Source organism: Cyprinus carpio, chromosome A23 (genome assembly GCF_018340385.1).
Source record: "Cyprinus carpio isolate SPL01 chromosome A23, ASM1834038v1, whole genome shotgun sequence".
Lineage (NCBI taxonomy): Eukaryota > Metazoa > Chordata > Actinopteri > Cypriniformes > Cyprinidae > Cyprinus > Cyprinus carpio.
This window is the reverse complement of record NC_056594.1, coordinates 21975080-22039861: the sequence shown is the minus strand read 5'-3', so window position 1 is coordinate 22039861 and position 64782 is coordinate 21975080. Positions and strand designations below refer to the sequence as shown.

The 64782-nt window shown below is 33.7% G+C and overlaps 2 protein-coding genes and 1 long non-coding RNA gene across 3 annotated transcripts; 1 reads left to right on the top strand and 2 right to left on the bottom strand.

Annotated features, from left to right (window-relative positions):
* Positions 1 to 24771: 24771 nt before the first annotated feature.
* On the bottom strand, positions 24772 to 28348 carry LOC122135203. Its single transcript, XR_006153411.1, has 3 exons — positions 28096 to 28348; positions 26826 to 26914; positions 24772 to 24843 (listed from the first exon to the last, which is right to left on the bottom strand). It is a non-coding gene; the product is annotated as an uncharacterized LOC122135203 (long non-coding RNA).
* Positions 28349 to 43601: 15253 nt separating this feature from the next.
* On the bottom strand, positions 43602 to 48276 carry LOC109098512 (transcription factor E2F1). Its single transcript, XM_019112104.2, has 7 exons — positions 47101 to 48276; positions 46579 to 46681; positions 45851 to 46070; positions 45629 to 45781; positions 45323 to 45437; positions 45043 to 45235; positions 43602 to 44038 (listed from the first exon to the last, which is right to left on the bottom strand). The coding sequence occupies exons 1-7, from the start codon at positions 47341 to 47343 to the stop codon at positions 43788 to 43790; spliced, it is 1278 nt and encodes a 425-aa protein (XP_018967649.1). The 5' UTR covers positions 47344 to 48276; the 3' UTR covers positions 43602 to 43787.
* A 747-nt stretch (positions 48277 to 49023) lies between these two features.
* On the top strand, positions 49024 to 63859 carry LOC109106939 (zinc finger protein 341-like). Its single transcript, XM_042713738.1, is given in 19 exon segments — positions 49024 to 49121; positions 50211 to 50318; positions 51600 to 51790; positions 51872 to 52021; positions 52278 to 52493; positions 53580 to 53654; positions 53657 to 53743; positions 53745 to 53757; positions 54335 to 54428; positions 54604 to 54635; positions 54638 to 54802; positions 55634 to 55904; positions 58461 to 58469; positions 59454 to 59550; positions 60054 to 60186; positions 60322 to 60433; positions 60510 to 60580; positions 61968 to 62186; positions 63223 to 63859. Coding segments are annotated over 19 exon segments (2316 nt in total). The 5' UTR covers positions 49024 to 49072; the 3' UTR covers positions 63447 to 63859.
* Positions 63860 to 64782: the final 923 nt, after the last annotated feature.

The window sequence follows — 64782 nt, the reverse complement described above, 5'->3', positions numbered from 1 at the left end:
ATTCTATATAAAATATACTACACTACACAGCTACTTCAAAATATTAGAAATATTATATAAATACTACTAAAATATACTACATTTATAAAAACACCTTCACAACCCATTAATTTTACACAATTTAGTACTCAAAGTGTAGCCACTAATGATACCGATGGCTCATTCATCTAATTTTAATAAATTATCTTTGACAAGGAGAGCTTCTGAATGTTTATTGTGCAATTCATTAAGAAAAGTATGTCCTTATAAAAAATTATTATAGTAAACCATAGAAGAATTATGCAACTTGTATACTAGTCTACATGTAGAGTGGTTGTCTGCTTTATATTCAGCACTTTCACTTCTTTTTCCTCCCTTGAATTAGTTTCTTTATCTCACAGCAGGAAACACTGTGTTTTGCGGATTACTGTTATCAGAAACATGCCAACAGCCCCTCATTCATATTTAAACCACATGCTAGTCACTACTCGCATTTATCTGCGACCGTTAGTGCCAGTTCGCACTATTCTTCTGTTATTGTTTTTATTGCTCGTCTACATCTGCAGTACATTCACAGCTCAACAGGCGCTCGGGGGGGCACATAACTCACCAGCGTGCAATTATGATTTTGTTCACAGCTACCTTCACTGTTTTACAGCTTGTTATTATGCGTCGGCCTTTTCTTCTATTCTCTTTCACTGTCTCTCCGCGGTTAGTGACACTGCGTAAAGTGAAACGTAGCATGAAAATGTCATTAATATGTAAATGAGAGCAGTGTGTGAAGTCTGGTTTGAAGTCGTTAAGGGCCGGGCGAGTCCCGTTTGAGCTGACACATTAAATCATAGGTGTTTGACGGCACACAACATATCCTCTTAATAAACGTTTAAAGCATCCATCGCTGAGCATGTAAGACAACAGCTAAATTTCTCCAAACTGTCAAATCGCATGAAACTGCAGTGCGAAGAGGATACAAGCGTTTAACACTTAAAGCTAAATTCTCCAAACACTGTTCTGAAAATGAAGAAACAAGAGTCTTTTACTTAGGAAAAATGTTAGCATGTTTCTCACCACGCTGTTTAATAAAAATCATATCAAACCATGTAAACACCTTTTACTAATTATACTGGTGAAGCATCTGCAGTTAAACAGAACATCGATTAAAATGTAATGGGGAGTTTAATTTAATGGGAGACATTAAAAAGGTGATCTATCCATGTCATGTTTATTAACTAACCATACCATCTTTAATCATTTAATAAAATTAAAAAATAAAAACACAACCTATTCAAATAACAGAAATACATCATTCTCTCATAACTTCACTTGTGGATTATTGTGATGTCATTGTTATAAGCTGTTTATTTATTAAACCCATTTTTTGAAGTAAAAAGCCCAATTCTCACAACTTGTTCTTCTAGAAGGAAGACAACAGCTTTCTCTCACTTGTGTCAGTTTCAGTTTGATAAAATTATTCCAGTAAATCATTTAGGGGCCGTTTACGCAACACCGTGTTTCCAATATAAAAACAACATTACCCTTTAATGTTCGCCAGTTTATGATATTTTGGGGGCCTAAAAACGCAAACATTTGAAAATGGGTTTCAAAGTTTTTGAAAACAAAAAATTTAAAAACATGTACAAAAACGCAAACATTTGAAAATGGGTTTCAAAGTTTTTGAAAACAATAAAGTTATTATCATGTACAGCACAAAAACGGAATTTGTGAACAGTATCGTCATGTGCATACGTATTACATGTTCATGTGTGCAGGAACGTAGTGTTTCTTTTTCAAAGTGACATCGCCAGCTACTGGCCTGGCATGCAAAATACAGCATTTTTAGTTGTTTTCGTGGATCAGTGTGAACGAGGATTGTTTTGACAACATTGTTGTCTATATGCGAAACTTTTCCAAAATGCAAAGTTTTTAGTATAATCATTGTCATGTAAAATTAGCATAAGTTCCTTGCCCATTTAGTATGCTTAAACCCCACCCCTTTCTTCATCATACAACAAAGTCCCCGCCCTTAATTATTTGACACTAATCTGTTTCACTCATCACATCACAATATCGAAGAAATTATCGATCGCTATTTAAGTTACAAACAATTTGAAAAAAGCATTTCATAGCCACATATATTAAACACACATCTCTTAAAACTTCATGCCTATATATATCCTTTCAGGTCCATCTGTTGTTTAAGTGTGCTGGGTTGTAAAGTGAATCATCTCATCTGCCGCTGTTAAACTGTGATAATATTTCACCCCTGATGAATTCACAGAATTTCTTGTCTCGGAAAGCACGGAGGACAGTGTGGTGAAATTATTTTCTCTCTCAGTGCTTTTCCATTTGCTCCAAGATAAATTGCGCGTGTTTATGTGAGCGCGAGAAGTCTAAATTTCTCCACAGATCCACAAGGCTATTTCTGATTGCCTGGCGCCGAGAAAGAAACCAATTCAGTTCTTATTAGCAAACAACCTTTCCACAACATTATAAAATCAATATATATTAAGCTATTCCATTATCTGAACTTTTTTTCATTACCGTGGAAAACAAAACTCCAGAACAGGTATCGGAACGAGTTCCGTGTTCCGTTTTGGAATCTTGGAATCCGTCAGTTGTGGAGACGATTGAAAATTCCGTGGTGATGTAATGCAGCGGACCATTTGACCTCTACATTAGGTCAGCTGTTTGGCGGGAATGAGGTTGCCATGGTCACTGAGTGGATTCTGGCGGTAAACAACGATTTGTTATTTTGCTCTTTCTTTTGGTAGCAGAGACTGAACCCAGATTATCTGTCTAACACCATCATGAAGCCTCGATAATCACTCGTAAATCACTTTAAACACCTTGTGAAATCAAGAGTTGTATGGCATTTAGTGCTTGTCAGTCAGCTTTGAGCTCCTCTGCATTCAGCAAACTGATTTTTGCTGCTTGTTTATTTCACTGTTTATATCATTTTTCATATAATTTCACGATTTCATTGATATTAATCAATGCAATATGCAATGCATAAGCACATTTTTGTTTAACAGAAAAAGCTGAGAATGACCAGAGTTTCCCAAACGTGAACCACTGGGTGTTCACTAACCATTAATAAAATCGAATGTAGTTCAAAATTAAAATAGATAAATAGGGCTGCACAATTAATCGAAATAAAACAGTAATTAAGATACCGTTTTAGTTATATTAACTAAAACTGAAACCAAAACCATAAAAAAATTAAATGAAATTAAATATAAAAACTTTTTATTTTAGCTAGCTGTGAAGGATATATTTCTCATCTTTAATTTAGTTTAACATGATGAACTAAAATAACTAAAACTGAAAAAAAGGAAAAAATTACATATAAGACAAACTATAAAAAATGACAAAAAAAACGTAATAAAATTACTAAAACTTTAACTTAAATGAAAACAGAAAAATATAAAAATAAAAACTATAGAAAATAAAAATTCGGTAAATTCAATTCAAAAGCTGAAATTTAAATAAGTACACAGCATTGCATCTTTGCAAAAAAGGCCTAATATTTCCTAATTTAATGATGTAAGCTTCAAAAATATCATCACAAACTTTCCATTACAGTTTTTTCACAAAATAAGAATTAAAATGTTTGTAATTACATGTATTAATATCAGATTTAATGCAGTTATCAAAATAACAAAAGCAGCTCAAAATGTATCATTTAACTTAAATTCTGCAAAGAAGTGGAAAACTATGTTCAAATTCTCCATTAAATATATACATAAATACTATATATCCATTCCCAAGCGTGATTAAAAGTACATTTTGGACACTTCTGTTTTTCTGCCTTAATACAGACTCAAAAGTGAACACTTTCAGGATAGTGTGTAAAGAGGGATACAGTCTTGATCTGGTTATTGTGTCAGTGAAGGGATCTGTGAGCTGTTTCTTCCTGTCAGATGCTGATTGCTGATTCCAGATCAGGCTCTTTATTCCTTGTGTTGGTGTTGTTTGGAGCTGCTGTGTGTCTGTAGTATCCCAGCATGCTGTTTTCACAGCGGCCCTACAGAGGCCTTCAGCAGTGGAAGGTTAAAACGCTTCCAGAGAGGACCTTCAGATTTAGTAGCTTTATTAAAGATGAGTGATAAGCCGTCCTCTGAATGTCTCGCATTTATATGAGCATCTACTGAGCATCTGAAATATTGAATACAAGCCCTGTCTTTCATATCTGATGATTCTGTCACTTGTTCAAATATCAAATGTTTTTGTGATTTTTAAAAATTCTATTATTATATAATTTTTTATAAAGAAATCTCTACTGCTCACCAAGGCTGCATTTATTTGATCAAAAATACAGGAAAAAATGTGAAATATTATTATAATTTCAAATAACTGTTTTCTATGTGAATGTGTGTTACGATGTAATTTATTTCTGTGATGCACAGCTGTATTTTCAGCATCATTACTTCAGTCTTCAGTGATCTTCAGAAATCATTCTAATATGCTGATTTGCTGCTCAGGAAACATTTCTGATTATTACCAATGTTGAAAACAGTTGTGCTGCACAATATTTTTGTGGAAACTGTGATACATTTTATTTTTCAGGATTCTTTATAATAGCAAGTTTAAAATAACAGCATTTATTGGAAAATAGAAATCTTTTGTAATCTTCACAGTTCAATAATGTTTTTTTTAGAGTCTTGACTCATGAACAAATGACTGATTTCTTTCTCATGAATCAGTCAAAAAGACTCTCAAACTCACAATTTTAGTTGTTCTAAAAATGGGAAAAAATGATTATTTTAAGAAACTGTTCACTGAAAGGTTCTTTGAGGAAACAAAAATCTTTCTTCTATGGCATCATCTGTGAAAACCCACTTCAGGAAGCTTTATTTTTTTAAAGGAAAGTTCACCCAAAAATAAAAATCCTGTCATCACCCTCCACTTGTTCCAAACCTGAAAGAGTTTCTGTTGAACACACAAGAAGATATTTTGAAAAATGTTGGTATCTGAACAGTTGATGGGCACCACTGACTTACACAGTATTTTTTTTCCTACTATGGAAGTCAACAGTGAAACATCTGATTGAGAAACATTTGGGACATGAAACTGAAGTCATTTATGATTTTATACACACCTGTAATTGGAATAGCAGCTTGACGTTTTGAAACTTTTCCCTGCACAACCACAACTACTTGAAAAGCAGATTGAATTTATTCTGGAGCGAAGTAAATCCAGCACAGGAGCAAAGTTCCTGCTGTCAGGAGGGAATAACACAGTCTGTGCATCGAGGTGTTTTTAAAGCGAGTCTTGTCAGCGTTCCACCCCAATTACATTGATTCCCTTCCCTCCTGATTCTCTCTGTAACGATGATAAATTGCCGCCTGCAGAACGAAACCACTTACCAAACATTGTGTGATGAATTTCTTTCAACTCTTCCTTCCCAAACCTTAAGAGCGTTTCACATTATTCCCATCCTTCCGGCTCTTTAATTGCAGTGTATTTTTGCTGGATTTATATGCACTGAGCCCATTCTTAAGCATATAAATCAAAAAATTACACATAAAAACAAAATACATTAAAAAATATATTATTTGTTTTTTATATTTATAAAAAAATATATATTACATAACAAACAAAATAACATGAAAAAAATATCATTATTTGTTTTTTTATTTATACAGCAAAAAGAAAAACACAGGAATAAATGTTTTTTTTTATTGCATTAAATTCTAATATAACATCAGTATAGTAAAACACAACAGAAATCATTCTAATAATAATATATTTTAGAATCATTGAATATATATTTTTTAAAAAAAATTCTTTGATGTATTAACATACCAGCATTATCAGCAAAAGTTTGGGATCAGTAAGACTTTGTTTTCCCGCTGAATAAAAGATCTCTTCTGCTTATCAAGGCGGCCATATTAGAAAAGATTCTGATAAATGCTTGTTATTCATAAAATAATACAGATAAATATTATATAAGAAAATATAAAAATTAGTTATATCTTGCAAAATATGTTATATATAACATATATAACCCCTAATATATATATATATGTTATATATTACATATATATATTCCTTTATAATATATATATATTATATATTATTTAGACTGTACAGATGCAAAGCTGAAAGTAGGTGCATCAAGACTGCATTACTGCAGTATAAAGTGTGTCACCATGAAATATTATACATTAACAGAAATCATTCTAATATGCTGATTTTGCATTATTAGAAATTATCGTAACATGTGTGCCTGCCATTTATATTTTTTCTGATGGAAACTGCGTTCTGCTGTGAATCTATTTGATGAATAAAAGGTTAAAAAGAAATGATTATCAAAATAAAAAAAATAAAAAAAATTCTAATAATATATATCTAATCCTTTACTTTTTTTATCAGGAACACCTCTTTGATGAATAATTTCTATTAAATAAAAAGTTTGACCCCCAATTAAAGTAGGTGTGTATTGAACAGAATTGTATATTTTAAAAACCATAGTTCTTCTTCTTTTTTTTTTTTTTTTACTTTTTATCATCAAAGTATTCAAATCGCTCTGAAATAATATTAAGCATTTTTCCAACTGATAATGGAACATTGTCTAACGGAATGTAAATCTTTAGCCCTTTGATCACTTATCTAATTTAATCCAATTAACACATCACCTCGCAAATGGAATAAAGAAGAAAATTCTTCAAAACACATTAAAAAAAAGTAATTTCCAAACTTTCGCAAAAAAAAAAATGAATTTATATTAATAAATAAAGAAGGACTAAAAAATTTACTGACCCAAACTTGTGGAATGGTAGATTGTTAGAAATGATATTGTTATTCATTAGAAAAAGATTTCTGTTTTAAAAAAATTTCCAGCTCTGATTTATTCATTTCTCAACACTGCAAAAATGGAGTAATTGAGCTGAAAATACCTGCAAAAAAAGTATATATATATATATTTTATATAGACGACACTGATGTTTTATATATCTCATCTGAGTATATATATATATATATCTATATCGATTATCTATATATATATATATATATATTATATATATATGTAATATATATATATAATATCATATTATGAAAGTCTTATGTATTACAATGTGTTTTCTTTCAGACAGCCACAGTATGAATGAACCTCCATTTATTTCTAAATAATATTATATAAAATAATGGATATTCAATATACATCAATGTGTTTTCTTTTAGACAGCCATCCAGCTCTCTCTCTCTCTTTCTCTCTTGTTTAACCTCGTCACTTCACCCCATCTAACTTTCTTTCTCTGTGTTTTTTAAGAGTAGCCCTCAAGTCTCTCTCTCTCTCTCTCTCTCTCATTGAGTGGCTCTATTAGTCTCTTTTTCGGTGTAAAAGAGCTGAAAGCTTTGAGATTGCTCCAGACAGGCCTCGTCTTTCTACATTAGCCGCCGCTGATGGTGGTAACGGGCCTTTCAGAGCCCTGCCACATTACACAGAGAGAGGTTCGCTCATGCGTCTCCGCTCTCTGATTCAGATGCAGTGCTTCTCTCGGCTTTATTGAGGCGGCGTCTCACGAGAGTCAGTCCCGATCGTTTGAGAGAGTCTGCACACGGCCATTGATCAACAATTTCTAAGCGATCGATCGGCGGGCTGCTGGGTCTGCTTAACCACTGCATCAACTGAAATCCACACAGCACTCAACCTAAACAACATCAACCACAACAACACTATACAAAACATCTCCTTATAAACAGTTTCTGAGAGAACTTCAGTCTTGTGTGCGGTGCAGGGGCCACATGATAAACCAGTGACTGACAGACTGAATCTTGACTGCAGGGAATCTTTAATATTTTGTTTATGAACACTTTTGGTTGAATAAATCAGGAGGCCGCTGGGTAGAAAAACACATGATCTCTGTTGTCAAACAATGAAAGATTAGGTATGAATCTAAATGAATCTGGTTTCAAATGTTTTGAATCTGACTGAATCTTGATGCATCTGTTTGCATTTGAATCAGCCCATTTAGCAATAATCATAATAATTCAAATACAGTATATGCTTAAATATTTCAAACTATCAAAATACAGACACTACTGTGACACTATACGAGTTCAATGAAAAGAATCAGAATTTTTTTGTATTTAGAAAAATCAAGGATCTAAATGTTTTATTGAAATTTAATGGTTTCTGCGATAAGCTTATGATGTTTTTGAGAAATGCAGCCCAGTCCAAATTCTTTATATTGGCATATTTCTGATTGGTATTAGAGTCGAGAGAGGCCGGATTTCACACTTTAGGTCCTAAATCTTAAAGAGAGATGTACTGTGTGCAATTCACACCCAACCAATAAACACAACCAGATGTTTTCCATAACCATCACTGGTGCATGAAAATATATACAGTGTCCACAAACCAAGAGATGAATGCTTGAAAACAATGAACACATCCGAGCTGGCTGGGAAAAAAATAGGCTCTGAATGTGTAACAGAAAATGTATTCAGTAGTTTGTGATGACAAGTATGACGGTGTGTTTCATTTTTGTACCTCTAAACTAAGCCTGAGGCAAGAGCATCATGACTGAAATCAGAGGTGTGCATTCCACACAGTCACAAGATTAGTTGATTAAAACATGACAGAAGTAGACCAGACTTTAATAAAAACTGGAGAATGCAAACATGAGTTGTTATGCATGACTCTGAGCAATGCACACTGGGTAAAACGCAAATACACTCACATTTCTGACACTGCTTTTGCACAGACAGGCTTGCATAGATCCGATGCCACATTTAATCACATTTCTTCTTAAGGTGGAAAAATCTGGACCCTAAAACTTGCTGGTCTCGAACCAATAACCATGAGCACTGGGAGGAAGATTGTCAAAATATTCAGAATAACTACAAACTGGCCATACTGATGCAAAACCAGCTTTACTACTGCTCATATTTAAAGGAACAGTTCACCCAAAAGTGAAAACTTGCTAAAAAAAAAAAAACTTGCTCAGCAATGGATGCTCTGCAGTGAATGGGTGCCGTCAGAATGAGAGTCCAAACAGCTGATAAAAACATCACAAGTAATCCACACCACTCCAGTCCATCAGTTAATGTCTTGAAAAGAGAAAAGAAACAAATCCAGCATTCAGATGTTTTTAACTTCAAACTGTTGCTTTCAGCTAATATTTGAGTCCATAATCCATAATAACGCTTCCTCCAGTGAAAAGATCCATCTCCTGTTGTCTCTCACATCAGCTGTTTAGGACTTTTCTGGTTTGTAAACGGTGTTTGATCTGTGCAGATTTCTCTCCTGATTCAGACGGGTGACTTTTTCATGAGGAAGCATTATTATGGATTCATATTTTAGCCAGAAGCAACTTTTTATGTTAAAAACGCCTTAATGATGCATTTGTTTCTTACAAACACACAGCTTTTGTCTTCTCCAGATGTTAACTGATGGACTGGAGTGATGTGGATTACTTGTGGATTTTTATGATGTTTTTATCAGCAGTTTGGACTCTCATTCTGACGGCACCCATTCACTGCAGAGCATCCATTGCTAAGACACTGATGCAATGCAACATTTCTCACAATCTGATGAAGAAACAAACTCATCTACATCTTGGAAGACCTGAGGATGAAGACATTTCCAGCAAACTTTCATTTTTAGGTGAACCATTTCTTTAAGGTTAAAGATTTAAATAAGCAAACCCAAAACAAACATTTTAATGCATGTGGCCTGTTGTGATGCAATCGGTTGGCGGACACCTTTTTCCTACCTTTGTCATGCCACACACCTACTTTGAATGTTAAAATGTTCTCAAAAACAGACTTAAGCACATAATGATCTGCAGTCGCTGTGATGAGGTTTAAGAAAAGACAAGAAGGTGAATGTAAGAGCTCCAAAGTGAGTGAAACTTTATCAACACACAGTCAAAATTTAGAGACAGAGAATATATTTTGTTGTGACGTGTGAAGAAAATATTAAACTTCTTTCCTTTCCAAACAGAGCAAGTGCTGAAGCAAGCGCAGCCTGCCGTCAAAGACAAAGATCGAAGGTGAGATGACAGTAATATCACACGCGCGGTGTACGATCACAGGTGTGTTCTGAGCGCAAATGGAGTGTCTGCCTAAAAATAGGAAGCAGAAATGTCTGCTGAAAAACAAAGGTAATTTCACCCAACATCTCACAGAGAGCAAAACCAGCAGAAACGAAAGCGACAGCAATGACGGTGAGAAAACACCAATCACAGGAACACGGCAGACAGACGTGGCGTGCAAAAGAGACAGAGAAGAACAAAGTGATGACAGGCAGAAAATATAAACCAACAGATACAACACTAGAGGAGCTCAGGTTTACTTGTGTATGAAAACTATCATCATCTGTTTCACTTCCACTTACTTTTTTCACAATGGCTGAGAATGACTGAATTACTAAACAAACACTATAATAGCATCAGTAAGTATTTCATATTTACTGCTGAATATTCTGAATACTGCTCAGGTTTATTTCAAAAATGTGTCACATGAAATGCACTGTAAATGCTAACACATTTTCACATTAATGCAAAAAAGTAATATATCATTATACAAATATATATGACATTAAAATATTCATACATGGTATTGGGTGATCAAAAATCATTTAAATTATACTTAAATATCAAAAATATATTAAACATTTAATTATAATAATTTCAGTTATAATTGTGATATTAGCACAAAATAAAATTATTTTAATCAAAAAGAAATTAAATTGTACATTTAATTGTAATATTTTTTATTTATAATTATTCAAATTAATATAACAAATTTTAATTTAAAATTTAAATTATACCTAAATTAACAAAAAATTAATTGAACATTTAATTATAATAAATAGTATTTAAATTAATATAACAAATTGTGATTTTTTTTAATAATAGATGACTGAATTAAATTATTAAATTATACTTATGTTAGCAAAAAGTAAAATAATTTTAAACACTAAAATTATTTAAATTTATATATTTAAAAATTATTTAAATACACTTAAATTAGCAAAAAAAAATTTCATTTAAAATATTTAAATTAATATAATAAATTATATTTTAAGTTTTTATAATGGTGGACAATTAAATTATTAAATCATACTTGTATTAGCAAAGAAAAAATTAATTAAATTTAAATTAAATAATGTAAATTATAATGATTGAAACTGTGCTTAAATTAGCAAAAAAAAAAATTGGAATTTTTAATATAATCATTTAAACTAGAATTATTTAAATTAATATAATAAATTATACAAAAACAAATAATATATTCATTATATATATATATGTTTAGCTTTTTTCCATACTGGCTGACTGAATTACTGAACAATCACAATGTAAGCATTGTAAAAGTATTTCATATTTATTGCTGAATATTCAGTTTCTTTCCAAAATGCATCACATTTCATCACATGACAATAAATGCACTGCAAATGGCTTTTTACCGGCAGGAAGCAGTCAGCCAGAGAAGAACAGCTCGTGAGATATTTTAGACTCTGCTAGAACTGAAATGAACAGTGACTGAATCCAGAGAGAAGACTGAGTCACTGCATCTGCACGCACACACACACACACACACACAGGCCTCTGTTCATCTTGTGCATCACAATCACTGGTCATTAGAGCGACTCGTGTGGCGAAGCTTCAGTCAGTCTTCACCTGAGGCGCAGGACTCACGCGGTGAAAGCACATGCTGAGTTCTGACCTTTCATAATGTTCATTCGGCTCAGGTGCTATTTCAGGACGAGGTGTTGGAGGTGTTTTTAACACGCTCTGATTGGACTCTGAGTTTCAGGACGTGTGTTCTGCCCTCCAAACACACAGAGATGCGGCTGGATTTTCCCGACCTCACACTGATTTAATCAACAAACCCAGCAAGAGCTGCAGGATAATCAATGCTGGAGCCCCAGCTCACATCAACGTCAACACCTCATCATCCTAAAGCTCCTGCATAACTAGCTTTATACACGATTTTTAATGTTTATAATGAAAACTCATGAAGTCCACATAAAATCACAATTGGCCCGACTGACTTTAATGCATGTGAAAGATTCATCCATGTGCTTTTTTCGAAAGAATTCTTTTATATTTATATATTTATTATTATTATTATATAAACAGTTATAATTCAAAAAAAATTTTTTACACATAAAACAATGAAAAAAAAATAAGAATATTAATGTATATAATAATTATATTTTATGTATAATATAAAATGCACAAATGTTATTATAAAAAATGATAAAAAACAAATTATAAAAACAAATGAATATATATATATATATATATATATATATATAGTATATATATATATATATATATATATATATATATAATAAACAATTATAATTCTAAAACAATATTTATACATAAAACAATGAATAAAAAATAAGAATATTAATGTATATAATAATTATATATTATGTATAATATATAAAATGCACAAATAATGTTATAATAAAAAATGTATTATAAAAAAACTAATTAAAAAAACAAATTAATATATTTATAATATATATAAAAAAATGCATCACTTGTTTACATCATATTAAATGCACTGTGAATGCCAACACGTTTTCACTTTAAAAACTTAATATATTATTATACAAATATAAGACAGTGAAATCATACATCGTGATTAATATATATATATATATATATATATATATAATGCAATATATATACATATATATATATATATATATATATATATATATATATATATATATATATATATATATATTATATATATATATATATATATATATATATATATATATATATACACATATATATACATTGTAATTGTAATCATTTACATTTTAAAAAATAATTTTCAGCATGACTGATTTCTCCCATAAAGCTTTACAGCGAGAGTCGTGACATTCGGAGATCTTTATATCTGTGCAGTCAGGAGGTCAGAGACACACTTCATCCGTCTGAACCACAAACCCACACAGACGGAGCTGTGAAACACACACATCGGCCCCGCGCTTCACTGGAGTTTGGCATTTCATCTGCAGACAGACAGCATTATGATAACAGACACCTTCTACAGTGTTCCTTCATCTCTCTGCTGTGTTTGTGCCCAACCTGATGTTTCTTTCAATACCTGTGTGCTTTTCAGCTTTTGTGGTCAATTCTCATGAAACCCAACGACACGTCTGAATCATATTTCACTTTAAAATACACACACACACACACACACACACACACACACACACACACACACAGACACAGACACACAGACACACAGACTCAGACATACAGACACACACACACACACACACACACACACACACACACACACACTCAGACATACAGACACACACACACACACACACACACACACACACACACACACACACACAGACATACAGACACACACACACACACACACACACACACACACACACACACACACACACACACACACACACACACACACACACACACACACACACACACACACACACACATACACAGACACACACACACACACACACACACACACACACACACACACACAGACACACAGACACACACACTTGATGATTTTACTTGCAAGTTAAAAAAAATATATCATTAATCTTCATGAAAATAATGTTGAAGGATGCTCTAATGCAAACTGTGTGTTGCATCAAAAGACCAATTATACATTTGTGTTGTTTTTATATTCATTTATAATCATATAATCATATAACCATTTACAATCTTTAGTCATTAGCCATTTATATAATTTAATCCTTTGATTATTGTTATCCTTTATATCATTTTAATTATTTAATAATTTATTATGCTTTTATATTCCTAGTTATTTTTCTTGCTTATGCATTTTCATTATTGTTTAATCTTATTGTGGGGTTTCATGAACTGTATTGTCTGAATGAATAAGAGATGAGAGAAATGTTTATTATAATAACTATCTGGCGTGGAGACTCAAACTAACAATCTTAAACACATTTTCACTTCAACATTTTCAAGTTTCTGTGCTGCAAAAAAGTTACATACCTCTATACGAATACAAAGATATTGAATTATTTGTGATAATCATATTAATACAATTATTTAAATTATATTAAACTATGCATATACTAGCAAAAATTGAAATTACAACTTCAGTTATTATAATTGAAAGGGCAATTATCTGAATTATATTTAATTACACTTATATTAGCAAAAAAAAAGTTGAAATAAAGTTAATTATCATTTATTAAATCATTTTAAATTGTACGTTTACTAGCAAAAACATTTTAAAATTATAATCACTTAAATTATAAATTGAATAATATTAAATTATATTTGTAATTGTAGTCGCAAAAACATTTAAAATAATTTGAATTATGATCATTTAAATCATAATTTTACTTAGATTAGCTAAAATACAAAATCTTTTAATTATAATCTTTTAAATGTTTACATTATAATTATTTAAATCATATTAAATTTTACTTGACATAACATTTTTAATTATAATCAATTAAATTCCAATTATTTTAATTATATTATTATAAACTTTAATTATACATACGTTAGCATTTTTAAAATAATTATAATTCATTAAATTATGTAATTTTACTTATTTTAGCAAAATTTAAATTTTACTTTAGTAAATAAAATACAAATATTTATTTATAATTTATAATTAAATCTTTACATTTTTTTTACTTACAAAATACTGTTACAATAATATGATCACCACTGAGATTGAGAACGAATTAATGAATGAAATATTTTTTGCCATGAAAATAAAAATAATAAATAATAATAATAATAAAAATGAATCCAAGTTATTTTTCTTTTAATTTTGGAATGAAATATGATGAGTTGTTCAGGGGATGAGTGGGTGCATAATATTGCAGACAATCCCCGTTTGTGTGCAGCGAGTGTTTTGTCCAGTACGCGCGCGCTCTCGCGGTGAAGCTTTGACGGATGGTCTGGTGTTCGGGGCAGACACACGGTCGGTGACGGATGGCCTCTGCCAAACCCTGACACCGAGCTATTCAGCCAACAGAAATGATAGATGTTAAATCTAATTTTAAACACCCACAGTTAAAGCGGGCCTGCGCTGACAGAGGCGCGGCTGCGGCGCTCCGATAACGCGCGTGCCCTCACCTGAACCCGACACCGACAGCGCTGATAAATATTACAACAACGCGCGCGAGGAGACATGTTTGTTTTGAAAATGAGGCTAAGAACGGAACGAGTGTTTGACGCACGGGTCGCTTTAGAGGCCATGATGTGGAGCAGAATGAGACACACAAACGACTCAAGAACTCTCTTTTAGGACGAATCGAAGTCGCTTCGCTTCGCGGTCACATTGGCAGCGCCAAGTTAATTACTGTTTCTGCATTTTTGCAAGGTTAGGTTAAGGGTTGGGGTAGGTGTAGACGTTAAAAAAACAGCATCTAATAGGTAGCAACTTTAATTTATTGTTATTTTCCGGCCGTATAGCTGTATTTGTAACTTGAATGTGCGAGGCTTCCGGTGTGATTAGCTTCCAGTTATTTTGCTGCTTCATATTAGTATTTCATATCATTATTTCAATTTATTATAAGCACACTGGTTTTACGGTTTAAAGCACTTTATTCTTAGTTATTTACCTATAGAGGCTAATGATTCGGAAGTATTGTGCATCCTCAATAAATGAATTATGCTTTGCTAAACACATATACATCTGGTATACATCTTATCAGTGCAGCTCAGACTGAAACTGTCAAGATTATCCTTAGCTTTTTTTTAAATAATGAATCTGCCAATAGTTGCATCATAAACCATAATCCACAACAATAACAAACACCACTGACACAAAAAAAGACACATAAAACTATGATTTTTTTATAAACAACCATAATTAATTCAAAAGTCATTTATCCATAATCTATAACTTTGACAAAGCTACTGACACAAAACCCAACAAAAATTCTGAGAACAAAAAATAAATAAATAAACATTTAAAACTGAGTTTGAATCCTTTTTTCATCTCATGAAAACTCAGATTTTTTTTGTCTTTGCAATTGCATGATTTTTCTTTTCAGAATTGTGAGTTGGTCCCATTTTTGTGAGATGAAATCCAAGCTATCTTGTCGTCTGTTCGTTGAGGACAGATTGTGTTTAAGTTCCAAGAGTAGACTAGCAACAACCATTCACTGGAAAAGAAGGAAAAAACATTTTACTTTAAATCTGGCAGCTGTTTTTCATCAGCCACACATACAGCCTGCTGAGCTCAATATGAGGCAGAATTCAAAACTATACTATTGGGAGTACAGCCAAACTGCAAAGAGCAAATGTTTACAGAGTACTAGGGTTTGACTTGCCAAAAAATGCAACTATGACATAACACGGCATATTACAACACAACACACAGACATTTATAGTTTCTCTGCATCAGACTGTTATCGACATGAACATTTTTATGAGATTATCACAACATACAATCCATCAGCTGTGTGTTTCTCCGCTGGGGTCATTTGATTATTTTCAGTTGTATTTCATATAATGCAAAATAAGATTTTCCTTGATCTTTTGAAATAGATGTTCAGTACACTTTACTTGAACATTTACTGAGAATAAGCAACAACAACAATTACGAAACCATTGTGATATTACAAATTCATGAGCTCATTAACATATGACCACCCATATTACGGTATCAAAAATAATATTTGTCAAATAGAGGGACGTGAAAAATAAATTACGACAAATAAACCATTATAGCATCTATAAGAGGACTTTGTGTGTTTGGCTTCTGATCTGTGCAGCAAAGTCATGCTCATATTCAGAGCAAACGCATTAATGAACGATACTCAGCTTCCCTGCCACTTCTTCTCCTCCATCAATCAGAGCCGCCGTCTCTCTCCATCCCTGAGCGATGCTCGGGTTAGCAGCTAAATCAAGGCTTTCAGCAGAAACCAACATGCAGAGGAAAAAAGACAGTCATTTAAACACATCAACAGAAAGATGGTGTCAGAGTGACCTGACAAAGAAATAAATACAATACATACAAATCTCTCTGTAAAATAGTTCTGAAATAAGTCTGACAGCATCAGAGGAATGGACATAAATCCAAATTATGAGACTGAAAAGTCCAGGTTATTACACGCTGATCCTAAATTATGACATACTAAGTCAGTTGTTAAATAAAATGTCAATATTAATAGAAGAGGCAAAGATGAGATTTATTTTGACAAAATATCGAAACTATTACATCGGCCTACTAAGTCCAAAGTATGACATATTAAGTCATACTTAATCCTTATTACTTATCCAAATTATTAGATAAGTAATAATTATGAAATAGGTCAAAATTATGAGAAAAAATAATGACACTGAGAAAAAAAAAACTATTAGGAGTCCAAGTTATTACATACTAAATCAAAATTATGACATCAAGTTATAATTAAGATTAATTGTCACAATTATGAAATAAAATGTCAGGACTCAGAGAAAGTCAAAATTCTGACATGTTAAGTCATGATTGACAAACAAAATCCAGATTATTAGATAAAAGGTCTAAATTATGATATACTAAATCATAATGAAATTATGAGAAAAAGGTCAAAATTGAGATTAGAAAGTGGAAATTGTGCCATAAAAAGTCTGAATTATGAGATTCAATGTAAAAATTATTATACGTATAATGTAAGTCATAATTCTGACGAAAAAACAAAAACAAAAAACATACAAGTCAAATATGTACAGTATAATATGTCAATTCTGACCAGAAAAAAAAAATCATGATTATGACAAAAGCGGAAATTATTAGATAAAATGTTTAAATTATGACATACAAAATCAAAAATACAGTATAGGCCTATGAAGTCAGGATTATGAATAAAAAGTTTAAATTATTAGATAAAAAAGCTAAATTGATATATAAAGTCATAGTTATTAAATAAAATGTAAAAATATGGTCAAAATGAGAATTAAATCAAAATTATAACATACTAAGCCAAAACTGACAGTCATAACTATGACAAAAAAGTCAAAACTAGTCTAAATTATGACATACTAATGTCATGAGTGATAATTATGAAATAAAGTGTCAAAATTATTACATACCAAATCAAAATTATGACATATTACGTCATAATTATAACAAAAAGTCAAAATTATTAGATAAAGTCTAAATTATGACATACTAAGTCGTAATTATTAAATAAAAAGTCAAAATGACACAGTCATAATTGTGAGATTAAAAAAAAATCGAAGATCAATGATTCTTTTAATTTGAATATGGAAATAAATGCAAGAATAAATAAAACAGATTTCTTTCATGTAAATATGATTGCATTGATCAGTAGACTCGGGTCAGATTAAACTTTTCACTGAAATTGTTCAGATACTATAATTTTTATTTGAAAATGTGTTTTATAATAATTCACACATTCAAATTTTTTTTAAAAAAGTGTCATTGTTATAAATCAGAAAGTTTTGGGGTTAAATGTTTAATAACAGCATTGACTAGCAAATATCATTTCCCACACAATCAATAAATCAGTGACTAAACACAGTATGCTGTTAATTAATTAAGATAATTGGACAAACGGGCCACAAACACCAGGCTTTCCTGAAAACAACCCAAGCAACAAATTAGCATCTCAACATAAACTTTGATATTTATTCTCACTCTCTCTTTCCAAAACGCGCACTTTCATTTCCACCAGTTTAGAAAACTTGGCAGAAAATTAAGCCTTATTTTTCTCTCGTGGAGACGCATCCAGCGTGAAATTAAAGGCAGGGAGTTCTGGCTCTAATATAAATGTGCTTCTCATTCGAGGTCGCAGCTCATCCTAAGTGGTAAAAAATATGATTACATTAAGTTTTCCCTCACAAGAAAAGCTGCTTCCACCGTTAGTGTCCATGAGTCTCTGTTAATTATTAAAGAGGAACCGGGCCGAACTCGTTCAGGTCATCAGGTGTTCCTACATAACACCCACTGCTTCCTTTCTGCAGTTAACAGATATTTAACATACTGTAAGTCATACTAGAAATCAATGTGAATTACAATGGACTTTAGTTACTTGAATACTTTCCCCTGGTCTTATTGTGAATGATTCATTAATCCACATGTTTGTAATCTTTCAATAAAATAACTTCACCTCTGAAATCACTGTCTTTTCCAGTTTGTGTCTATGGAAGCCCATTTCTGCCACATAATTATGCTTCAGTGAATGATCATTATGAAATAAAAAGGCAAAAATATGAGATGAAAAGTTGAAATTATGACCAAAAAATTATGCGATTTAAATATCAAAATTGGCATCAAGTCAAAATTACGGCAAACTAAATCATATTTATGAGATTAAAAATTCTAAATTATGACAATAAATTAGAATTATGAGATAAATTGAAATTATTAGTTGAAAGTTAAAATTATGACAAAAAAATCTAGATTATTAGATAAAGCCAGAATTTACACATTTATTTATAATTATGAGATAAATCAAAATAAGATAAGACAATCAAATAAAAAAATTGAAATTATGAGATTAAAGTCAAAATTATGACATAGTCATAATTATGAAATAGAAAGGCAAAATTATGACAAAAAGTACAAAAAAAGATTTTAAAACTGCACAATTATGGCATAAGTAAAAAATATTCAATGAAAAGTGGAACTTACAAGAACTTAAAGTCAAAATTATGACAAACATTCAAAATTATGACATACTAAATCATAATTATGAGATAAAAATTTACAATTTTAGCACACCAAGTCATAAATAGTCTATTATGACTTAAACTTGAAATGAGAAAAAAATGCATAATTATTAGACAAATCAAAAAGAGATCATAATATTGAGTTAAAAGTCAAAGTTATACTAAGTCATAATTATGAAATTCATTCAAAATTGACAATAAACGTACAAAAAACACAAAATTGTGACAAAAAGTAAATGTTAGATGAAAAATTTTAATTATGAGATTCAAAAAAAAGTCCCAATTGACAAAACTCAATTTTGACATATCAAATCATAATTTTTTAATAAGTCAAAATTATAACACAAGACATAATTATATTTAAGCCAATTACGAGTTTAAAAGTTGAAATTATGAGACGAAATTCCTAGTATGTCATAATTATGACCAAATTGAGTTGAAATTATAACACCTCAAGTCATAATTATAAGAAAAAAGTCAATTTTTTAATGCAATTTTGACTTTCATCATTTCAACTTCATCACGTCATAATGTTCGACTTTTATCTCATAGTTATGATTTGCCAAAGCATGCATTTGTTTCTTATTTTACAGAAATGGGATTCTCTTCTGATCATTTACCAAAGAATGAAATCAAGTTTAGTCTTAGATTTATATGAGGATATCTTGTTTTTCTCATAAATGTGTCTCAGAATGGATCTAAAACAGGTTGCGGTGAATACAGTTTCTTGATGACTTTATTCACGCCGCTATTTCAGGCTCCACAATGAACAGGTTCAATATGTAGAATGATAAAAGCTTCCCCTCAGGCCTGGAGCATGTTGAGTGTAGTAATCACTGAGCGCTCGAGACATTGTTTTCTCACATTTTACTTGCATCAGGAAGTAAATCTCATGTGAGACTCAGGTGTTCAGACAGGGGCCGAGTGAACAGACACCGCTGCTGTATTGATTTAATTAAACACACATTGAAATACGCTGTCAGGGCTGTTGTTCCTCTTCAGCTAGTCTTCTGTCAGCACGGGTGACCGTTCAACCTTTCCCACAAACACACAGGCCTGTTCCTGTCCATTTATTTCCCTTCTTTCCTTTAAGCCAGAAGAAAAATTGCAGGTGTCAGTCGCCGCTGTTGCCAGCCGGTGATGTATCGCTCTCATAAAACACCCATTTCCTGCGGCGGCTGCAGGAGAGCTGATAGACCGCGGCGCGGCGGGGAAACCGCGACACCCGTGATGCTGAACGGACTTTAAAATGCGAGGTCACAATGCTGAGGGAATAACATGGAGATAACGGCGACATTTGCCCTCTGTGTGCTTAAAGATAATGTCAAGAAAATGGTTTCGGACCTCAAGCTGCCTGTAGATGAGAAAAAGTGTCTGTGAGCGCAAGCTGACCAAACGTCAAGGGTATAAAACCTGAAATCAGCTACATTGTGAGGAGCAGCCAACTGTCCTCATGAGGACAACAGATAATAAACATCTTCATGAAGACATTTAAATGCAATTTAGGTTACAGAAAATATTATTAGCTTGACATAAAAACATTTGTTGCTCACTTAAACTAAAACTATTTAAAAATCATTTTTGATAACTGAAATAATTAAAGGGTTAGTTCACACAAAAAAGGAAGATTAGTCCATGAATTACTTACCCCCGAGGCATCCTAGGTGTATATGACTTTCTTCTTTCAGACGAATCCAGTCGGAGTTATGTTAAAAATGGTCTTTGATCTTCCAAGCTGTTTAATGGCACTCAGCAGGTGCTGCAGTGCTTCAGTCCAAAAGAAGTGAAATAAAGCGCATCCATCCATAATAAAAAGTGCCTCACACGGCTCCGTGGGATGAACAAAGGCCTCCTGTAGCGAATCGATGTGTTTTTGTAAGAAAAATATCTATATTCAGAATGTAATAAAATATAAAAATAAATGGTAATTCAAAATATTAATAAATACTTAATATCAAAATATTATTAAAATAACACTGCTACAGAAATAGTATGCAGAACATTTTGGACTATACAGCTCAACAATGGTGACACATATACATAATATACAACATTACAGTGAAATGTAAACCTACAACCAACTAAACATACCCCACTAAACCCATTTCACACACTTCTATACTGAGCAATCAGATCAAACTCACAGATTTGAGCCCAGCTGCAAAGCATGCTGGGTAACCCACAAATACACACAAATCGAAAGTTCTTTTTTTGGGTGAAAGGCCTTCACAATGAAAAATACATGTTAATTTTCAGTGTGTAATGTAAAAAGGACTGTGATAAACTTGACTTCTGATGAGTCTCATGATGTTTGCTGTAAAACATCCACAGATGCGTTTCTCTTCAAATGAGTGTAATAATGACGCCCTGAGGACCGACACACTGAAATACACTCGTCTCGGGTGCAGGACCATCACATGCATCCATTACAGCGCCTCTGAAATATGACACCATCACATTACCTCATTAATTATTCATGAGCATAAACATGCAAATACTCTGCTCTCTAGATATAGCTCCAGCCCCGCCTCCCAAGGTTATCATTAACTAAAACCATTAAAAATTAATAAACTAAAAAAAAAAAAAAAAAAAACAAAAAAAAAAAAAAAACAAAAAAAAAAAATCTAATACATTAAAAAAATCTATATAGATATTTTAAAAAACAAATATGAGAAGTCAATTTTATTGCATGAAGTTGAAATTGCGAATAAACTAAAAAAAACAAAACAATTACTGTCATTATCTAATAATATAATTTTTTTAATCTCATAATTAAGTATACATTGAGATTAAAGTCGAAATTCTATAACCAAGTCAAAATTACAAGATTAATAAGTCTAATAAATTCTGACACTAATTCATAATTATGAGATAAAAAGTCATTTACTAGGTAAAAAGTTATTCAAATTTGAAATTGACAAAATTTAATAATTATGAAAGTCAAGATTTTGAGAAAAAGACAAAATTATGAGATAAAAAGTCAATATTATTCAAAAAGTTGAAACTAAGATAAAAAGAGTTAGTCAACACTGAGATGAATAAACAATTTAAATCTCATTATTTTTCAATTTATGAGATTAAAAAGTCAAAGTTATGACATACTAAGTCATAAATATGAGATAAAAAGTCAGAATTATGACTAAATCGAAATTAGATAAAAAGTCTTAAGTATGACATAGTAAGCCATAATTATTAAAGTCTGAAATAAAGTGTGAAACAATAAGTCATAATTACATAACCAAGTCTAATAGAAGTGACAAAAACATAAAATGACAAAAACTTTAACTAAAATGAAAGAGTAAACAGAAAATAAAAATAAATTCAAAATATGAACAAAATCTATAATATTACATCAATGCTAGTTAAATTAACACTGACTCCTTCAACATAATTGTTAGTTTGATTGTTAATCTGAAGATTAGTGGTCTGTGCAAATCAATTACTAATTAATCAGCATAAAAATGTAAAAATGCTCTCATCCTCGCGGCAGCGGATCTCAATCTGCAGACAAACAGCTTCATTCACAACCAACATTTGTCTCTCAAACACAAGATAGCTTCATAAAGTTAAAAAAGCAATAAGCTGCTCTCATACTTTATTGCTTTTATAAAACACGACAACTGCAATATAATAAGTCTCAGATGATAAATATATTATTTTATTTCTTAAAGGAATCAAAGTTAACATTCCTTCGGAGAGATAAAGCAGTGACTTGGTTCTGGGTCACTAGAACTTTTCACTGCTTGCAGCTAGTTTTGTGTTGGTTTATTAATAGCTGCTTTTTTATGGTAAAGTGAAAATAAACAAAATAACTTGTGCTATTAGGTCTGAAATATCAGTTACTCAACACTATTGTCTAGTTTTGTAGTAATCTGCTGCTGTAACCCTGTAAAGCCATATATAATAGTCAGAAAAATATACATTTATAGGGTTGCAACATCTTTTTTATATACACAGGGGCTTGACCATGCAATGCTTTAAACACCATCACAAGAATTTTAAAATGAAAAGTTATTTATTGGGGTTATGTGACCAGTATAAAAAAAAAAAAAAATGGTAAAATATGTGATACGTGAGATCTCTTTGGTGACTTGGTTAAAAGTTAAGCAGGCAGCATTTTACCAAATAATTCACATGTTGATCAAGACTGAAGGCTTGTCCCATTGAACACCTAAATTACCTTTTAAGGCCTACACGTAACATTAAGCACTGCCGACGGAGTAGACCCGTGTAACAACAAAATGGCCAACCACTTTGTAAATACTGAGACTGAAACTCAGAGTGTTGTACATTGAGAGATGAAAAAAGTACCTCACTAACAGAAACAACTAATACTAGTGATAAAACCCACTAACCAAGAATGGGCAGAACACCAGAGCTTTCATTATTTAGTTCAATAAAAGTAAACCCAATAAACAGTCTTTGGGGATTTAATTTGAAAGCATTGTTGAGTCAATATTTAATTGTCAGTTTCCACCAAGAACTTTTCCATCAATCAAATAGCTTTTGGCAGAACACCTAACGTATTACGCAGGAGCCGCGATGTACACAATATAGTTATAAGAGCATTCTTAGAGAACTTTGAGCAAATCTTCTAGAGAATCACAATCATAAAGAACTTTAACTTCTGTTTTTTTCAGGATTTAAGAGCATTCTTAGAGAACTTTGAGCAAATCTTCTAGAGAATCAGAATCAGAAAGCGCTTTATTTGCCAAGTAAGTGTGTTCTCCAGTACAGAAAGAACAAACATACAGCACAGAAACAAAAAAAAAAGTTCAAAAATACAAAAAATTAAAGGTAATAAAACACTAATAATAAAGACAATAAATGTAAAATATATAATAGTAATAAAATATAGCGAAAAAGAAAATATCATTGTGAATGTGAATTCAAGTAATGTTACTGGAAGAATGTTTGTTCATGACTTTGAGAGATATCGTAGCATTTTGTGGCTCTTTAATGTGTCATCACTGTAGCACCTCAATCACCTCTTTCTCTTTACTAGTTACAGCCCGAAATAAACATGAATGAACACAATCACCTCTTTCTCTTTACTAGTTACAGCCCGAAATAAACATGAATGAACATCAGAAGGTATCTTGTTTCAACCGCAGAAAGACATCAATACACACCATTTTCAAGTTTAAGTCCACTGGCGTTAATCTCTCCTGTCTGGTCCCGGCAGATTCGGTGTTATGATTGGTCAGATCACCTGTCAATCAAACTCCTGGCAAAGGGTCAGTTGATGCAACAACTCACAAAGTGTCTGAATGTCAACTGTTACAAAACGATGCACTTTTACAATTCATACACAATGTATGAGTAAGGCACAATGTAGCACATGATTTGAGATGCAACTGACACTTTCAATATGATTAATAACATTTGCAGCTCATCAGAAGATATTTGACGTTTAACGTGCAGTCATGAGAAGCAGGATTTTGGACCAATGAGATTTGACAACAGCTGCTACCCAGCATGACTCAGAATGTCCCGTCGTTCATTGCTTGTCACAGCTGGTTTGGACAAGAGCTGAATTTACACGGAACACATCCAGTTTTTTCATACGTTACATTGTATCGCAGTCTCTCATGGCTTATTGCTTTATTTTGCAATAGTTCCATTTGTTCATTTTAACTGTTTTGACTCAAAATTATGAAATTTTAAGAGGAAAAAATCATTATTGTCTGCACACACAGATGCACAGAATCCAGCCGAGATGAATGTTGTTTCTGACTGAACTGAAACGGCTGTAATGTGACTAGATACAAATGGTTGAGGCCGGCCGGCGGCTCGGCACCACATTACAATTGCATTTATAATAGGATATTGAGTCCAGTATTGACCTGTTAATAATGGCGATGAATGGGGTCATGATAGACTCATTATTGCTGTCAGTAAGATCTAGTTAACACACTTCTGAGTGCTAGCAAAGCATGCAGATTTACTGGGTGGAAATGAATGCAAGATATTTTAATCTGTCTATAGAGATTTCAGTTCTGCGGTTGTGGTGTTTTACATTAAACAGTGGGTCAATGCAATGGTGATATTAAAGCACATGTGTCACTTTAAAACATTCTATCACAAATAATTTATTTAAGTGTTAATGAGTCGAGTTGGAGCATCTAAATTATTACTTTTAATTATACCTTGCAAAAGGCAACAGTGTTTGCTTAACTTAATATTACAAGTCCTGGGCCTGGGATTGTCAAACTACAAAGTGCCAGGGAATTTAATGTTGACATTTTGCCTCTAATTTTATTTTTCTATTTGCATGTTTTACTTTAATGTTATTTATTTTTTATTATTTTACTCTATTTTGTGATATTACTTTTGTAACTTATTATTTTTTCATTTTCTTTATTTTAATTTATTTACTTTTTTCCTGCTTTGTTCATCTACGTTGTTGTTTTATTTCTATTTAGTTTTTTTTTTTCATTTTATTTATATTTTTGTTATTTATGTTTATTTTATTTTTTCTAATTTGTCACTTTATTTTTATTTTATATTTAGTTTTTTTTAAACTATTTCATGTTATTTACTTTTTTATTCTATTTTGCTATTGTACTTTAATGTTATTTATTTTGTTTTATTTACCTTTTATTCTATTTTATTGTTCTTTATTTTATTTTAGTTATTTTGTTGTTTTCTATTTTATTTTGTTATTAATTTTGTTTTCATTGTATTCATTTAATTTTTGTTAATTATTTTATTCTGTTGTTACTTTATTTTAGTTGTTTTCTATTTTATTTTATTGTTAATTTTATTATAATTTTTTATTAATTTTATTCTATTTTATTATTGTTGTTTTGTTATCGTTTCTATTTTTTATTTTATTTTATTTTCGTTTTCATTTTTGTTATTACTTTTATTTATTTAATTGTATTAATTAAAATTTTTGTTAATTATTTTACCTTATTATTGTTATGTTTTGTTATTATTTCCATTTTTTGTAATTTATTCTATTTTTATTTAATTTTTGTTATTTATTTATTTTGTCATGTTATTTAATTTTGATTCTATTTTTATGCTTTTTTATTGTTCTTTATTTTTGTTAACTTTCCACCCATTGATTATTTTCTTATTTTATTTTCCCCTCCTGTGGACCTGTTTCTCACTTCTCATTCCTGTCACACTGTGACATATGCAATTTTCTCCTATAGTAAGGCATTAGATATCATTCAAAAAAAAAAAGGAAAACCGTGTCACCTGTAGACTACGTGCCCGGATTGCTGAGGTTTGGATTCTGTGGCGTATCTGAAATCCCATCAGATGCTGAAGTCTGTTAATTCCTCACACTGGAACAAAGTTTGGAGACTTCAGCTTTACTATGACGGATCTCAAAGGTTCGGGAAAAGTAAAGGAGGCCTTAATAATTTATGATAGTCTGAGCTTTTCAAAGTAGGCTACTCGAGCGAGTCACGTTTCCCCTGACATTTAATTTGTCTGAAAATCAGCAAGCGTGCAAGTCTTATTATCTCGACGAGAGCCACCCCTCCACAAATCTGTGCTTTCACCATCACTGAACATCTGAAACACTGTCAATATCACAAACCAGTGTGTAATCATCAGAAAATAATGACGCATCTGATCAGCCTGCGTTTGCACGTGACCGTCCTGATGGTTTGCTCTTTCACGATGTTAAACTGCATAATGCAGATAAATGATTTAACCACGATATTACCACAACAGACATAGACATGCATGGTAAAGCTAGGACATGACGATAATAAAAACATTGTATTCTTGGTCCCAAAAGTATTTGGACACATTAAAATGTCATTTCATACATGCATTTTTTTAAAGAAATTGATTTAAACTGCACATGCATCCATGTGAAAGAAACCACAATCCAATAACATTGAATTCTGCATCTGCTGGTAAGATAGGCTAATTAATTTTGCATTGATATATATATATATATATATAGATATATATATATATATATATATATCTCTGATTTAGCGTGCGAGTGGGAGAGTATAAATGATTTGTGATATATATATATATACTTCTACTGGATCATTTACCAGCATCCTCTGATTTAGCGTGCGAGTGGGAGAGTATAAATGATTTGTGCCAGCTGTCAGTGAACTGAAAGTATGAAATATATGTTATAGATCTCATTATTTTAGGTTCTACCTTGAGTAGATATAAGCTGCGGATGATATATGCGTTTTTGCTGAATGATACGAGGGTCGTTTAGAATGAATTTGATTGTAAATGAGTCGTGAAATGGAAATTGTGGTGTTTAATGTAGAGTAAAGGCGGTGGGTGCGTGCTCAACTTTGACCTGAGACTGAATGACATTGAGCTGCTTTATATGCTGCCAAAGCAGAAAGTGTCTCAATAGCGCCTCCACGTGGTCACAAAAAAACTTTTTCTTTTTTGAGACCCTAGGAGCCCAAATTTAGACCCAGACCAATAAAACCTACAAAAGAGGTGGGAGTTCAAAGGATGAATCTATATATTACCATACCGCAGGGGAGGAAGAGTAGATATAAGTGATGATCTGCAAAGTTAACCACACTCTGATGTGATCCGACCACTTTAGAAAAAAAACAGTGTTGAGCTGCTGCAAGAGCTTTTGAATCCCAGCAGCTGTGGTCAATGAGTTCTCGAGTGTTCTGATTGGTGGAGGATGATGAGTGGGCAAAGACTAGAGCAACCAAACAGAGAGAGAGTGTTGTGTTCTTGCAGGGGTCTCCAACCCTGCTCCTGGAGAGCTACTGTCCTGCAGATTTCAGCTCCAACCCCAATCAAACACACCTGAAGCAGCTAATCAAGGTGTTCAGGTCTACTTGATAATTACAGACAGGTGTGTTGGAGCAGGGCTGGAACTGAAGTCTGCAGGATGATAGCTCTCCAGGAGCAGGGTTGGAGATCCCTGTTTTACTGCATGGCACTGTAGACTGTACTGATCAAAACAGTCAAAGCTAGTAACAGATCTACAATCAATCTAAATGTTGACCATCAACAGCATTTAAATGAACACTAAACCAACAAAACACTCATGACTAGCAGGAATAAGTGTTTCTGATGATATATTAAAGAAAAGCTTGTCTAGCATTAAACCACACACAGCCACTCTTATCTGGCCCTTCAATGAAAATCACTGGAGGCTTTGTAGCTCACACCTGTTTGGGTTGCTGAATTTGTTTACTGCAAAGGTGACTTCCTAGTGTGATATAATGGTGATGTTATGGCGATGGTGATGTTAGTGATAATATGATGATAATGCTGATGTTATTGTGGTGATAATGTGATATAATGGTAATGTTATGGCGATGGTGATAATATGATGATGATAATGCTGATTTTATATTGGTGATAATGTGATGATTATGGTGATGTAATGCGATGATGTTAGTGATAATATGATGATAATTCTGATGTTATTGTGGTGATAATATGATATAATGGTAATGTGCGAAGATAGTAGCGATGATGTTAGTGATAATATGATGAGGTGATAATGTGATGATTATGGTGATGTAATGCAATTTATAGTGATGGTGATAATATGATGATAATAATGCTGATGTTATTGTAGATATAATGTGATGATTATGGTGATGTTATGGCGATAGTGATGTTGGTGATAATATGATGATGATAATTCTGATGTTATTGTGGTGATAATATGATATAATGGTAATGTTATGGCGATAGTGATGTTGGTGATAATATGATGATGATGATAATGCTGATGTTATTGTGGTGATAATGTGATATAATGGTAATATTATGGCGATGGTGATGTTGGTGATAATATGATGATGATAATGCTGATGTTATTGTGGTGTTAATGTAAAGATTATGGTAATGTTATGGCGATAGTGATGTTGGTGATAATATGATGATGATGATAATGCTGATGTTATGGAGATGATAATGTGATATAATGGTAATATTATGGCGATGGTGGTGATAATGTGATGATGATAATGCTGATGTTATTGTGGTGATAATGTGATATAATGGTAATATTATGGCGATGGTGGTGATAATATGATGATGATAATGCTGATGTTATGGAGGTGAAAATGTGATATAATTGTTCTATTTTGGCAATGGTGGTGATAAAGTGATGATGATAATGGTCATATTATGGTGATGGTGATATGATGATGGTAATAATGCTGATTGTATGCCCATTGTGATAATGTGATAATGGCCCTTTTAGATGATGGTGGTAATAATTTGAGGAAGATGGTGATGATGATGGTAGTGATATGATGGTGACGATAATGGTGATATTATAATGAAAGTGATGATAGGTACGGTGGTGATAATGTGATGTTATGGTGATATGGCAGTCATGAAGCTAACAATGATGGTGATGATGATTAAGCAATCATGAAACTAATAATGTAGTAGTAACATAAGCTAAGATTACTAAGGAAGTCATTAATAAAATTAATGTTATGGTGACATTACAGACAATAATCAAACAGTAGTGATGATGATGATGGGACGTGACATTATTAGTGATGTTATGGTATTGGTAATGATAATGACAGTGGCTGTGATGGTGATTTTGGTGATGTTATGGTGAAAGTGGTGATAACGTGGAGGCGGTGATACTGATGACGATGATAACAGTGATGTAATGGTAATATTGTGGTCATTAAGTTAACAACAGTGGTGATTATAGTAGAGATATTTATGAAAAATAAATTCAGACATTAACATTATTATTTAATTTATGTGGTGGCCGTGACGGTAGATGATATGTGTTGATAACTGAAGTTAAGGTGATACACTGGTCATGAAGTTGACTTTGTTGGTGATGCAAGTGATGATGATAATGTGATGGTAACATTATTAATGATGTTATGGTGGTCATAATGTGATGATAACAGTGATGTTATGGTGATACAGTGGTCATGAAGCTGACAATGGTGGTTATGATGATAATGTTAACATTATCAGTGATGTTATGGTGGTGATGATAATAGTAACGTCATTGGCTGTAATGATGCTGGTAGTGATGGTGAGGATGTAATGGTCGTAATTGTGGTTATGAAGGTGAAGGTGATGATGATGAAGCAGCTTGTGAATGTCACACTAGGACACAGCATGTTTGTGCCAAAAGCAGTGGGTGTAAAGGTAACCTTCCTCTGCTTTACACCACACTACAGCTACATCCAGAGAGAGATGGAGAGAGAGAGAGAGAGAGAGAGAGAGAGAGTGTAAGAGAGATTCAGTCTCTCCTCTGCAGGAAGTTAGCGTCTAGTGACTCTAGGTCAGAGGTCAGATGTTTCACAGAATGAATGTTTATCTCAAACATGATTTATCAGCAAATGTGAGTGCAGACTGTGCATTAACAAATGGTTTGTGTCATAGGCGGAGGGTTAACCAACTCTAGGGTAAGGCTAAATGTAGCCTAATATTAGTGTAATCTATACTGTACAACACACACATCATGTCGCCTTTTTAGACAAGTACCAGATATACAATAATAATAAAATAATTTTACTACAACCGAATGTATTTAATGTAATCACAATTTAATAAGAGTTAAGTAAGTTATTATTTATAATGCTTTTATCTCCAAGGTTATTCAAACTGCTAATAAGTTACAGAAAGCAGCAAAGAACATTTACATGAGCATAATCACTGACTTCAGTCTAGCACAAGTTTAAGCGTTCTCAAAAAACTCCCGTTATAATCACTGCACTTTGTTGTTTATGATGATAGAATTTGCGAGAGTGCAGAATACACAAAACTTTCAGTGAGGACTCATCTGAACGCTTCTGATTGGCCATTGCATTCATTAACTCAACAATCGTGTGTGATTGGTTAAAATGCTCAACGCTGTAAAATGTGTAAAAAGAACTATCCCTGATGGCATCACAGAGATGTCTATTTGATGTCTGCATTACATCTGCAAAACATATTTTTTTAGTGTGTTTGCTCATCTGCAATACGTCTACAGGACGTTTCCTATCAGATGTCAAATAGACGTTTAGAAGATCTGTTTAAGATGTTTATGATTTAGAGTGAATGTTAAACTGACATCTTAAAGACATCTATCAGAAGTTAGTACACAGCAGATGCTTTCCAGATGAAACGATCTTTATCAGACATCTTGCAGATGTTAATTTCTGACCCATGGCCAGGGGAAGGCTAAGCCTCCCGGTTACCATCCGTCTGTATTAACCTCCTCCATCAGAAGGTTCTGCTCGGATCGTCTGTAGAGGTGAAAACAGCACAGGCCCATCATGGGATTCCCAGAGTGCTCAACCGCAAATTAAAAACCAGAGGAAAATGCAAATTAGCCATTAGGTTGGCACAGAGAAATTAGCATTGTGAGGTTTATTAATCTTCCAGATCAGTTATAATGAGGGAAATTATTCCCTCTGTGGGTTAATCATTCGCTGATTAAATCAACCAGACTCTGGCTTTATTGGGCTTTGAGGACATGCTTTCATCACATCTCCTACTGTATAAAAAGGACGCTCTTTTTTAATCACATTTTAAACACAAACCTGTGGCATTTGTTGGACGCGTACTATGGTAGTATCATTATATTATTTGAAGTACCATCTAATACTGTCAATAGTAAGATAAGTTTAAACTCCTGTTTGATAAGAGCGTCATCTGCTGGTACAGTGATTTATAATGTTTCCATCTAACATATATTTTATGTTTATATTAATGGAGTGTATCAGTTAGCAGTAACCGGTTACCTCACCTGAATATGTTCGCATAGTGTTGGATGTTTCGACTTGGAAAGCAGTTCGGAATGGAAATATGGATGTTTTATTTCTAAACATCATACTTTTTCGCTTAATTTCAGTTAATGTCATCAAATTAGCGAGCTAAGACAGTAGTGACGGTGTCATTTGATTTGGATGCGAGCTTCGGATCGCGAATCATTTGATTCAGTTCGGGAGTTCGGAGCAGAATCGCGAATCTTTTAAGTCAGATCGAGACTTCGGAGCGCGGATGATTTGATTCAGTTCGGGAGTTCGGAGCAGAATCGCGAATCTTTTAAGTCAGATCGAGAGTTCGGAGCGCGGATCATTTGATTCAGTTCGGGAGTTCGGAGCAGAGTCGCGAATGTTTTAAGTCAGATCGGGAGATCGGAGCGCGAATCATTTGATTCAGTTCGGGAGTTCGGAGCAGAATCGCGAATCATTTGATTCAGTTCGGGAGTTCGGAGCAGAATCGCGAATCAATCTTTTAAGTCAGATCGGGAGTTCGGCAGAATCGCGAATCATTTGATTCAGTTCGGGATTTCGGAGCAGCGCGAATCATTTAATTCAGTTCGGGAGTTCGGAGCGCGCGATCATTTGATTCAGTTCGGGAGTTCGGAGAGCAGAATCGCGAATCTTTTAATTCAGATTCGGGAGTTCGGAGCGCGGATCATTTGATTCAGTTCGGGGAGTTCGGAGCAGAATCGCGATTCATGTTTCGATCAGATCGGGAGATCGGAGCGCGAATCATTTGATTCAGTTCGGGACTTCGGAGCAGAATCGCGAATGTTTTAAGTCAGATCGGGAGTTCGAGCGCGAATCATTTGATTCAGTTCGGGAGTTCGGAGCAGAATCGCGAATCATTTGATTCAGTTCGGGACTTCGGAGCAGAATCGCGATTCATTAAATCAATTCATGAGTACCGAGAAAAGGAGTTCGTAGCGGGATCGTGAATCATTTGAGTCAGTTATGGGGATCGCGAATCTCAGTCGTGATTCAGTTCGGGAGTTCGGAGCAGAATCGCGAATCACTTGATTCAGTTTGGGACTTAATAGCAGAATCGCGAATCACTTGATTCAGTTCGGGATTTCGGAGCGCGGATCATTTGATTCAGTTCGGGAGTTCGGAGCGCGAATAACATGATCGCGAATCATTTGAGTCCGTTTAGGCACCAAAAATCAGATTCAGTTCGGGAGTTCGGAGCAGAATCGCGAATCTTTTAAGTCAGATCGGGAGTTCGGAGCAGAATCGCGAATCATTTGATTCAGTTCGGGAGTTCGGAGCAGAATCGCGAATCACGAAGTCATTCGGGATTTCAGTTCGGGATTCGTTCGGGAGCAGAATCGCGAATGTTTTAAGTCAGATCGGGAGTTCGTCGGAGCGCGAATCATTTGATTCAGTTCGGGAGATCGGAGCAGAATCGCGAATCTTTTAAGTCAGATCGGGGAGTTTTCGGAGCGCGAATCATTTGATTCAGTTCGGGAGTTCGGAGCAGAATCGCGAATCATTTGATTCAGTACTTAAGTTCGGAGCGCGAATCGCGATTCAGTCACTTCGATTCAGTTCGGGAAGTCATTGATTCATAGCAGAATCGCGAATCATTTGATTCAGTTCGGGAGTTCGGAGCAGAATCGCGAATCACTTGATTCAGTTCGGGAGTTCGGAGCGCGAATCATTTGATTCAGTTCGGGAGTTCGGAGCAGAATCGCGAATCTTTTAAGTCAGATCGGGAGTTCGGAGCGCGAATCATTTGATTCAGTTCGGGAGTTCGGAGCAGAATCGCGAATCTTTTAAGTCAGATCGGGAGTTCGGAGCGCGAATCATTTGATTCAGTTCGGAACATAATAGCAAAACCGCGAATCATTTGATTCAGTTCGGGAGTTCGGAGCAGAATCGCGAATCTTTTAAGTCAGATCGGGAGTTCGGAGCAGAATCGCGAATCTTTTAAGTCAGATCGGGAGTTCTTTTTTTTTTTTTTTTATTTTTTTATTAAACAATACAAACATTAAAACATTAATACAGTACACTTAAAATAATAAAGACAAAAAAAAACAACCAATACAATACAAATTTGTTTGTTATGCCAGGGGTAACAACAAGAAAAAACGAGGTAATAAAACGACATCTTAAGAAGACACAAGGACGAATATAAAGAGACTGTTTTCATAGCTTTTCAAATTAACAGAACTTCGGATAGTTTCCACATACTTGTCTAAGTCCAATTTGAATAAAGAAAAAAGAGGTTTAGACGCCAGTAAACTTTTGTTTATGAATGTGAAATTTAGCTAACAGGAAACATAAATTAATTATGTAATATTTTCCAGTATTCTCTTTTTGAATAGTCAAACAATCCAAAGAAAGCATCATGAAACAAAAAGAGGAAGTCACTTACAAAATAATACTGATAAATGCCAGTCTTGAAAAGTCTGAAACCAAAAACCAAAATTTTCCAGTGTAGGAGCATTGCCAAATAAATGAATAAAGTCTTCTTCAGAGGAATGACACAAAAACAGCAACTAACTCAATGTCTGACTTATATTTCCTAAGAAAGGCTTTAGTTGGGTAACATTTGTGAATTAACTTAAATGTCATTTATTTTACTTTATTGGTAAGCAGATATCTATGAGGGCAAGGTCCATACTTTCTCCCAAGGTATTCCTTACTCCACAATGCCATTCCAAAAAGGTATTATGTAAGGAAAGTTGTTATTATCTCTCTCTGAAACAGAGCTCTAATGTTTATAGTTATTTTTTTGTTTGATCTGCAGAAAAGCAAACAGTTCCGATCATTGTGTCAGTTAAATTCAGAGTGTAAGTACATGGCCATGGAAATGTCGCTACCTTGGAACAGAACAAGACACACCAGATGGAATGGCATTGAAACACAACAGCATATTCATCAGCAGATACAGGAATATATATTTCTGTAAGAAATCTGAGTAGTTGTAAAAGTCTGCCTTGTGATTAAAAAGCTGTCCAACTAAAAGAAGATTGTTTTCCAAACCATTGTCAACAGAAAAGTGATTTATTCTTGTAAAGAATATCCTTATTGTTCCATAAATAATATCTGCGGTGGAGAAAAGTTATGTTTGTATATTAGGACCAGGCCAAGAGCATCTGCGTATGAAAATTAGAAAGTTTGATATGGATTTTTTAAAACATTATAAATTACAAAGTAAAGGAAAATTCAGGCCACCAACTTTAGAGAAAATATAATAAGGGATAAGATTCCAAACGTGAGAGAGGATTTTTAAAGAAAATTCTTTAGCCAATTAATTTTAAAAGTATTATTTAGGGTAGTAAAATCTACAAAATCCAGTACCCACCCGTTTTAGTTTTGGTTCATTATTACAGATTTCTTAACATAGGTGAGTTTTATTTTTCCAAAAAAATTGTTTAACATGCTATCAATTTTTTTCAGTGTTCCTTTATCAACCTCCCAAGGAAAGATCAGCATAAGTCCAGTCGAGACAAGCCGTCGGCTTTAGAGAGTAAAATTCTTCCTCTCATTGACAATCTCTCTGCAGCCATGAGTTGAGTTTTCTTTGGGTTTTTCACGTATTAAAGGGTCAAAATTTATTTTTACATCTTGTTTTTTTGGTCTTTATTAATTAAAATTCCTAAATATGTAACTTGATCTTGTCACAGGAATGTTACAAATAATGGAAGATCACAGGGTTTTGATTGACATTACTCACACTTGTTGATATTTAAGCAGAGACCTGAAGCTCTGGCAAAAGGACTCATCAATCTTAGAGCTAAAGGGATCTGAGAGCGTCATTCAGAAAATAAGTATGTCATCAGCCAGCTGGCTAATAATAATTTGTCTATCGTCAATTGTGATACCTTGCAAATTATTAGTCAAAATATGCAGAGCTAAAAACTGAGAGGCAAGTAAGAATAAATATGGAGATATAGGACAGCCTTGTCTTACTCCACGTGACAAACTGAATCTGGTGAGGTTCCAAATTTTTAAACTATAACACTATTATTATTTCTGTATAATGTCCCTGATGGCTTTGCAGAAATGATCTCCAAACCCAAATTTGTCAAGAGCTTGAAATATGAACTTGTGCTCAAGCGAATCAAAGGCTTTGTAGAAGTCTAAGAAAAGCATGAAACTGTTTATTAGGAATGAGATTCTCGTAATCTAGAAGATCTAAGATTAATCTTATGTTATTTGTAATATGACGTTTCTCCATAAAACCTGATTGTGATTCATCAATAATAGAGTTAAATCTCGTCTTTAATTCTTCTGGCTAAAACTGAAGCTAAAATTTTGTAATCATTATTTAAGAGGGTGATTGGCCTCCAGTTTTCTAGACACTCTTTATCTTTGTTGGGTTTGGGTATCAGGGTGATAACTCCTTGTGTCATGGTTGGTGGAAGTGCTTCCAATTCAAGACTTTCTTCAAACACTTTTAATAAGAAAGGGGATACATTTTTAACAAAAAATCTATATAGCTCAGCATTAGACCATCACTGCCTGGACTTTTATTATTTTTTAAAACTCTTAATTGCCTGTTCAATTTCTGATTGAGCTATACCACCATCACAAGCTTCTTTACAAACAAAATAAATAACTATAAAATTAATTACAGAATCAATCAAGAACTCTATCATTTGTTTGGAAATATCTTGATGTATATAAGTTATTATAGAATTTGGAACAATAAGTAGCTATTTCTTTAGGCTTATCAAGAACTCTATCATTTGTTTGGAGACGATCTATAGAGACATACATAGCATTGGATCTTTCCAACCTAAAGAAATAGGCTGAATTCTGTTCTCCTTCTTCCAGTCATTTTTTCCTGGATCTAACATATGCTCCCTTAGCTTTGGATCTGTACAGGTCATCTAATTTATTCTGTAGATTAGAGTATTCAGTGTTTTGAGTCTCTGTCAATGGTTCCCCAACTGATAAAGAAGAAAGCTGTGAAAGAACTTCATCTTCAATTAATCTGTTTTGTTTTGCTATATTGCTTCCAAATTTTCTTAAGAATTTCCCTAATTCATATTTAAGAAGCTCCCAATTCCGTCCATAAGATTTTCTAATTTCAGCTCTTTCCCCAGTAAATTTGGATTAACTCATCAATCTGCTCTTTGACCTTTTCATATTTAAGAAGAGAACTGTTAAGTTTCCACAGTGATGCTTTAGAAGTATTAATTGTAGTATTTTTGTGATAAATTAATTGAAATATAAATGGCATTATGGTCATCAGTGGACTGTTACTAATATTAACAGAAATATTATTATTCCACTAGTGTTTTTAGAGATCAACCAATAATCGATTCTAGACTGCCTCGAACGGTCTTTGTTACACCCAGGTGTACTGTATTACATCCGGGTACATTTCTCTCCATATGTCAACTAAATCAAATTTATCCATAAACGCTATAAGATTTGAGTTTGGAGAAGCTGCTTTCCTTGGAGGGTGTCGATCTAGCATGTTATTCATTACTATGTTAAAGTCACCACCTAAAATCAGAAAGGCAGTAGGATATTTCCCTAATGCAGATGAAAGTTTATGATCTAGCATGTTTAAGAAAGTGCAGTTTTCCCCAACAGAGTTGTATCCATAGATGTTGATAATAATTACTATAAACTGATTAATAACTACCTACTATTAGTAGGAAGTGACCTGAAGGATCAATACTGGTTTTCCAGAATATGACCATTAAAATTATACTTCATAATCCTTACTCCAGCAGAATATTCTGACCCGTGTGACAACCATATTTCATTGCCCCACTGTGACCTCCAGAATTTGGTGTCTTTAGCTGTAGAGTGACTTTCCTGAAAAAAAATAGAAATCTACATAAAGCCTTCCTTTTAACATTATTTTTTAAAATCCCTGGCATATCCCTGGCATACCTCTGGCATTTAAAGAAAACAAAGACAAAGACATAAAAAATAAACAAGAATATACAAACTAAAGAACTAGGAATAGAACAAGATATCAATTAGAACAGAAGAAACTTCACTAGATACGACAAAAAAAGCGATAATTCGCCTGACTCTGCAACATAGGCTAAGTATAAGGGCATGAGTAAAAGTCTGTTTTGTTTTCTTTTTTCCTTAATTACAGTTTTTTCTCACTTTCGTTCTTTCAGTCATAATGACTTTAATTTTGTTCAAAACGAGCGCTCTTATTGACAGCTAAGGATGGTTCCAAAAGTAAATATTCCGTGTTTATAAAAAATGTTCTAAACGATTAAAATCCAAATAAAAATAATGAACTGAAGATCCAGCACGTGAAGATTTTAAAGGTAATGGTACCTCTACATTTTCTAGCTCCAGACTCCAATTAGCTGAAAACCACACAGTCTGTCTATCCCGTTTAAAGAGAATAGAAAAAAAAAAGAAAAAAAAAAAATAACCCTGGAGCAGTTCGTGCTTAACCGTGGGTATCAAGAGAGTCATCTGCTGCCTTTATTCTTCGATGAGGACGCCACAGCATCATTCAGCCTAAATGATCTTTGGCAGAAATCCTTTTACCGTCCACATATGCAAACGGCCCTCTGAAGCCTGCTCTCTTCCCTTCCTTTCTCGCTCGTTCGACAAGAGGCCAAAGCTTGTTCCTGGCGTCTTTGGGGCTTTGTGTCAAGTCTTCAAAAATCCTGATTTTCCGATCTTTGAGGACGGCGGCGGCGGTTCTTGCATCCCTCCAGATCTGATCTCGGACGTTCCGTGAAAGAAACTGTACAATGATGCGGCGGCTCGAGCGCGCTCCCTCAGATCGAGGACCCCCGTCTGTGGGCCACATCAAGCGTGTAGATGAGCTGATCTGCTATCCCAGGCAGAAACTTTACCGAACAAAAATATTAGAATCCTTAGAACATCTTCTACTCTCTGCTCATCAAAAACGACCACTCGTAGATTCCACCTCCTTTTGTAAGCATCCAGTTCGTCGCATTTCTCCCGTAGCACACCGTTCTCCTTTTCGAGTGATTCCACCCTGCTCTGTAATGAGCTGCTTCCCCTTGCTTGTAACCTCTTCTACTTGATTGCTCATAAAACTCAAGCGCCTCAGTCACACTGTTTAATGAATTCGTATCGTCTTTCACTGTTACCTCAAGGGACTGCATGCGATTCAGAAATTCCAATTGCATTTTTTCTACTCGCAGGTCCAAAAACTTCCATCAGGTGTAAATTGGAGACCGTCTGATTGTCCGACGCCACTCTGATGACCATTTTTGATTTTTTGGAAGGTTTAGGAGTTTCAGGTATTTTTTTATTATAACGGGATTTTCGATCCAGAGGCATTCGCAGCGTCATTCCCCTTGAAGGCGGCATCCAGAGATTTTCTCGCGTAAGAATGCATGGCACTTCGAACAGGCTTATCTTCTTCCATCATATTCGTTAAAGGTTAGAAAAAAGTTAGAAAGACGAAAGAACGAAAAAAACATGTACTTAGATCAGCAAATAAAGTATTATTATGTTCCCTTCTACATGTGTCAACTATAAAATAAGTGCAGAGCTTCAGCACATGGATGTTACACAGTCGCCATCTTGGCCGAACCCCCTCAGATCGGGAGTTCGGAGCGCGGATCATTTGATTCAGTTCGGGAGTTCGGAGCGCGGATCATTTGATTCAGTTCGGGAGTTCGGAGCAGAATCGCGAATGTTTTAAGTCAGATCGGGATTTCGGAGCGCGAATCATTTGATTCAGTTCGGGACTTCGGAGCAGAATCGCGAATGTTTTAAGTCAGATCGGGATTTCGGAGCGCGGATCATTTGATTCAGTTCGGGAGTTCGGAGCAGAGTCGCGAATGTTTTAAGTCAGATCGGGAGATCGGAGCGCGAATCATTTTGATTCAGTTCGGGACTTCGGAGCAGAATCGCGAATGTTTTAAGTCAGATCGGGAGTTCGGAGCGCGAATCATTTGATTCAGTTCGGGACTTCGGAGCAGAATCGCGAATCATTTGATTTTTAAACCATTAAAATAAACCTTAAAGATCTTACAGTTCAATCAGAAAACAATTAAGAGCATAACAGCTTCTTGTCAGATGTCAAGACAATCAATCACAAGCGATTTTAGGAAGTCAAAAGGTTTATTTATGTTGTCAGAACAAAGTCAATCCATTAATCTGTGATTGACAGGTGATAATCTGAAAATATAGAAATATCAAATATCATCCCTTCCGCTGAAACAATGAATCAGTGCTTCGAAAACAATCTTAAACTTCAAACCTTTAGCTAAAAACACGAACTGCTTCAAGTGGTATTTAAAACCATAATTCGAGTCGATTTAAATGGACTTTAGAACAAAATCTGATTTTATTTGCACTTCATTTTAAAAGTACACACACGTCCACCGTGCCGTAGGCCACTTTTTAAAGTGGTTTATAAAGTAAACAGGAAAACCAATAATGCAACAACAACAAAAAAAAGCCCTATTAAAAATATTGCTATTATACAACCAGATAAACATGAATCACACACTCACTGAAGCGCTCGATCCTATCAGAAGAATTGTCCCAGACAACTCCACCTCACAAACACAAAACTAAAACTACCCAACAACAGTCATACAAACATCAAATCACACACACGTGCACATTTACACAACTGTCTCTGTCCAAAAATACAAAAAAACACATTCAACTAAATAACAACGCTGCCTTCAGAAAACAGAATAAGGCGAAACCGTGTCAAATCTACACACAGAAGGCCAATTTGCATTAAATTATACATTTAATAAAATAAAGAGCATATCAGACAGTGTCCTTAAACTTCAGAGCCCTTTATAATCAAACCTCCCTTATCAAACGCATTTAAATATCCCACTACAATGGCATTATATCATTATAATCCTTTCGTGTGACATATATATATATATATATATATATATATATATATATATATATATATATATATATATATCTATATATATATATATATATATATATATATATAAATATAATGCGACTCTAAACACCCGAAAGCTAGAAATAAATCACAATTCAAACTCCGGAAGGGAAATATAGGAATACAAGACATTATTTCTATCCCTGGACTCATTAAAGAGAATCCTAGAAAGGGCTGAAGGAATGAACAAAACAAAAATACATATAAATATTTACAAAAATACAAAGAACAAAAAAAAACAAAACAAAAAAAAAAATAAAAATATATACAAACAAACACAGGGGGAAAAAAACAAGACAAGTGAATTTTTAGGGGAATATATATATATATATATATACATACACACACACACACACAGTACAGACCCAAAGTTTGGAAACATTACTATTTTTAATGTTTTTGAAAGAAGTTTCTTCTGCTCATCAAGCCTGCATTTATTTGATCAAAAATACAGAAAAAACAGTAATATTGTGAAATATTATTACAACTTAAAAATAATAGTTTTCTATGTGAATATACTTTAAAAAAAAAAAAAATATTCCCTGTGATGCAAAGCTGAATTTTCAGCATCATTACTCCAGCCTTCAGTGTCACATGTAACATCCAGTCTATCACATGATCACTTTAGAAATCATTCTAATATTCTGATTTATTATGAGTGTTGGAAACAGTTCTGCTGTCTAATATATTTGATGAATAAAAGGTTAAAAAGAACTGCATTTATTCAAAAAAAAAAAAAAAAAAAAATCTAATAATATATATTCTAATAATATATTTTCTTTACTATCACTTTTTATCAATTTAACACATCCTTGCTGAATAAAAGTATTGATTTTATTCAAAAAAAGAAAGAAAAAAAAATTACTGACCCCAAATTACTGACCAGTAGTGTATATTATTACAAAATATTTATATTTTAAAAACATAGCTTTTTTATTTTTTTTACTTTTTATTCATCAAAGTATCCTAAAAAAGTATCACATGTTCTGAAAAAATATCAAGCAGCAGAACTGTTTCCAACTTTGATAATGAATCATCATATTAGAATGATTTCTAAAGGATCATGTGATAATGACCCTAAAAATTCAGCTTTTGCATCACATAAATAAATGATAAATTAAAGTATAATACATTTAAAAACAATTATTTTAAATTGGTATAATATATCACAATATTAAAAAAATTTCTGTATTTTTGATCAAATAAATTGCAGGCTTGATGAGCAGAAGAAACTTCTTTCAAAAACATTAAAAATAGTAATGTTTCCAAACTTTTGACCTGTACTGTATATATAAACTGGGCATTTACTGTACTAGGATCAGATATTAATTATAATAAATACAGAACATCTCCTGTAACAGCGATAAAAATGCACAAACCTACACACACACACACACACACACACACACAGACAGAGCTTTAAAAGAAGTAGAACTTCATGAATGCGAGAGAATCAGTGACATGATGAACATTTGCACAGAACGTGTGAATATAATTGTGATTAGAAATAAACTGATATTACGACTGCAAGTCATTTTCTGTAAATCCTCTTCGTCAGCACACGAGCGATGAGGGATTGATTATCGTGCAGCATGCATAACCAACCTATGCAACATAACCAGACCCTAAATACAGACGCTAACTAGTACGTTATCACTCACCTGAAACACTCTACGATTCTCCTGAGAAATATAGTCCATAAAACCTGTCAGTTTATATTCAGACCTCTATCCAGTTACAATTACGACATCCTAAAACCTTCACGGTGACATTAGATTTACAATAAATTCAAATAAAAGCAAAAAAGGAGAGATTTAATAAACTTCACCAAAAATGAACATTTGGTGAAAATGTGCTCATCATCCTCATGTCATCCAAGATGAATTTGAGTTAGCACTGCATCAGTGTCTCAGCAATGGATGCTCTGCAGTGAATGGGTGCCGTCAGAATGAGAGTCCAAACAGCTGATAAAAATAACAAACTGTTGCTTCCAGCTAAAATATGAGTCCATAATCCATAACAACACTTCCTCCAGTGAAAAAGTGTTCTGGTCTGAATCAAGAGAGAAATCTGCACAGATCAAGCAGCATTTAAACAGCTCTAAACAAATGTGAGAGACAACAGGAGATGGACTTTTTCCCTGGAGGATGTGTTATTATGGACTCATTTTAGCTGGAGGCAAATATCTGAAGTTTAAAACGTCTTAATGATGGATTTGTTTCAGCTTTTGTCTTCTCCAGATGTTAACTGATGTTCTGGAGTGGTGTGGATTACTTGTGGATTATTGTGATGTTTTTATCAGCTGTTTGGACTCTCATTCTGACGGCACCCATTCACTGCAGAGCATCCATTGCTGAGACACTGATGCAATGCTACATTTCTCCAAATCTGATGAAGAAACAAACTCATCTGCATCTTTAATGACCTGAAGGTGAGGACATTTTCAGCTAATTTCCATTTTTGGTTAACAATTCCTTTAAAGGTGACTTATTTCTATTAATAAATTAAATGGCGGTGCTCAGAGCAAATCTGAATTGGAAAGCGAAGTGGAATCAGTTTCCTGTTCACACTGGGAAACCAATCCTCGGCTCCGTCTCAGAACTCCAGAGGGCCGAGGTCGCTGAAGTCGCAGTCGAACAGCTCGCTGACGCCTTCGTGATCCTCCAGGCCGAAGTGATAGTCCTGGTTGTGTGGCGGAGACAGACAGATGAATCCGTCCAGCGGGAGGCCGATGCCGTCCGCCGCGCCGCCGCGCTCCAGGAGGAAGTCAGACGAGTCCAAAGGAGACAAATCGAAATCCGGCATCTCACAAATGCCTGAAAATGGGTCTGAGTCCAGAAATGACTCTGAAACACACAGAAGAAAAAAGATTTGATTCATTTGTTCTACTTAAGAAATGGGAAATTAAAATTAATGGGAAAAAGTTATGACAATTTATTACATAAGTGAAATTAAGCAAAAATTATTAGCCGTTATATTAAAAATCACATTTTTATATGTTAATCTAAAATTGTACAACTAGTTTAAGTAAATCTTAGGCATAAATAAAAGGCACAATAATGTTTGTGATTTACATTTAGATTTAATATCTTAATATCTGTAATATTTGCAATTCACATTTAAAATAATTTCACCTACATCTAAATGTTAAATCTGAATGTAAATGACAAATTTTGTATTTGGATTTAACATTTGTGCCCAAGACTTACATTTAATATTTATCACATTTTTTTTTTTTTTTTTAAATTAAAATACCTGTAATTTTTATATTTGGAATTCATGTTTACTTAACATAAAATGCAAATCACAAATTTTATTTTTATGGATTTAAATCTTTGGCCTAAGATTTACATTTAAATTTGATCACATTTATATTTTATATTTTAAAATAACTTTAATATTTAGATTTCGAATTTGCAATAAAAAAAAAAATCAATTAAATATAAATGTTAAATCTAAAAAGGTAAGTCAAATTTTTGGACTTAATATTTATGCCTATGATTTACTTTTAATATTGAGTAATATTAGGAATTTACATTTAAAATAATTTCACACAAAATCTGAATGTAAACCACAAATATTGTATTTTAAATTAGCATTACCATTTAAAATGTGTGTTTAATATTTACACTTAATTTTATTTTTATTAATTTACAATTAACCTTTATATTTATAACGTACATTATATTTAATGTTAAGATTTACGTTAAACATTTTTCCCTAAATATTTATAAATTTGTAAACGTTAATACTTACTGAAATACAGTAAAACAGACAAACATGGTATTTGTTGTGCTAAAGTGACAAGACTATTAAGAGTTTTAATTGAGATTAATTAAGATGCAGTCACCTGAGTCTGCACCCAGAGGCAGAGGGGAGGAGCTGGGGAGAGTAGACGGCGTTGATGTCACTTCCTGTGAGACGGGATCGGATGATTTCTCTGGACTACAATCAGTGACGGGACTACAGACCCCAGAGCTGTCCTCCGGACACAGAAACACATCGATCGGGCCTTTGGAGCTCTTGAGTGAAATCTGGTAACCCTGGAACACAGACAGAGCTCGAGCATTTCTCTCAACCTCCATGAATATAAAAATACAGATACATAATACCAAAGTGTGTTTTCTCACCTCCGTGGGTTCAGACACCTGCATCTGCGTCTCCGGCGGAGCTCGGATCACCATGATGATCTGATCCGCCGGGTGCACCGTGTTACGCAGGTCCTGACATCTCACGTATCCCAGCGTGACTCTCCGTTAAAGATCACAATATACACTAATGCAACATGTTAGTCTACTCCAGCTGCTCAGATCCTAGTTTCAGAAATCATTTACCACTCAAATCTACAACTAAACCATAAAGAATGTCAGCTGCTGGACATTTTGAGAAGCTCACGCTCTCCTCTAGTCACGTGCACACACTGAGATGAAGGATATTTCTTGTTGTGCGTGTCCTCTGTGAGGAGCCGGAGCTGTAAGCTGCATTTGTTAATGAGCTCGTCGAGTTTCTCCTCGGCCTCCGTCAGCTCAGAAACCTCCCTCTGCAGCGCCTGAAACCTGGCCACGGACGCCCCGTCGATACGGTTCCCCCTGAACACACCACAGATAAACAACTACACACTCAAGAGTCATTTATGAGTTAAACTATGGTGAACGCACAGCCACTGGATGTTGTTCTTGGACTTCTTGGAGATCAGGTGGATGCCCTCCAGGACGTTGGTGATGTCGTAAATGCGCCGTTTCTGGACGTCCAGCACCTGAGAGGCCCAGTTGAGGTCGACCACGCCGTCCGGAGACTGAGCCAGGAGATCCAGGAAGCGTTTGGTGGTCAGATTCAGAGACGTGTCGTAGCGGGACTTCTCCGTAGCCACTTTCAGCACTAAAAGGAGTGGATTTCATGTGCAATTAATACTTTCATTCAGCAAGCACGCATTAAATTGATCAAAAGTGACACTAAAGGCATTTAGAATGTTACAAAAGCTTTCAGAATAAATGCTGTTCTTTAGAACTTTAGATGTATCAATCAAAGAATCACAAATTCAACATTGACAATAATCAGAAGTGTTTCCTAAGCGGCAAATCAGCATATTAGAATGATTTCTGAAGATCATGTGACACTGAAGACTGGAGTAATGATGCTGAAAATACAGCTGCGCATCACAGAAATAAATTACACTGTAATACATATCTATATAGAAAATAATTATTTTAAATTGTAATAATATTTCACAATTTTACAGTATTTTTAATCAAATAAAAGCAGATGTGGTGAGCAGAAGAAACTATTTTAAAAATGAAATAAAAATCTTACCAACACCAAACTTTTGAACACTATTCATATTCGCCATTGATTGATATTTCTTGACTATTTTAACAAACGTTCGTACCTCTGGGAGGCGCAGGTGTGGCTGGAGGTTCTGGTCCGTGTGAAGCAGGTCGGGACGTGCAGATGTACTGATGATCGCTGTCCAAATCCAACTTCCTCTTCACCTGAAATCAAAAAGCAAAAGGAGAACAGAGGTTATGACCTTGTAGAGCGATTCAGTTTAACACACCAATGCATGCATCATAAAACAAAAACATTACTACAATCACATCATAAACCCTTTAAATCGCAGCGCAATTAAAACAATGCATGCCTCATAAAACAATCACGCTGCCTCAACACACATCTAATTGCACGCCGATAATCTAGAGGTAATTGAGAAATCATAGCTGTGACCTTAAGCATAAGTTCCTCAAGTACAGTGGTGATCATGAACCACTCCTTAAGGATTTTGAACCTACAGGATTTGGGTTGCAAGCCATTAAGCCACATTGTGGAACGGAATTTCAAATGCTTTAAGGTTAAAGTTCTCATGCATGGGATAAAACACATGCACTGGTGTCCGAAGAGGCTGTAGTCGTACCGGCGGGCGTCCCAAAGTGGGTCTCCGGTGGTCCGGCAGGGTCATGGTGGCAGTGGTGGTGTGATGAGGGGTGGCGAACAGCAAGATGTCACCGGTAGCAGTGCTGGCCGAGGCCGTGCCAGGAGTGGAGATGATGACGATTTGATGATCTTCACTGAGATCGATGCTGCCACTGTTCAGGAGAGACTCGAAATCCACCAGCAGGTCCTCCGAGGTCTGGCCCGATATAAAACTCTCAGACATATCGGGCTAAAACAGCAGGGGTCACTTAGTCTCTGGGTTTATTTGCAATCCTTATTGCTCTCAATGCATGGAAACAGGTTGCTTTTCAAAATGCATGCACGAGCGCGAGCAGAGCTGGACAAGCCACGTTCTGACATTCAGAAGCATGTTAAAAACAGGCCTCGACTGAACATTAGGGTGAGACTCCCAAACCACAACAAGGCCAGAATGTAGGTCAACTTCAGTTTGCAACACAAAAACACACTTCACATTAATAAAACGTAAGAATAAGATCATGCATGTTGTGTAGAAACATGTTTAAGATATATTTCACATGCATTATGAGTTTAGAGTTGTTTTAAGGAAGTGCTTTGAAAATGGCTGAAGAGCATAACACACACAGTTCATCATAAATAAACACCATCATATACAAACAGCAATGCAATTTCAACCTCTAAAGTGCACAAAGCATGAAATGATTCAATATTAATCCTCAAATTACTGACGATGTTGGGATATTTTGTAAGTTGTAGAGTTTGTTTTTACATGAGCGCTGGTAAACGTGTTTGAAGCGTGTTATTATATTGGTAAACAGGCTGTAGAGAAAGTAAATATAAAGATATAACCCGAACTGGATGCGAAACAAAGCACAAGTCCGGTTTCTGTTCTCATCTGACACTTTAATCCAAAATATCCTCCGCTTTTGTCCTTTTTGATGACTCCATCCAGGAAGTATTGTCATTAACTCCAAATAACATCCAGATTCTCGCTCATTTAACGCTTCAATCCATTGAAAACAAGAGAAAGGTGCGGTGCGACTGTCCCCGCGCGCGACGCACCCGGAATCGCTTGTTGTTGTTGTGTTGTTTTTTTGTTCCAGCTGATCGGAACCTGCTCTAAGGTTTACGCGCCAAATCTTTTTTGCCGCGAAACTGGCACGTGCCAGCGTGCCGCGCGCTCATTGGCTGATATCACGCGACCTTCGCGCTACGCGTCCGTGTTCCCAGGCCGCTGGTTGGCTGAAGCAGCTGTCACTCAAAGACGACGCTTTTTCTTTCTTTTTGCGTTTTTTTTTTTTTTTTTTTTTTTTAAAGATAAGAGTTGTTTGAACGGAAACTACGTTTCTTCGAACTTCTTTGTATTTATTTAAGTTTTTAAATAAATAATGGATGCAGAGTTTGTAGTGAAAATAACTTCGATCAGTTGGACATGATGTCATTATGTGTATGGATAGAAATAATAATAATAATAATAATAAAATTAAGCTTTTGTCTAATCGTCTAGAAAAGTTGTTGTTTCTAACAATATCTAAATTTGCATTATTTTGTTGTGAATTCTTCTAACCTACGTGTCCATCATTTTTAATTTCATATAAATACAAAAATAATTATCGCTGTCTATGCAAAAAATATATCTCTCTACATCCTGTTGTTATGACACAATTTAAATCTATATTAATCTATTCTGTATTTTATTTAAAACTTTAATTTTACAGCGAATGCAAAATTGATTTATGTATAAAAATATCGACATATTATTCACATGGTGTGTTTCATATAAACTCAAAAAATAAAAAATATATATTTACATTAAAAATACTAATTAGTGCACGGATTTGAATGCATATATATAAAACCATGTGTGAGATGCCGATGTCATGAAAATAACTAGTTATATATAATAAATTAATAATAACAAACTTTCTGCTCAATGTAGATGATTGTAATAAGCCCCGCCCACCGCTGGCGTTATGCACAGGAGCTTCAAGATGGCGCAGGCAATATTTGAGGTTCTGGAAGGTAATAATGCACTTTATTTAAAATCCTCCAGCATAATTACAAGCTGTAATATATTATTTTATGCTTACAGTGAGAATGCATGCGCGCTCGAGACGGACAAGCCAAAGAAACGCATTTTGCACAGTTGTTTCGGTTCGTGTGAATGTCAGTGTGTCTTAATAGTAAAATAAATACATTTTTAAAAACATGTAAATAATATCAGCGCAGGATCGCGGTCAATATGATTCATTCTCTTGAATGTACCTGAGAAGAGATTGATGCAGAGGAGGGAGGAAGAGCGATTGGAATAACAGCCTCGTGCTGCGGATCATGGCGGAGGGAGAGAGACACAACACTGGAAAAGCCACTAAACACCATTCAGCTACTAAATGTGTTTTTTTATTATTATTATTATTATTATTTTATTGTGCTACAATACACTAACAATCCCATGTTCAATATCAAAAATAGTAATTGTTATTTTAAATAAGCTGGTATACAGATGTTTCCTTCCCTAAACTAATAGCGCTTGGATTTATGATCGATATATATATATACATATTTTTATTATATATATATATATATATATATATATATATATATCTATATATATATATATATAATATATATATATATATAATTACCTGACAGTATATAACATAAATATAATGGTGCATGGATATAGAAAACATATCGTACATATGTTCTTAAATAAATATATATATTGGTGTGAAAATTGATTTGAGCTGAAATAATTATATGCAATATGTGCAAAGAAAGGGAGTGAGAGACAGCACAGATGTGTAGGAAACCAGTGCTTGATATAGTTTTACTCAGTGCTTGTAGTTTTTTTTAGTTATATAAAATATTTGCATAATGCTGTGTTTGACCAATCCTAATCAGATATTGATGAGAGTAATAATAATTATTAATACTACTGTGTGTGTATATATATATATATATATATATATATATATATATATATATAGTACACACACGAAGCCAAATACACACACACTCCCTTTACAGTATTGTAACTGGTGTAATTGTCAGATTTGTTGAATAATTGCTGGATTAATTTATTGATTAATGCATATTTGTCGTGTTGAGGCATGGACAATCAGACGGTGCTCAATGTCCAGTCGCTGCTGGACGGTCAGGGGGGTGTTTTGGACCCGGGAGCACAGAACGTCTCAGGAACGAGCATCCAGCCGATGGGTGAGACTCATTCAGCATTTATCTGATTTAATATTCCAGTTTAACACGATGCTTAATCTGCCTCTTAAAGGTCAAGTGTGCAGTTGTATGTTTTAGTACTTATATACTATTATAATATTCATTTACTTTCACTTTTCATTTTAGTTTAGTTTTAAGTTTGTCATGTGCTTTTTGTGATTGTTTATTTATTTATTCTATTTAGCTTTCATTTATTTATATTTCAGATTTAGCTTTTTTTTAGTATTTCAACTTTAACTTATTTTACTTAAGTTTTAGTTGCCAAGGCAACAATCCTAATGTTCGCTTAAGTGTTTTAAGTTTTCCATCCAAAATGTATATTTATTTAATTTCAGCTTTATTCCAGTTATCTAAAATGATTATTAATAGTTTTATTTTATGTATATGTTATGTATATACATAGTTATTTTTTTTAGAAAACATTTTCATTTTAGTTTAAGTTTTAGTAAATTTGTTACGTGCTTTTTTTTTAGCTGTAATTTATTTTATTGAAATTTTAGTTTAAGTAATTTTAGTGCTTAAACTTATTTATTTCAGTAAGCTGCCATTCAAAAAATAATTAAAATAAATTTTAATTTTAATTTTTTTTTTTTTACTTTTATTTAGTTTCACTTCATTTCTTTGGTAATTTTAATACTTCAGTCTTTTTAACTTCAAGTTTTTCATCTAATATTCATACTTTATTTTATTTCAGCTTTATTCCAGTTATCTAAAATGATTAATAATAGTTTTATTTTTTGTTAACACTAACAACACTGTAAATACATATACATATTTATATATAAAAATAAAATTTTAATTTAAGTTTTAGTAATTTTGTTACGTGCTTTTGTCATTTTTATTAGTGTTTGTTTTTTTATTTAATTTTTCGTAGCTGTAATTTATTTTTATTGAAATTTTAGTTTTAGTAATTTTAGGCTTAAAGTTTTTCTTAATATTTATTTTATTCAGTTAGCTGCCATTAAAAAAAAACACTTATTATAAAATCATTTTTTTTTTTTTTTTTTTTTTCATTTAATTTTTTTTTTGTTTACTATTTTTTTATTTGTTTTAACTTCATTTATTTTGGTAATTTTAATATTTTTTTGTTTACTTCAGTCTTTTAACTTCAAGTTTTTCATCTAATATTCATACTTTATTTTATTTCAGCTTTATTCCAGTTATTTAAAATGATCAATAATTTTAGTTGAGAATAACAGCATTGATTTGTGCGTGCCTAGTAATGATGCATCTGACACTCTCACGTCACATTAATATCTGCAGACGATGATGACGTCTTTCTGTGTGGGAAATGTAAGAAGCAGTTCAACTCTTTGCCGGCGTTCATGAATCACAAGCGTGAACCGTGTCAGTCCAACACGCCGTCACTGGCCACCGTCTCTCTGGCCTCCAACAACGCTTACACCTCCGTCCCATCCATCAGCGCCGGACCTCAGCTGCCCGCTAACAGACAGGTACAGCACACCTGCTAAAAACCCCTATGAGACGCCATATTCCTGAATTCATTCTGTTTTTATGTTTGTATAATCCTCAAGGTGTCAACGTACATCACTGTGCCGCAGTCGCCGCTCACACACACGCTGGTCCAGGGAAATGTGTTGGTCAGCGATGAGGTTCTGATGTCGGCCATATCAGCGTTCAGCTCTCTGGATCAGCCGATGGCAGCCATGCAGGGACTGGCACAGGTAAACACTGAATAATACTTAAAGGAACAGTTCCCCCAAAAAATGAAAATTTGCTGAAAATGTCCTCACCCTCAGGCCATCCAAGATGCAGATGAGTTTGTTTTTTCATCAGAGAAGTGTAGATTGCATCAGTGTCTCAGCAGCATGGATGCTCTGCAGTGAATGGGTGCCGTCAGAATGAGAGTCCAAACAGCTGATAAAAACATCACAATAATCCACAAGTAACTCATCTGAATCCGCTTGTGTTTTCCCAGAGGTAATCTTCAGCATGCACGCGGGAACCTCGTACCTCCAGCACCATCAACAACCCCCACAGCCCCTCCCCCAGACACAGGCCACGCCCCTGTCCTCACAGGTGCCCTCCAGCAACAGTAATTCAGTGGTGCAGGTGTACAGCACACTGCCCCCTATGGCCGGAGGCGGTACTGCAGAAGTGTCTGCTCTGGGGCTTCAGTCGTTTCAGTCCATTCAGGTACAGCTGTTCATTAATTCACACGATCACAAACATAATGCACATATTTAACGAGTATTAAACTCTGAAATACACCCAAAATTAAACTACATGGTACATACAGACAGAGACTGGAAATACTATTATTGAAAACACAATATAATAGACCTGCATTTTATAATATGATATATACTATTATAGTAATTATTATATTTCGGAATATGGGATGGGGGATAATATATATATATATATATATATATATATATATATAGATCTTATATATATATATATATATATATATTATTTTATTTTTTTTAGTAGGCAATGTTATTTTAGGATTATTTATATACTATTATAGTATTATTTATTAATATTTTGAATAAAATTTTTTTTTTTAATTTTCAGTTTCCATTTTAATTTTAGTTTAAGGTTTACTAATTTTATGTGCTTTTGTTATTTTTTATTATTTATTATTATTTTATTATGTGTTTTTTTATATATATTTTCAATGTAATTTAATTTATTTTCGTTTTAATAATTGTAGTACTTCAACTCTGGAAACACTTTCTATTTTTCATTTTATGTTTTTCATCTCATGTTTTATATTTTATTTTATTTCAGCTGTATTTTAATTAAATAAAAAAAACACCCTTTTAATAGTTAACAAGAACGACACGGTTAGTGTAGATATTTTTAGTTTTCTATTTAGCTTTATTTTTATTTTCACTTTTAGTTTTGGTTATTTTAACATTACTTGCAAGTCATTTTTGTGGAAGTTTTCCAGGTTTTTCATCTAATATTTGTTTTATTTTATTCCAGTTATAAATCAGTTACCACCCAATTTTTTTAATAGTTTTAGTTAACAATAATAACACTGTCTGAAAATAAAAATATGCATTTATAAGTAAACTTTAAGAATATTTATATTACCTCTAAAGGACTTTGTAAACAGATTTTAGAAGGTGCCATTGATCAAATAATATTTAATTATTATTAAATCAAGGCCTGTCTGATTAAATAAATCTGAATATATATTCTAAGTGTATGATGCAGGTTGGCTGTTTCAATCGAACATTTTAAGTACCTGATGTGTCTGTGTGTTTGGAAGTTCCCAGTCAGTGTGTGGAGGGCCAGGTGTTCAGCGCCGCTCCGGTTTACAGCCCAGGAAAACAGAGCACAAACCAACCAAGACCTGCACCATAAGCACAAACCTCTCCGAGCTGGGCGAAATATGCAAGGTCATCATCCCTAAGAGAGCCAGAACCTCCAAGACAAACACAGGATGGTAGTTCAACATCTACACACAACCAGTCTGCTTATATATGGAATACACAAGTGTACTTTTTAAAGTTTGGGCGTCAGAAAGATTTTTTTTTTTAAACAGAAATTAATAATTTATCACGCAAGGAGGAAATAAATGCTGGTCTTTTAAAAGTTATTCATCAAAGGATCATGAGGGAAAATAAATAATCTCATGCTTTTATTAAAAATATTGTGCAGCAACAAACTATTTTTCAACGATGATAATAATCAGAAATTCTTGAGCAGCAAACCGCCTTTAGAATGATTTCTGAAAGATCATGTGCATGAAGATGGCGTAATGATGCTGAAATTCAGCGCGCATCACAGAAAATAAATTAAGTTACCAGATTTCACTTAGAAAAGAGCTATTTAAATTGCAAAAAATATTTCACAATTTTACAGTTTTTACTGTATTTTTATTAAATGAATGCAGCCTTGCTGAGCAGAAGAGACTTCTTTCAAAAACATGACAAAATCTTACAAGCCCCAAACATATAAACAAAAGTACATATAAAGTAACTGACGATTGCAAGAATATCCAGTCTCTTATTTTGTTCCAGCAGGACAAACTAAAGGAAAAGCCCAGAAGCTCAAGTGCAATTACTGTGACAAAGTGTTTACCAAGAACTTTGACCTCCAGCAGCATATTAGAAGGTAAAAGAGAAAATTCACATGAGATGTTTTTGTTCAGGGCTCTCAGAATCATGACAGTAGCTGCACGAAATTCAAACAATAATTTAGCAAAATAATTTGCAAAGCCCAATGCATAAACGTTCACAAGAACATAAACATGGCATCTCAAACTCGCGTCTATGCTCTAAATCTGCAGTCACACGGGTGAAAAGCCCTTTCAGTGCATCGCAGCGGCCGTGCTTCGCAGAAGTCCAACGTGAAGAAACACATGCAGACGCACAAGGTCTGGCCCGCTGAGCACAGCACTGCATCCAGGATGCCCATCACTGCACGCGTGCTTCCTCTGAACAGTGACGAAAACTCACAGCAGATGGAGGAAGAAGGGCAAGAGCAAGGTGAGACCGCATGAGCTTAAGAATAGTTCAACCAAAAGGTGATCCAAAATGTAGATGAGTGTGTTTCTTCATCAGATTTGAAAAAATGTTGCATTGCATCAGTGTCTCAGCAATGGATCCTCTGTAGTGAATGGGTGCCGTCAGAATGAGAGTCCAAACAGCTGATAAAAACATCCACAGCACTCCAGTCCATCAGTTAACATCTGGAGAAGACAAAAGCTGAAACAAATCCAGCATTAAGATGTTTTTAACTTCAAACCATCACTAAAATACGAGTCCTCTATCCATAATAACACTTCCTCCAGTGAAAAACTGTTCTGTTCTGAATGAGGAGAGAAATCTGCACAGATCAAGCACCGTTTGAACAGCTCTAAACAAATATGTGGCTGGATTTAGATGTGAGAGACAACAGGAGATGCATTTTTTCACTGGAGGAAGTGTTATTATGGATTATGAACTCCTATTTTAGCCATAATCAGTGTTTTGAAGTTAAAAACATCTTAATGATGGATTTGTTTCTTACAAACACACAGCTTTTGGCTTCACAAGACGTTAATTGATGGACTGGAGTCATCTGTATGTTACTATCATCCTTACGACTCCTCATTCTGATCTGGCACTCATTCATGAAAGTGTGCATCCATTGCTGAGACACTGATGCAATGCTACATTTCTCCAAATCTGATGAAGAAACAAACTCCTCTACATCTTGGATGACCTGAAAGTGAGGACATTTTCAGCTAATTTTTTTTATTTTTGGGTGAACCATTCTTTTACTCCTGGTGATGTTTCATACCAACCTAAAGATCATTTGTGTGGCTTCGTCTCCAGCCATTGAGGAGCAGGACGCTGAGGTCCAGGAGACACAGGGTTCGGCGGAGGGCAAACAGAGCAGCGGCATGAACCAGAACAAGCAGATCATCCTCATCGACAGCTCAGATCAGTGCCAGTCCTGCTCGGCCAAATTCAGCACCTACTTCCAGCTGAAGTCTCACATGACGCAGCACAAGAACGAACAGGTACCGCACACAGACAGAAACATTTTACAGAGCATAAACATTTATTCACTTAGCAGACTCTTTTATCACAAACGAATGAAAATATCTAAACATCCTTAAAATTAGAAAAAATTAACTATATGAATTAAATATTTAGATATATAATTAAGTAAATATATAAAGCAAACCTGCATAAGAAATGAAGATTGTTTTAAGAGAATATATCTTGAATTAAGCTTATTTTTCTCTGCTCATTATAGCAAAGATGTTTTTATTTTTGTATAGATTTCAGCAGATATGTAAAGAGATTCATGCTTAAACAAACAGCTAAAATGCATTCTCTGAAAATAAGTTATTTCTTAGCAATTTTGCTTCTCAGGTAAATTTATCTTGTTCTGTTAAATACACTGTACACCATGCTTTAAAGTTTGAGAGTTCAGTAAGATTTATTTTCAGTAAGGAGGTATATAAACAAACAAACACAAAAAAGATTTATAAAACCACAAGCAATGGCAAGTGAGGTTTATAATCCTACAAACCTTTTCTATTTCAAATAAATGTTGTTCTTTTGAACTTTGTATTCGTGAAAGAATCCTGAAAAATAAAATGTTGATTATTATCAAACAGTTTTGTTTCTCCAATAAATTGATCTTGTTTTAAGGATCTTTAAATGATATAAGATATTTTGGTAAACATTATATATTGAAAATCCCATTAGTAAAACAGTAGTTACTGCATTTACTTCAAAACAATGAGTAAATAAGCATTCTGCAACAGTATATATTTATTTCTTAAAACATTAGGTAATAAAAGTACGACTGTTCATTGCTAGTTCATGTCATCATGATAACTTTTGATTTTAATAATGTATTATTAAATGTTGATATTAACATTAACTAAAGATTGTTGTATTAAATGCTTTAGTAGTATTTTTTCATTCTTTATTCATGTTAACAAATGGAACCTTATTGTAAAGTGTTACCAAGACAATGATGACATAATGATGCTAAAAAATATATAAAATTAGCTGCTTTCGCTTGTGATTTCCACAACCCCAAAATGTAGAAATGGATGTGTGGATAGTCATTTTAGATCCTCTCTCAGTGTGCTATGGTCAAACGCATCAAATTCTATGAAGTTCCTGTCAGGGTGTACCGGGCCTGTGTGGTGAAGAGCTGCTTCCTAGATGTTTCCCAGAAGCTGGGACTGTGTTTCTGAGCATTATCCACACACACTAAGAGCAGTTTCATTTGCTCTGGCTGTCACCAGTGCAGTAGTCTTCCCTGTCAGCCCAGCCTGGCTCTCACCAGCTCATTAGCTTCTGTCCACAGCCCAACTAGGCCAGTGACTCAGCTACTAAGCAGGTCACATTACACACTGCATACACACACACACATACAGTCACTGGACCAGCTACTATGGCAATACACACTCAATCACTGAATTAGCTACTACAGGACATTCCAAGCATTACAACAAAAAAAAAACAAAATTAAAAAAAAACTAAAAAAAAAAAAAAAACACATAAAAAAAAAATAAAAGAAAAAAAATAAACACAACATAAAAATGCATATAAAACGAATATAAAAAACTAACATAAAAAAAAACACAATAACATAAAAAATATATCCTAAACCAACTTACAACCAAAACACACAATAAAAAATCAACAAAAATAAATAAAAATACACCCATAAACCCACAAACACATACAAAAAAAACCTAAAAAAATAACCCATATCAAAACCACCTCAAAAACATCACAAATCAAAAAACAAAGAAACAAAATACAAACCTAAAAATAAAAAAAAATCTAAAAAAAAAAAAATAACTAAAAAAAAACCCAAACAAAACAAAAAAACACAAAAATAAAACAATAAAATCAAAAAACATTTAATCAAAAATCAAAAGAAAATTTATCAAAAAAAATAAAATAAATAAAAAATAAAAAAATAAAACATTATAACAACAAACTAAACAAACCCACACACTAATAAATAATAAAAAAATCCCCACCAACACAAAAAAAAAAAAAAACAAAATACACACCCAAGAAAAACCCCCCCAAAAAACAAACAACACAAAAAATAAACAAAGTAAACACCCACACACAAAACACTAACAATCAAAAACACACTAATATATAACACAAATTATGACACCTAATCAATAACAAAACCCAAACACAAAAAACTAAAACAACACAAATTATAATAGCTCAATTATCATTACACAAATATACACAAAACACACACACACCAATAAACTCCACCAAAAAGACAACAGACAAAACTAAAACCATACATCAACCAAACAAACACAATCAAATCACTCACCAGCAGCTACAGGTCACACACACAAACACACACAATAATCCAATTCCACTCACACAGCTTACTAATAGGTACACAAACCATACTTCTTAATCAACTGAAACCAGCTACTAAGGTCGTCAACACAACCCACCACCAACCACAACAAACTCACACCACACACAAGCAATCACTCACCAATGATAATGGTCAGGAACACACACACCATCAACACCCACACACCACAATCATTGACCAGCTACTTACAGGTCAATACCACACACACACAATCATTGACCAGCTACACAGGGTTCAATGACACACACACTCACTCCAATTACTGACCAGCTACTACAGGTCACACACACACACACACACACAATCAATCAATCACTCACCAGCTACTACAGGTCACACACACACAGCCCAACACCACCACACACACAAATCAAATCACTCACCAGCTACTACAGGTCACACAACACACACACCACACATCAATCAATCACGCCACCAGGCAACTACAGGTCACCACACACACACACAGACCACACACACAATTCATCACCTCACCAACTACTACTGGTCAGACACACACACACACACACACAATCACTGACCAGCTACTACAGGTCACACACACATACACACAATCACTCACCAGCTACTACAGGTCACACACACATACACACAATCACTGACCAGCTACTACAGGTCACACACACACACGCACACACAATCAATCAATCAATCACTCACCAGCTACTACAGGTCACACACACACACACACACAATCAATCACTCACAACACTTACCTACTGGTCAGACCAACACAACACACACACACACACCACACCACACACCACACACACCCAATAGCACTGACCAGCTACTACAGGTCACACACACACACACACACACACACAATCAATCACTGACCAACTACTACAGGTCACACAAACACAAACCCAGCACCACAACACAATCAATCAAGTCACTGTACCAACTACTACAGGTCACACCACACACACACACACACACCACAACACAACTCACTGACCAGCTTACGACAGGTCACACACACACACACACACACACAATCAATCACTGACCAGCTCACACAATCAACAAACAACAAACAAAATAAATCACACACAAACACAAAACTCACACAAACACAAACCCACACACACACTACAAACACAATCACTGACCAGTTACTACAGGTCTCACACACACACACACACACCCACACACTGACCAGCTACTACAGGTCACAGTGATAAGACTAAGAGGTTCAAATCTACTCAGATCTGAATGTGTTGTTGTTTTTGTGTTCAGATGTATGAAGTGTCAGAGTAAATATTCCACACAGGAAGCTCTGGAACAACATCTCCTGAACGCCACACACAACTACCCCTGCCCACACTGCCAAAAGGTCAGCAATATTTTTTATAATTTTTTCTTTATTTCAGTTAGTTTTTAAGGCAACATTAAGTTTAACTTTTTCATCTATTATTCATATTATATTTTACTTTATTTCAGCTTAATTTAAATTGATGAAAAGGATTTTTAATGTTTTTAGTTCTCATTTCAGTTTAAGCTTCATAAATCATAAATCATTTTTATTAGTTTTTGTTTTTATTCTTTAACAATATCACAATAAACACTATAGATACAATTACAAATTAAAATTTCTATCAACCAATACAAATATTTAAGTCTAAAATAAAAAAATATTTTTAATAATCTAAAAAAAAAAAAAAAATCAGTAAAAAAAAAAAAAAAATCAGAGCAATTTTTTTTTTGTTTTAATTTTTTTTAGATTTAGGCGCTGACTGAGGAGTCACTAGCATCCTGGAAAATTTTTGTTCAAAGAAGAATCATATTGAAGAATCAAATGAATCATATGTCAGCACTGAATGTGTTTGTATCTGTCAGGTGTTTCCGTGCGAGAGGTATTTCCGCAGGCATCTCTCCACGCACGGCGTCGGCGGCAAATTCAAATGTCAGATCTGTAAAAAGTTCTTCAAAACAGAGCACTACCTCAAACTCCACACAAAGATCCACTCAGGTACCACACACTTTATGTCCTTTACTCGTAAATACAGTTTTAGCCTTAAAAAAATCCGTATAAATGCTCCGTCTGTGAGGCCACGTTCAACACAAATGACAAATTATTACAGTGACTGATCTGGTTGTTTTGCAGGAGAGAAGCCGTATAAATGCTCCGTCTGTGAGGCCACGTTCAACAGGAAGGACAAAGTAAAGAGACACATGCTGATTCACGAGCCCTTCAAGAAGTACAAGTGTCCCTTCAGGTGAGTGACGGCGCCGGGTCGGCAGAGGAACATCCGTGTGATGTGAATGTGTTTGATGATATGATTTCTGTGGCAGGACTCATGTGGGCTGCACCAAAGAGTTCAACAGACCCGACAAACTCAAAGCTCATATTCTCTCACATTCAGGTGAGGATGATGAAGTCTGAACTTGAGTACTTCAGTTGTTCATATAACATTCAGCCTCATTTTAATGAACGGAACTGGTTTTAATAGATTGTTTTAGTATTATTCATACACTATTACAGTCTTTATTAATAATGTTAGTATTATTCAAATACTATTAGTATACTATATTATAGTTTTAGTCATTTTAGTTTACGTTTTATAAATTTTATGTGCTTTTGCCATTTTTTTTATTTCTATTTAGCTTTATTTAATTTTATTACATTTTCGTTCTAGTTTTGGTTCTTAGTTTTATATCTAATTATTATTACAGATTTTCAATTCTAATTATCATTATCATAATTTAAATTTTTATTTCATTTTTTTCATGGCATCAATTCATATTTTAAAAAAATAAAAACAAAATAAAAATAAATTTTAGAATAAATTAACAATAAATTAAAAAATAATTGTATAATACTCCACTATATATACTAATAATAAAATAATATTAACATTTCAGCTTCATTTCAGCTTCATTTCAATTAACTAAAATAGTTTTTAATAGTTTTAGTCAATGTTATTTTACAATCATTGAGACACTAATAGTTTTTATTAATATTTTGAATTGGTTTTCTTTTTTATATTTTCCATTTTCTTTTTAATTTTAGTAATTTTGTTGTGTTTCTGTCATTTTTTATTAGTTTTAATAATTTTAGTAATTCTATATTTTAAGTTTTATTTCAGTTTTGGTTGTTACTTGAGTACATCAAGTTAAATTAATATACAAATCTTTTATCATTTAAAAAATAACAATCTTCCAATAAAATATACCAAAAATATAAATATAAAAATAAATATTATAAAATCTATTTCTAATATATTTAATAAGTTTTAATATAATATATTTATATATATAGATATATACAAATCTTTTTTTATTAAAAACTATATAGAATGTAATATATATAAACATTATATATATATATATATAGATATATATATATTATATATATATCATATATATATATATATATATATATAATATGAAAATATATATAAAGAAAAAATATATATATATATTAGTTTTTATATTAGTTTTTAAGCATATACTGTATATATTCTAAATTATTATTCTATTCTATTATTCTACATAAGAGCATTTACTCAAAAAAAAAAAAAAAAAACTTTTATATACAATTGTAATCAGGAAACATTTTTTTAACAACAAACCTTAATATCTTAGTCATAGTTTTGCTTATCAGGTGAATTTATTTTGTTTTTATGGACATTTCATTACTGTTACTGCAAAACAAGGCAAAGATACTCTAATAAATGTTGTTGTTGTTGTTGTTGAGTAATGTGGAACTATGAAGCGAATGTAAGTATAATCAGTTTCTGTCTCCTGCAGGTATAAAGCCGTATAAGTGTCAGTTCTGTCAGAAGTCGTTCAGTCGTCGCGCTCACATGCTGGAGCATCAGCGCTCGCACACCGATAACTACCGCTTCCGCTGCGCCGCCTGCAGCAAGGGCTTCACCCGCCAGAAATACTACAGCGATCACAAGTGTCCGCTGGCGGGGGCCTCGCAGGGTGCAGACGGGACGCCGGGACAGGACAACAGCGGCCAGGGTAAACACACACACACGTTAAAGAGACAGTTCACTCAAAAATGAATCCCTGTGGCTCCAGATGATAAATTAAAGGTCTTATGAAACTAAATGATCAGTCTGTGCAAGAAACTGAATATTACTAACAACATAATCCAGAGCCCCAGACAAACTAGAAAAACAGATTCTTTTCCCCAAACTGATTCTTTCGAACAGTTCGTTTCTGGTTCAATTCACTAGTTCATAATCACACAGTGATGTAAAGTATACGCCATTATATTATTAAAGCACCAAATGCTGTTGTGAAACATGTGTAAAGCACATAAAGTGAATAAACTAGTCTTCATCAGCTCACCTTTTTACATAAACAGTGAGAAACCGCTCATTAGGCTCCTTCATTCAAGTGTTCGGTTCACACATGCGCAGTCTGATTCGAAACCGTCTCCTCGGTTCAGGGACTGCTGGAGTGATTCATACTTTGGCTCATTTCCAGTCGGAGTGACTGTCAGGCATCTAAAAATTAACTTTTAATCAGTTACTCTTATCCACAAATCTCGAGCCACAAATCATTTCAGATGATTCAGTCCAATTTGGTGAACTGATTCAACTGGTTCACCAAAAAGAACCGATTAGTTTGTGAGCCAGACATCACTCCGGACCGTTTGCCTGAGGCTCTGGATTACAGGTAATTATGCTGTAAATAATGTTCAGATTCTTGCACAGACCAGTCTTTTCGCTTCATAAGACCTCAATATATCGTCAAGAGCCACGGAGATTAATTTTTGTGTTGCCTGTATATGCTTTGACTCTGAAATTGACGGTAGCCATTGACTTGCATTTGATGAATCACCAAGGACCCCGGTTTCAGCTAAAAAATCTTCTTTACTGTTTTACTGAATAAAAAAAGTCAGCCACATCTTAGATGGCATGAGGGTGAGTAAATTAACTTTTCTTTTTTTTTTTTCTTTTTTTTGGTGAACTGTCTCTTTAACATACAACTAGTGGAATGAACAAGTCATTACAACCTCAACAAAACAACATCTTTTGTTTTTCCACAGACACAGGAGACGGATCTCCTGCCGCGGAGCCTGATGAACGTGGAGAAACCGAAGAGGAGGGTGAGGATAATGACGGCGAGACGCAGCAGGATGAAGAAGGTGAGCAGATGAGAGGAGAGGAGGAAGAGGAAGAGAGGAACGAGGGGAGACTGGATCACATGCAGGAGGACGACAGCGCCGTCAGACTGCTGTCTGAACCCATGTGCTTCCAGACGGGCGACTGATGAACATCTTACAAACCTGCATCACAGTGTTTACGAATAGTGTCGGCTTCCACTCATTATTAAATGCATAAATGATGGGTTCAGATCCCTGTTGCTGATCTTTAATATTTGATTTGTTTTATATTAAAACATATTATAAGCTGATTTCTTTTTTTCTTGCATTTGTTGAGATGAACTCAAGACTGCAACTTAATCGATACGGTTTCAAATAAATATTAATCTGAGTTGCAGTACAGTTATGTATCGTCCATAAATATGTATGTTATATATTTATAATGCTTGTCTAGAAATCATGCGATTTATGGGATGTGGGCCAAAAACATTATAAAGCAATGTTATAATTGTTAAAAAGTAAAACTAATAATCATTTTCTGTAAAAAATAAAATATTAAAGTATTAGATGAAAAACTTCAGCATATTCTATTTCATTTAGTTGCCAAGGCAACATTTCTAATTTTTAATATTTTCTGTTTAAGTACTAAAATTACTAAAACAAAAACTGAAATAAAAATAAAGCTAAAAAGAAAAAAATTGATACACTGAAACTATTAAAAAATATTATTAGATTAAATAATATTAGATGCAAAAGATTACCTTTGACATTTTATTTCCCTACATTTCTAATTTACATTTTTTGTAAGTACTAAAATGACAAACTAAAACTGAAATAAAAAAGCTAAAAATAAGTATTAAATTTTTTTTTAAGTATTTTTTTAAAATAATAAAATATAAATATTCACTTTAAGCTAATTTTAGTTGCCAAAGCAACATTTTTAATTTTGTAGTTTTTTTTTTAATTAAAAAAAATATATATTTTTTTAATTAAAAATATAAAAATTTAAGACAAAACAAAACAAAAAATAAATAAAAAAAAAACCTTACAAATATTTTTTTTAAATACATGTATATAAAATACAAATTAAAATAAAACATAAACAGATGGAAAATATAAGGTGTATTTTCAAGTTTCAGTTAGTCGCCAAGTCACTTCTAATTTTAATTATTATTTTTTTTAAATGTTTCTTTGTCCATTAAAATGCAACGTTTTGCGAGGTTTTATGCCGGAAGCGTTGTTTTTTTAAGATGCCATATCAAGTTAAAAGCAGTTCAACTTTTGCAATAAAATGTCTGGAAACCCCTGCGTTTGTTCAGTATAGTTTGATTGTGCTTCATCCCATCTGGATTTAATGCTAATGCTCAATATTTTGCATTCCAAACAGCTTCCAGGTCTCAAAAACAACACCAGACATTTTTCCATAGAGTTATTTATTCAGCTGCTGAACATCTTTTCACATTTGACTATACATACAAATCAACGCTAGTAAATAAACTCTGA

Coding starts and splice junctions, on each gene's coding strand:
- LOC109098512 (XM_019112104.2), bottom strand. CDS start 47,343: ATGTCTGAGAGTTTTATATCGGGCCAGACCTCGGAGGACCTGCTGGTG. Junction 46,071..46,578: donor CACACCTGCGCCTCCCAGAG/GTACGAACGTTT, acceptor CACTCCTTTTAG/TGCTGAAAGTGGCTACGGAG. Junction 45,236..45,322: donor AGGTGTCTGAACCCACGGAG/GTGAGAAAACAC, acceptor TCTGTGTTCCAG/GGTTACCAGATTTCACTCAA.